The 69,425-nt window shown below is 43.9% G+C and overlaps 6 protein-coding genes across 10 annotated transcripts in view; 2 read left to right on the top strand and 4 right to left on the bottom strand.

Annotated features, from left to right (window-relative positions):
• ext1c (exostoses (multiple) 1c) overlaps window positions 1-4,307 on the top strand; it is a 26,159-nt gene extending 21,852 nt beyond the window's left edge. The window contains exons 5-12 of one of the 3 annotated variants that reach the window (XM_028036424.1): window positions 678-797; window positions 884-1,016; window positions 1,737-1,855; window positions 2,154-2,249; window positions 2,316-2,402; window positions 2,479-2,639; window positions 3,596-3,770; window positions 3,832-4,307. In XM_028036424.1, the coding sequence (XP_027892225.1) occupies window positions 678-797; window positions 884-1,016; window positions 1,737-1,855; window positions 2,154-2,249; window positions 2,316-2,402; window positions 2,479-2,639; window positions 3,596-3,770; window positions 3,832-4,017 (1,077 nt within the window). In that variant the 3' untranslated portion in view covers window positions 4,018-4,307. Of the gene's footprint in view, window positions 1-677; window positions 798-883; window positions 1,017-1,736; window positions 1,856-2,153; window positions 2,403-2,478; window positions 2,640-3,595; window positions 3,771-3,831 lie in introns of all 3 variants that reach the window. The other 2 variants (XM_028036425.1, XM_028036423.1) reach the window with 2 other exon arrangements.
• A 1,052-nt stretch (window positions 4,308-5,359) lies between these two features.
• On the bottom strand, window positions 5,360-8,121 carry LOC114156157 (mediator of RNA polymerase II transcription subunit 30). Its single transcript, XM_028036426.1, has 4 exons — window positions 7,827-8,121; window positions 7,173-7,331; window positions 7,003-7,092; window positions 5,360-5,659 (listed from the first exon to the last, which is right to left on the bottom strand). Exons 1-4 carry the CDS (start codon window positions 7,971-7,973, stop codon window positions 5,564-5,566), a joined length of 492 nt encoding a protein of 163 aa, XP_027892227.1. The 5' UTR covers window positions 7,974-8,121; the 3' UTR covers window positions 5,360-5,563.
• Window positions 8,122-12,590: 4,469 nt separating this feature from the next.
• Window positions 12,591-17,328, top strand: LOC114155432 (proline-rich receptor-like protein kinase PERK1). Its single transcript, XM_028035301.1, has 2 exons — window positions 12,591-12,839; window positions 16,114-17,328. The coding sequence occupies exons 1-2, from the start codon at window positions 12,786-12,788 to the stop codon at window positions 16,528-16,530; spliced, it is 471 nt and encodes a 156-aa protein (XP_027891102.1). The 5' UTR covers window positions 12,591-12,785; the 3' UTR covers window positions 16,531-17,328.
• LOC114155431 (uncharacterized) lies at window positions 14,753-15,577 on the bottom strand. The gene is made up of 3 exons (XM_028035300.1): window positions 15,373-15,577; window positions 14,975-15,281; window positions 14,753-14,893 (listed from the first exon to the last, which is right to left on the bottom strand). The coding sequence occupies exons 1-3, from the start codon at window positions 15,568-15,570 to the stop codon at window positions 14,763-14,765; spliced, it is 636 nt and encodes a 211-aa protein (XP_027891101.1). The 5' UTR covers window positions 15,571-15,577; the 3' UTR covers window positions 14,753-14,762.
• A 5,350-nt stretch (window positions 17,329-22,678) lies between the features above and the next one.
• Window positions 22,679-37,648, bottom strand: anxa14 (annexin A14). 2 transcript variants are annotated; one of them, XM_028036990.1, is made up of 12 exons: window positions 37,509-37,648; window positions 37,342-37,438; window positions 37,173-37,261; window positions 35,405-35,518; window positions 35,233-35,323; window positions 35,085-35,164; window positions 33,909-33,947; window positions 33,738-33,828; window positions 33,578-33,673; window positions 33,443-33,498; window positions 22,993-23,100; window positions 22,679-22,911 (listed from the first exon to the last, which is right to left on the bottom strand). In XM_028036990.1, the coding sequence occupies exons 1-12, from the start codon at window positions 37,524-37,526 to the stop codon at window positions 22,852-22,854; spliced, it is 939 nt and encodes a 312-aa protein (XP_027892791.1). In that variant the 5' UTR covers window positions 37,527-37,648; the 3' UTR covers window positions 22,679-22,851. The 2 variants fall into 2 exon arrangements, 1 of the variants encoding a protein (XP_027892791.1); XR_003597951.1 differs by lacking the exon at window positions 22,679-22,911 and adding an exon at window positions 23,609-23,704.
• Window positions 37,649-39,145: 1,497 nt separating this feature from the next.
• Window positions 39,146-68,059, bottom strand: crybg2 (crystallin beta-gamma domain containing 2). 2 transcript variants are annotated; one of them, XM_028036188.1, is made up of 25 exons: window positions 67,872-68,044; window positions 61,825-61,900; window positions 60,931-61,083; window positions 59,020-60,725; window positions 54,024-54,711; window positions 53,790-53,978; window positions 52,046-52,792; window positions 49,256-49,303; window positions 47,901-48,019; window positions 47,065-47,272; window positions 46,237-46,376; window positions 46,031-46,157; window positions 45,926-45,961; window positions 45,696-45,835; window positions 45,489-45,615; window positions 44,488-44,642; window positions 44,290-44,416; window positions 44,186-44,218; window positions 43,490-43,602; window positions 42,783-42,912; window positions 42,572-42,711; window positions 41,978-42,101; window positions 41,144-41,302; window positions 40,893-41,052; window positions 39,146-39,650 (listed from the first exon to the last, which is right to left on the bottom strand). In XM_028036188.1, exons 1-25 carry the CDS (start codon window positions 68,042-68,044, stop codon window positions 39,562-39,564), a joined length of 5,907 nt encoding a protein of 1,968 aa, XP_027891989.1. In that variant the 3' UTR covers window positions 39,146-39,561. The 2 variants fall into 2 exon arrangements, with proteins under 2 accessions (XP_027891989.1, XP_027891988.1); XM_028036187.1 differs by having other exon boundaries at window positions 53,790-54,711; window positions 67,872-68,059.
• Window positions 68,060-69,425: the final 1,366 nt, after the last annotated feature.

Below are 69,425 nucleotides of genomic sequence, written 5' to 3'. Positions count from 1 at the left end.
AATCCATTTTCATTATTGTTGTTTTGTTTTATTTAAAATGCTGAAATACTCTTTAGAAACTAAAGTTTTATTAGATGTTCTCACATTCTTGTGCCATTATTATTATATTTGGTAAAAATGGTCTGAAAATGACATTATCATTTGTATCAATAATTTCAACAGAATGTGTTAAGGTGTCAGACCTGGGTAAGATTTTTAATAAGGCGTTCGGTGAATTAACGCTAATTATTCAGACAAGAGTCTGTTAGCATTTTATGGCTAATCGGTACGATCGTTTAGTCAAGGCGTCCAACGCAAAATAAAAAAATATTTAAAATGAGTTTAAAAAGTCTCTTTTTCTAATTCAATAAAGAGTAGAAACATTTTCTTCAGAACCAGAACCCTCAGATTAGTCCTGAGCCAAACTTCCTGCGAGCCTCGGAGCGGACAGGAAATCAACGGGTACCTCTAATGAAGCTCGAATTATCCAAACAGAACCGGAGCTGGCGCAGAGTCCGATGTTTCGCGGGGACAGAGATCTAATTATCTTCCTGAAGGCAGAATCCATCTAAATTAGCCTCCATGTTCAGCCCTGGGTCCAGGTTCTGGTTCTGGTGTCGGCGCTCCTGTCCACCCTGAACATGTGTGAAAGACAGAGAGTCTTCCTCTGACTCTTCTTCTCCTCCTGCCGCCTCCAGGTGCCGTCCACCGTGCGCGCCGTACCTAACAAGCGAGTCCTGCAGCTCCGTCAGCGGACCCAGATGTTGTGGGACGCCTACTTTTCCTCTGTGGACAAGATTGTCCTCACCACCCTGGAAGTGAGTCCAGAGTCATCCGGGCCGGTTCTGCTGGGTCTGATGTAGGGCTTCCTGCTGAGATAAAACTACTTCCTGTTTCTGCTCAGATCATCAAGGACCGGGTCTTCTCCCACGTCTCCAGGAACAGATACATGTGGAACTCCCTGCCAGGAGGCCTGCTGGTTCTGCCAGAGTTCTCCACTCACCTGGCGCACTTCCCCTTCTACTACCTGGGACTCGGTACGCACACACTTGGGAACCGGGCCGGGACCAGGGAACCGGGCCTGGAACCTCCTCAAACCACGGCCCTCTTTCAGTTTCACTTCCTAAAACAAAGTTATTTTTGGATTGAAGGTTAATGTTGGTTCTGCTTTTGGGAGGAGAACCTGAGCGGTTTGGACTGCCGGGTCTGCAGGTTTCAGCAACTCAAGCTTAAGACTTTTATCAAAAGAAATTTAAGACTAAAGAAATGTTCAAACTTCATCCAACTGATAAAATTACACTTACCCGCGATAGACACAAACAAGCTAACTAGCGAGCTAGCATGGGTATTAGCAGGGAGTCACAGAATGAAATGAAGATTTCTGGTGTGACTCAAACTTTTGCTTGGCAGAAAAATCCCACGAGAAAAAAAAACATAGATTATATGAGATTAAATATGACAAAATATTATTAAATATCATTAAATATGATTAAATATTATTAAATATCATTAAATATCAGGTATTCTATGAATTTGGTCCAGCTAGACCAAATTCTGAGTCCTGCATTTAAAGCCAACTTATTTTATAAAATGAATTTTAGACATTTTAAGGCGTTAATTGTAGATATATGAATAAAAGACTTTTGAAGCACTTTTAGCTGTGGTTCTGACCCAGACCCAGCCTGTTGTTAGCTCATTAGTTGGTTCCGATTGGTTCGGACCCTCTGATCCGTCTTCTCTGTTCTGGACCGCACCAGGTGTCAGTCCTGGCCACGAGTTTACCGCCGTCATCCACGCCGTCTCGCCGCTCGTCTCCCAGTCTCAGCCAATCATGAAGCTGCTCCAGGTGGTCTCCAGGTCCAAGTACTGCTCACAGGTAAAGAAACGGACCCGGCTAAAGAGTGGGCTAATGTTTGTTGAATTAATGAACAACATGGTGACAGTAACTGAGAATGAAGCTCAGGATAAATAACTGAACAGTTTCTCAGACGGCGCCCCCTGTGGGTCGCCCTGAGAAGATCAGCAGATCTCCATTCATCCTCTGATGATCGGATCCAGTTGGTCAGAATCGGTTCTGGAACTGGTTCCTCCTCCAGTGTGAATCCTGAACCAGTCCCAGCTGGACCTCAGCCGGGTTCTAGAGGTTCTGGTGCTGATCCGGTCTCTGCTTCCAGATCATCATCCTGTGGAACAGCGAGAAGCCGCCGCCCAGCCGCAGCAAATGGCCGCCCATGCCCGTCCCCCTCGTCGTCACGGACAGCAGGAGGAAGGTGAGAGCCGTGATGTCACTTCCTGTTTGTTTCACAGCTGCGTCTCACCAGCTCTTCTCCTCTCAGACCACCAGCCGCTTCCTGCCTCACGTCGCCATAGAAACGGAGGCGGTGCTGAGCCTGGACGAGGACACGGTGCTGCTGACCAGCGAGGTGTGAGGAGTTGGACACACACACTCTCACACACACTCTCACACACACTCCCAGCCTGACGGCTTCCTCTCTGCAGGTGAACTTCGCCTTCCTGGTGTGGCGCAGCTTCCCGGACCGGATCGTCGGCTATCCGCCCCGGAGCCACTTCTGGGACCCGCTGAAACACGCCTGGGGCTACACGTCCAAATGGACCAATGAGTACTCCATCGTCTTGACCGGCGCCGCCTTCTACCACAGGTCCGCTTCATCAGACGGTCTGGGTCCGATCGGAACCGGGACCATTCTGGACAGACAGAAATCGATTTCTGGTCCTGAGGATCTTGAATGGATTCAAAAATCGATTTTTAAATGTTTGCTTTGCATTACGCAGCCAAGCTAACCTGATACTGAACACAGTTTGTTCAGGATGCATAAATCTATTTTTGGCTAAATATAAACTGAGTGAAATTGTTTTAGATAAATATTTGATTTGCTTACTCTTTTCCTCTTTTTTCTGACTTTAAATTAATTTCTGATTCAAATCTTGACCCTAAAAATCATCTCTATTTCTGATGGACATGAACATCAGAATTATTTCAAAAGATTTAAGTCTGATTATATGAATATTAAACACACCATGTTTTATTTAAGGCTGGGACTTCACCGTGTTAATTTTCATTTACTAATTGCCATTTTAATGCAATTCATCACCTTTATTTCCATGCAAAGTTGATTTCCAGAACCTGATGCGTTTCTGGTTCCAGAGTTAAATATTCTTCAGAAAAGTTTTATTGACCTGCTAAGTTTCTGGTTCTAAATGATCTGATTGGACGCTGGAAAAGGCTGTTGTTGTGTTCAAGTTGTACTAAAAGGAGTTAGCTCATCCGTGAAACAATGGTAGCCTAAATTAGCATCTCAATGCTAAACATGTAGCAGCTAAGCTAGCGTCCACATTTCTGGAGAAGATCCATGAAAGCTCCAATCTGATGGTTGAAGAACCTGGATAACATTAAAAACTATATTTTTTTCATTTTTTATCTTATGTGTCTATTTATTCAATTATTTAGCTGCAAAAATGGTTTTTGAATTAAAATGTTGCTTATTTTGACAATTAAATTAATATTAAATCCAGACTCTGTTGTTAATTCCATGAAACATTTTAATCCCGTCTCTAGTTTTTATTAATGCTCTGACTTCCTGTGGGCGTGTCCCTGCAGGTACTACAACTTCCTGTTCTCCCACTACCTGCCCCAGTCCCTGCGGACGCTGGTGGACCGGACGTCCAACTGCGAGGACATCCTGATGAACTTCTTGGTGTCGGCGGCGACTCACCTGCCGCCTGTTAAAGTGGCTCAGAGGAAGCAGTACAAGGAAGTCCCGCCTCCTCAGGTACGTCCTCCTGAACGTGGACAGGTTGTCTGAATGTCTCTGACGCGTCCCGTCCCCCCAGGGCACGAAGAGCGCCCCCTGGGCCAACCCGGAGCACTTCACCCAGAGGCAGGAGTGCGTCAACACGTTCGCCAGCTGGTTCGGCTACATGCCGCTGGTCCACTCCCAGCTCCGCCTGGACCCCGTCCTCTTCAAGGACCAGGTGTCCGTCCTCCGGAAGAAGTACAAGGACCTGGAGCGGGCATAGCCGCTGGACCTGACCGGACCGGAGCGGACCGACCTGATGAGCACAGGTCCAGTCCTCCATGCGGACCGGTCCTGGCGGTTTTGGATGGATAGAGGAGTCCTTGTGGACGGTGAAAGACTTTCTCTGATGGACGGTGACAGAACGCCAGAGGGACCGGTACCGGTTCTGCTCAGCCCACAGCAGAACTTTGCAGGAGTCGTTGATAATAATGAACTGATTATTTCACAGGGAAATGTTGTCAAACAATAAAATGATTTCTATCAGAACCAATAAAGTGGTTCTAAATGCAGGTCCGGTTTACTGATCTGGGTTTCTGTTCCAAACAGAACAGGAAGTGTTCGGGTTCTGGTTGTAACCAGAGTCCAATAAGAAGCCTCTCAGGATAAACAGATAAAAATGTCTTTATTTCTGCACAATCTGTGATTAGATCAAAACAAGCAAACAGCTTCTTGGAATACGAAGCTCAGCCGGGTTCTAGAGGCCAGTTTATGAATCTGGATTCATAAACTATTAATCTGGATTCATAAACTGGATCTGAGGCCAGTTTATGAATTAACAGCAATAATCGGGGTCATTCAGGGCGTCAGAGAGAAAAACCCTCATTTATTTACCGTGTTTTACATTAAATTATTAGTTTTGATCCATTTAATTAACAAATTAAATATTTAATTTGAAGCTAAATACTTTGCTCTGAATAGTTGGCTACAAACTAAACATTTAGCCTAATAATTTGTAAACTAAACATTTAGCTTGGAACTAATTATTTAGTTAGCTAAATGTGTGTTGTAGGCTGAATATTTAGATTTCCTATCTATAAACTGAATATTCACCTTGAAATTAGTTTAAAATCAACAATGAATGAAAACTGAATGAATGAAATTGAAAACTAAATAACCCAAAATTTTACATGAATTCTTTGACTAACTTTACAAACAGTAGCCCACGTCAGTGTCGCATTAAATAATGAAATTAATTATATTAAAATTATTATTGTTGAAACGACCCACTGAGTTTAATTTATCAAACAAAAAAAACAGGTTCAGCTCCAATTTTCAAGGACGCGATGCCACCATGGTGGTTCTGAAAACCCACAATGCACCTTGATTGATGAATCTGGGTTCGGTTCGGGTTTGGTGGGTTCGGGCCGGAAGTCAGCTTTGTGTTATTGTTGTGAATCAGACTGAACGAGTCCTCGACTTGCTGTGGCGTGGGAGGAAACACGGATCAACACGGCCGGGAAAACGAGCTCCACCCGGGGCCGGAGCGGCTCTGGTCCTAGGAATCCTGCTGGGATTAACGGGAATCCTGCTGGGATTAACGGGAACCACGGAACAAACACTCGACATGTTAAAAAAAGGTTTATTTCATACAAAAGCACGTCAGTTTATAAAAACACCGCGAGATGCCTTCCAGTGAGGAAACAAAGACAGGAGAGACCGGCGCCTCCTGCTCGAGGCCAGCGGGAAGTGCAGCCAGCTCTGAAACACCTGAACAAACCGAGTCACTAGCTGCCTGAGGAAGAGGAGGAGGAGGTCATGCATCTTCATCACTTCCTGAGGGTCAGCATGGCGTTGACGTCCCACAGCAGGTTCCTCATCTGGTCCATCAGAAACTTCATCTCCTGGTTCTTCTGACGGACTTTCTGTGGGAAACAGAACATCTGGGTCAGACCAGGGTCCAAACCAACAGAACCAGAACCACCGGAACTATGTTCTTTATTATTTGGCCGATGGTTATCCAGGTCGACTCACTGATGTCCATTTTGATAAGAACATACAAAATTACAAAAACAATTAATCGACTGATGATAAATTGTTGATTGATTCTTTAACTACATCCGCTCAGACCCGTTTCAGTGCTGTCGCTCGGCCGCCATCCAGCAGGGGGCGCCGCTGGTTATCATCAAGCAGAGGAACCAGTTGATGCAGAATCAAAGATGGCGGCCATAATGGGACGAGAAAGAGAAACGGTCCAATCAGAGTCCGGTGTGGGATGTAAAATGTTCTTCATGCGGTTTTGTTTAGAAATATAAAAACTGAACAAAGTTCTGAAGTTCCACCTTCATGTTGCTGAGAAGCAGCAACTCCTCAACCAAAAACTACTGATGTGCTACGAAGGTAAAGAAGAGGGAATAACGGAGAAAAGGTGCCACATGATTCAGTTCGGCGCCGTTAATGGCGCTGAGCGGGTCGGTTGTCAGGGCTCATGGAGAACTGTCCATCATAAGATCAATCACCTTCAGATTGATAATCGATAACCGATAATCGATAACCTCTGTTCTCTGAACCAGTTGACGGTTTGCAGATGAGGCAGTGCTGCCCCCCGGAGGCGTCTGCAGGGACCTGACCTGGACACTAAAGAGGAATCTGGACTTGAGATCCTCTCTGGAAGCCGTCAACACGCTGGAGCCTGTCGGCTAATTCACTGTCACAATAATCAATAAACAATCAATTAATTCAATTCAATATCAGTGAAAAGCCACCGCTCTGAGAAACGCTGCAAACATTTGACACCCAGTAAGTAGTTAGTCTGCACTTCCTGCCCCTTTAGCCTGTTTTCCCCGTCGAAGCTGAATGATTATGATGATTATGATTATTATTGTTTACATATAATTTTGGTTACAGAAACTTCATAATCCATTCATTTGTTTTCTTTTATTTTGGACATTTTAAATGTTTTCTGGCTCCAGTGTTAAATTTTCCTTAGAAATGAAAGTTTTCTTGATCTTGCATTATTATGCCATTGTTAATATTATAAATAATAACACAGTATTATATTATCACATTTTATATTTGTTTTAAATGGTTTCAAAATGACAATATTATCATTGATCACAATCATTTCTGGGACATTTTAGCGTCCAGAATCGTTTGTTGTGAGAGGCTGAAGGTTGATGTTGGGTCGCTAACATGAACAGAACCAGAACCCGTCCAGAACTCAGACGGATCAGAACCGGTGAACAGTGGATAACTGGGCTTCTCTCACCTCCAGAACCTCCTGGCGCTCCTGGATGACGGCCGGGCTGCAGGGCTCCGATCGGACCGGAACCAGCTCCTCTCCGGTGTACGGGACGAGCTGAACACACATAACCACACGGATCGGATCGGATCCTAACGGATACCGCTGTTAGAACCCGGGTCCGGCTCGGCCCTCACCTCCGTCGGCGACTCCTGGAGGTCAGAGGTCATCTCCACGCAGCGCTCGTACAGCAGCCGCAGCTTCCTGAAGAGCAGGGCGAGCTGCCGCAGGTGTTCCTGCAGCTTCCCGAACCGGTCCTGGTACACGGCGTGGCTCTGGGTCACTCCGTTAGGGAGCTGGGTCACACACAGGGAGATGTCAGAACCAGAACCAGAGCTGGACCAGTCAGGAAGATTTTTTTTCCCATTTAAGCTGGACAGTCTGTTTTTATTTTTAAATTAAAGATCAAATCAAAGATAAAAATATTTATTTTCAAATAAACTGGCAAAAATAAAATAAAACCAGAACGCTTTTTAAAATCCCGTCAGCAGTTCCATTAGAACCACAAGGTGTCCTTCTATCCACTGGAGAACCCGACCCCAAAATGTCTGTGTACACCCCTGGTTCCGTCCCGTTCACCGGTTCCGTCCCGTTCAGCGGTTCCGTTTCTCTACCGGTTCCGTTTCTCTACCGGTTCCGTTCGCTCCGCCAGAATTAAAACCCAGAGGAGATTCTGGATCACCGAGGTACCTCCGAACCTCCCCGGACCTGAAACGTGCTAAGGTCGGGTTTAAGGTTCTCCAGAACCCCGGTAATCCTGCCCCCACCCGGACACACCTGCGGCCTCTCACCTGCGTGGCGCGCGTGATCTGGAAGATCTCCATGGTGCGCGTGACGATGTCCTGCACGGTCTCCTGGCCGATCCTGCAGAGGAACACCGGGGAGATCTCCCGGAGCGCCCCGGGCGGAGGCTGCTGCTGCTGGGGCGGCGCCGCCATCAGGCCGGGGCAGGAAGTGACCGCGGGGGCCTGAATAACCTCTGGGAGGCTGATGTTTGATACCAGACGCTCCTCTGCTCATTTAAACCCACCGATCCTCCACTCTGCTCACCGCGCGCTCGTTGCGTCACTTCCGGCTGCTGGTGGGGCGCCTCAAATCCACACACTGCCCTCTGCTGGTGGAACCTGGTCATTACAGCCAGCTCACGGGGGATGACGTCACCAAGCCAGGTGAAGAAACAAAGTTTGTCTCATCTAAATACAAAATGAATGTAATAAATTAATTCCTCTGGTCTCACATTAAATCCTACCGGAAGCTGAATGCTGGACTCTCTCCACCAGAGGGCGACAGACATCCAGATTTTAATCTGTTTATTTTTCTAACCTGTGTGAAACCTGTTTATAATAAAGTTTATAATTAGCTAGAATAATTAATGGGTGTTTTTGTTTCAAATTATGGGATGCCGTTTTTATTACCCTAAAAATAATAAAATGCTTAATTTAATAATTAAAAATTATTAAATTTGTCATAAAATAAAAAAATGGGTTAATTTTTCAAAAGAACATTTTCACCTTGTTATACATGTCACAGTTTCAAACTAAATATTTAGCTAACAAGTTAAAATGGTAAATATTTAGATCAAAGCTAAATGTTTAGATTGTGAAATGTTTAGTTGGGACAAAAATATATAGTCAGTAAACTAAATGTTTAGTTTGTTGGAAATATGTTACTTGTCACTTATTAACTTGCTTTAACCTGGTTCTTCATTGAACCTGTTTATGATCATTATTAAAGTTTAAAATGCAAGAATAAAAGCTTTGGCTAAATTAAAAACAACCAAATGTAACTTTTAACTCTGAAATGTTTGATTGAAAATCTGCACAACGTCAGGAAAGAAGCGATGAATGAAGTGATGGAGGATGTTGGTGGATCTTATCCAGCAGCATCACAGCGGATCAGGAAGATTCTACCCAGCATGTAAATATCAGCTGCGTTTGCATGAGCGCCGGTTTCCTAGGCGATATGAAGGACATCCGAGTCATTACTGCTGATTACATCATCATCATCATCATCATCATCATCATCAGGCCAGGTTATTATAGGAGGAAGAAAACAAGTCAACATAATAACACGTCAGTCATATTTACAATTACACCATTTACTGTATAGATTCACATTGGTTTTTAATTCTTTTAATTACTAGATTACTCAAATCAATATTTATATGCATTTGGTTGGTTTTATTCATTTATCTGGTCAAAAAAAACTGAACTTAACATTTAAACTATAAAATCTCTCAACTTAGAGGAGATCTCCTGCAGCTGGTTTATGTTATTTGTTATATTTTACTGTTTTATTTGTTTGTTTTTTGGGTTTTATAATTACAATGATTCATTCAGACCCACATACTGTATTCATAAAGTGAGCTCCAACCAAGCCAGACCAAACTGTTTAGGACCAAATGCAGAAGTTGAGTTTATTACAAGGTTTCAGGAACAGGCAGGTCGACATGCTTCACTGATAAAAACAGAAAACAGACCCAACTGAAAACAAAGGAGTTGTTCCTGCACACTGTCGCCACATGCTTGTTGGTTTTCACCACATAAAATCTTTCTGTCAGCACTGGGACGCTACTGCGTTAAATTAATTACAAAGACTTTAACATGTCAAAAATGAACACAATCAGTTGAATTTTTCATGGCCGACCTGGAACCTTTGTATTAGTGTGTTTCTGGTACGACCGTAAATCTGACGCACGTCCGCTAACAGCAGGATCTTTGCATGTCAGTTTCCGCGTTTGGCGTGACGTGGCTTGGTTGCTTCCGGTCTATTGAAAATGTCATTTTACACTCGGTGCTTGTCCAAGGTAACAATTAATGATGAACATCGACCCGAAGCTCCAACAATAAGCTGGAGAAAAGTTTTAAGATGTTCGCCTCATTATACGTTCACTGATACTAAGGCGAGTTTTACTGTCTTTAAACTTTGTGGCTAACATTAGCTTTAGCTTATCTCGCAATATTCTCGGACATTTTTCTCATCAAAATGTGCCATTTAAGTCCTAAACATTTGAATCTGTTCTAAAGGACAATGTTTTTACCTTATTTATTGTCGTTGTGTTGAACAGAGGCCAAGTAACGGGGATTTTACGGTTCGGGCTTTTTGCTTCCGCAGAGAGGAAACACAACGAGCCCATAGCTTAACAGTAGAGCAGCTCTGGTGTCAGAGGTCAGCTGACTGTTCAGGTTCAAAGTTGTTGCTTTTAGAAAAATATGGCCGTGTTCCTTAAGGTCTCCGTGTTACTTCGCTTTATTAGTTTAGCATGTTTCTTGTGAAGCAGGACGGTGTTTACAGCAGTGTGTCCAGGCGGGTCAGTAGCTCGGCTGTCTGGCTCTGGTCTGCTCTCTGGTTCCCATAAACTCTTTCAGGCTGAATACAGAAGTGATTCCATGGAAATAACACAGGAGGCTCCTTTACCTTCTGCTTTAGGCTGAAGAAGTTGATCCGGAGTGAAGTGAAGGCTGTAAACTTTGCTGTGCAGCGTTAGCTTTAACTGGTAGCAACGGATATTTACAAGTCACCATCTTCTTAATTCAGGATCGTTTGGAAATCCATGAAAACTTAAAAGCCCATTATATTAGGAAGACAGCAATGTTCATAGTATTGTTTTATTTGTGTCTGAAATAAGACTTTGTCTTTTCTAGCTGCCATGGTAACTCAAAGCGAAGCAAGAAGCCGCATTTTAGCCAAGCGGATATGACGTCAGCGCCGTACGTGCGAAGAGTCTGATCCCACTGGATTTCATTTCTGCTTCTAAGCGATCTGATTGGACGCTGGAAAAGACTACTGTGGTGTTCAAACTGATTAAATGAAAATGGCTGCTGCTTCCTCTCTGCTCTGTTTAGTGTTACCATGGCAACTAAACCAGTGAAACCAGTGCGCTGCAGGGCGGACTGGGCTCCCTGCGTCCTGCAGCATTATCTGCGCCGCAGCAGGAAAAACGCAGCAGCTGATAAACGCCACAAAGAGCAGCTTGTCTCCCGGAGCAGAACAACCAACTGGCTCTTCTCCTCCCAACCTTTCTGTTTCCGTGACCTCTGACCTTTAGGCGAGGCCCGCACAGCCTGACCTGGAGCTCTGGCCTCAGACAAACCCTGCAGGGGCAGCAGGCGGGAAGCTGTTTATTCATTTTTAAGGTTTAAAATTGTTCCCCAGATAAATTTCCAGTTTGGCCTCAAATTGGAAAAGAAAAGCCGATAAAACCATCAGTCTGACCAGGACCTGTTATCAGCTCCTAGCTGCTGGTTTCTGTGGTTTCCTCCCAGTTTCAGCTGATTTATCGTCTCCTCTGCTGGTTTCCTTACGAAGCATTTAACTGAAGCGAGACTGATTCAAGCCGGTTCAAACTTTCTCTCTATCTGGGAGAGAAAGTTTGGTGGAGGAAAGACAGTTTGCTGTCTGGTCAAATCTTCTTTTTTACTTTAAAAGTCTTGAGTCAAAACAAAACAAAACAAAATTTAAAATATCTAAAAGTTGTTTTTCTCCTTGTGGAACATTTTCCTGTTGGCTTTTTGAAATGACAGACATAAATGTTTTATAGAGAAAAATATGCAAGAGAAAAACGCAAGAAAAAAAAGTTCATCACTTTTTTAATTCTCTCTTTCAAGGAAAAACATATTCCTCAAGAAAACAAAAATTTATGTTTCAATCCAGAATGTCTTTTTTTTTTAACATTTTGACATTTAAAGTAAATAGAAAGAGAAAAAGTGTTCAGAGTGGAAACAGAAGAACTGAGAGGAAAAACTAAACACAGCAGAGGAAACATTTCATAAACCAGAATATCACATTTATGATCCATCAATTAAAACATCACATTTATGATCCATCAATTAAAACATCACATTTATGATCCATCAATTAAAACATCACATTTATGATCCATCAATTAAAACATCACATTTATGATCCATCAATTAAAACATCAATCAGGAAAATAAAACCACAACATTCAGTTAATTTCCCTGCAGCTCCAGATAAACAGTCATCCTAGTTTAACAGTTTAGAAATTCAAACCTTTATTTACTTCAAACACGTAAAAAATAAAAACATAATTTAGATTTTATGTACATTTTGGTGAAAGTGATCCGACTCACGTTTCCCTTTGAGTCTGATATTCTTATTTCTATTAACTGTGCAGAAAAACTGTTCAATAATACATTATACCAATAATAGATATAATATTGTTATTACTATTATTGCTTATCTTATTTTTCATACATTGTTTTTAAGTCATTAAGAGCTTTATTATGTGAATATTCATACCTGATAATGAGGCTACATGCGTTCCCCTTTGCAGGAGAGAAAAGGCCGTTTCTATTTAATTTAATGTTATTCTATTTTATTTTATTCTATATTATTGTATTCTATTCCAGGAGTTTGTCGGCCTCATCCTCATCCTGTCGTTTCCAGGAACAATATTTATTATTATTTTGTTATTTTGCAGCTGAACGTTTTTCCTGCTTTTTCTCTCTGAATGTTTCGTTTCTGCCTGTTTTTATTCACATCTGCCTTCTGGGTTCATGTGAATCTGTATTTAAGGGGTTCAGAGGTTTCATGGTTCAGTCTGAATCGGGTCAGAAGTGCGAGGTTCTGTTTCATGAACAGAACCAGAGTTCTGGGTCGTTTCTCCTGCAGGAAGTTGAGTCTGAGAGCAGAAGTGTTATCAGCTGTTATCACCTCGCCGCGGCGCCACTCAGGTATAAAACGGCAGACCGGGAGGAGGGGACAGACAAACGGACGACCCGGGCAGGATGGAGAGAACCCAGGTGCTGGTTCTGGTCGTCATGTTCCTGAGCTGCACTCAGGTAAGGAAGCAGAACGGGCCGGCCCGCAGGAACCAGAACAGACATTTGGTTCAGCGGCTTAAGCATGGCGACATTCAAATGCAGATTTCCATGCAGCGCCGGCTGCAGCTGCTCCGGGTTTTCTGGTTTCAGGTTCTGACGGGTCGGCCGTGACCGGGTCCGTTAGCCTGCCCAGAGCCCGGTTCTGCTGGGCGTAGCCTGGACTTTAACTGGACCGTCACCGGTAGACGGTCGCAGACCAGAACGTGACTCGGATATAACCAGTTTGAGTTTATGAAGCTACAATGTAAAAAATTAACAGCAACAATTTTAGTTATTCAGTTTTTCATAACAACAAAAGTTAATTTTTCAAAATCAGATTTTAACCATTTTATCCATTCAGTTATAAATGTCACAATAAAAAATTAGTTAAAAAAACTTTAAACAAAATATTTAGTTAACAAGCAGATAAACCAACAGATGTTTAACTTCAAATTAAATATTTAGTTACAAACAGTAAAGTTATCGATGGGTTGGATCTAGTCAGTAACAGATCCCAGATCCAATCAGGCGGAACCAGTAATCAGAACCAGTAGAACCAGTGAACAACCCGCCGGCCTCTGGGAAGGTTCTGCTTCAGCCGGGAAATAAACCCGATCAGATCAGAGAAGGAAGCTGCAGCTGGTTCTGGTTCTGGTAAGATAACTGTCCAGCAGATTAACATGAACTGGAGCCATGATGGCATTTCACAGAGGCATCATGGGAAAACGACGGTTTGGCTCAGTTTTACTGGAATAACTGGAACATTAATGAAGATTCAGTGATGAAAGATAAACTGAGCTGCAGAGCAAATGGAGACAGTTCAGGGCCTGCAGGGTCAGAGGTCATGTTCAGGTTCTGGTTGAGCAGGACAAAGCCTGACACCTGCTGGTGGAGGAGGGTACTGGTTTTATTCTGTATGTTTTGATCGGCTGGGAAACGTCAGATGAGTCTGAGTGAGGAAGAACTTTTTTATTAATCCATGTTAAGGAATAATGAAATATTAAGGAACTGAACAAGCTGCCATATCTCACTAAGACGTTACTTATAAATTAGTTCTGACTTATTTCAAGTTAACTAAAATATTGGCACTAGAAACTAGACCAAAGATCATTTTGTTTTTGCAGTGTATAAAATCACACATTATCAGACAGGCTGATCATACGCTGTAAAACAGACCAGCTGGAATAAATCAGACAGGAACGAGTCCTGTGGCGATTTATTTGTGTTACTTGCTACATTTTGACTGCTGACTAATTGGCACCCAACACGGGGCCCGACGTGGCCCAGCGTGGCCCTACCGTAGAAGAGCTGTGATCGGGCCGGAGACGCTCCTGCAGGGCAGCAGGAGAAGATCTGGAGGAAAAACACGAAGCAGAAACTGAGATTGAAGCAAAGACAGGATGACGTCTGCAGGAAACGCAGATCAGCGACGGCAGCCGCATGCAAAGTCCCTTAATGTGATCATGGAACAGATGATGCTGCTCCTTTGCATACACTCACACACACCCACACACCCACACACACGCACACACGCACACACACACACACACAGACACACACACAGACACCCACACACACAGGTCATTACCCGAAGGCTCAGACAGGAAGCTCTGTTTGTTCTCTGGTTCTGATCCAAATCAAGTCGAGTTTATTTGTTTAGAACATTTCAGCACAAAACACGACACAGAACCTGATTATGAGACAGGAGAGAAACATTTTACCAATTCAGTTGATTTCATTATTTAGTTACCAAACTAAAATATTTAGTTAACAGACTAAATATGTATCTATAACTAAAAGCTGTTTTGGCATTTTTCTGGAAGTTTGTTCCAGATTATTATAGTTGTCAGATCTTGGAACTGCAGTGTTCCAGGTGTGGTTGTCATGATGGGTTAAAGGTTTCTAGCCCACATGCAGAACACAAGACAGGAGAGTAAGAATCAGTTTAAATGATTTATTTAGGTACACAATTATCAGAGTGTGGGAAGGTGGTCTGGTCCAGGGAATCAACTGTAACGGGCAGCAGTGGTTCACTGCGAGGGGAAAAAGCAGACTGGTGAGTTCAGGGGTCGTGGGAATATGGAAAACTCAGATGAAACACAGGTTGTTCTTACTTGGTGGTGGCTGGATCTGAATCTTGGAGGGTAACTGAGTATGTCCAGGGTCTCGGTCTCTTAGTGGGTCCAGGAACAAACGGAGGAGTGCGGCGGAGAACGGACATAGGCTCGGGTGCAACGGAGACACAGAGGAGTGGTTCGACCGCCAGCCGTGGGGTCCAGGAGATACTTGCAAAACAACGGAGAGGTGAGTCTGGGAACTCGGGCAACCAGTGGGTATCTTCCACGGCGTCACGAGGGAGGTTCTGAAACCAAGGAAACTGCCAGGATCTGGTCCACGGGTCCAGAGTGTCAAAGGGATCACCTGAAGGCAACAGAGGAGCACAAAGAGAATCACTGGAAGGCTCAAGGCAACGAGGAACACAGAGACAGGGCTCAAGGGGGCTCAGAGGTACCGTGACTGGCAAACACTCAGGCGACGCTGGACTGGCGGTCAACTCCTTAAGTATGCTCCGCTGATGAGGGTAATAGATGACAGCTGTGGCTGATGACACCACCGCACTCCAACCGGAACCTGTCGCCATCTGGTGGTAAGAGGTGGAAAAGGCGCACAGGAAAAACCCCACCAAGAGAACCAGAGAACCCCGGAACATAACAGTGGTTCCAGGTGTTGTTCCAGGTGTGGTTCCAAATGTTCCAAGTGTTCCAGGTGTTGTTCCAGGTGTTGTTCCAGGTGTTCCAAGTGTTGTTCCAGGTGTTCCAAGTGTTCCAGGTGTGGTTCCAAATGTTCCAAGTGTTCCAGGTGTTGTTCCAGGTGTTCCAAGTGTTCCAGGTGTTGTTCCAAATGTTCCAAGTGTTCCAGGTGTTGTTCCAGGTGTTGTTCCAGGTGTTGTTCCAGGTGTTCCAAGTGTTGTTCCAGGTGTTCCAAGTGTTCCAAGTGTTCCAGGTGTGGTTCCAGGTGTTGTTCCAGGTGTTGTTCCAAGTGTTCCAAGTGTTGTTCCAGGTGTTCCAAGTGTTCCAGGTGTTCCAAGTGTTCCAGGTGTTGTTCCAGGTGTTCCAGGTGTTGTTCCAGGTGTTGTTCCAGGTGTTGTTCCAGGTGTTCCAAGTGTTGTTCCAGGTGTTCCAAGTGTTCCAGGTGTGGTTCCAGGTGTTCCAGGTGCAGGTCGGTTCTCACTCCGCCTCTCCTCCCCCTGCAGGCTCAGGACACCACCTCCTCCAGCTACAGCTCCTCCACTGTCGTCATGGCGACCACCCTCATCTCAACCATCACAGGGACTAATGCGACCCTCCAGTCTACGCTCAGCTGGTCGCCCCCCCCCTCGGAGACCGGTACGCCCCCCGGCGGCAGCAGTGACAGCCCCACCAGAGCCCCACCCACCTCCTCCACCCACCCCTCCAACACCACCGCCCCCCAGACGGACGTCCAGCCGTCTGCGACGACCCGGATCACGGCGGCTCCCAGCCGGAACCCCCCAGGCAGCAGTAGCGGTACGACGCCCCTGACCTCTGCCGCCCCCACGGCGGGGTCGGGCTGCGTGTCTGCAGGCCGCAGGCTGCAGCAGCTGCTGCTGGCTGCGGCCTGCACGCTGCTGCAGCGCGCCACTCACACCTGAACCTGGACTTTCTCTGGGTTCAGCGGTGACGTGCTGCAGGCGCTGAGCTCTGCTCTGATCCAATATAAACCGTCAGAAATCATCGGAACTTTTGTTTTTATGAGCAATAAAACGTTAACCGGTTCTGCTCGTGTTTGTCCTGAACCGAAAGTCCAACCCGCCGCTCCGCTCCGCTTCGCTGCAGCTGATGGAAAACTAAACCCTGATCCTGATTTACATCCTGATTTTAAAAGGGAAACAGCTTTTATTTGCAGATCAACACATGCAAATCCAGCCGGTGTTCTTTGTGCGGAGGACATTCAGGATTAAACAGCCTGGAAAAACGTCCACAAAACATCAGGAATATCCACATTCAAACAGATTTCAGACGAAGGGAACGCAGCTCCCGCATTATTAAAGGTTACCTCAGAAAATCTGTACATTTGTCTTTAATCCAGAAACATTTCAGATGTTTCACTTTAAAATCAAACCTGGTCCAGATTAATCAGACAGGATTTATGTTCTGGGTGTAAAATATTCAGTCTGACATCATTCAGCCGCTCGGCCCAATTATCAAACATTAAAATCAGATTTTTCCAGGATTTCACAGCTTCGATTCAGTTTTCCTGATTTGAGTTTAAATCCGTTTTGATGACCAGTTCCTCCTTTCAGACTGAACTCAGCGACGCTTTGCTCCAGAACCTGAGCAAAGATAAAAACTATAAAACTGTTACTGAGCTCAGGCCTGTTTATTCATCTAATGCTGAATTTAAAATGTTGCTTATTTGGTGATAAATTATTTCTGATTAAAATGTTCTATTTTAATAATAAACCCTGAAAGTAGCTGATAAAAGATGAAAAATTTCCTTATTTTTTATTATATTTTCTTTACTTATAAAATAAATATTATTGTAAATATTTCTTTCACTGTTTCCACTTTCTTGTAGCTGGAATTTCCTTATTTGTAAAATCGATACCAAACTATCCTCAACTTCACTCTTTTTCATTGTTAACAGGTTTTTGAATAAACGTTCTCATAAATAATTTATTCTTGTGATATTCTGACTTTATAATCGTATTTAAAACTGAAACTATCTCTTCAGCCCGGCAGTAAAACTGCATGTTGGTTTCTGGGTCTGTCGTTGTGCTGCACGTCTTTATTTTCCAATAAAATGTTTTCCTTTAGAGGAGGTGGCGGCTCCAGGTGAGCCCAGGTGTGATAGATTTCTTCCAGCCCTGCAGGACGTTTTGCATTTGGTGGGGAGGAGACTGAGACCTCCCTGAATGGAAACAGGTATCAGGTGAACGCCGCGCCATAAAAAGCTGCCGTCTGGAAAATTTCCCCCATTTGTGGCGCGTCGGGCAGGAAGACGGAGCGTTAGCATCGACGGTCAACATGAAGCTGTGGGAGCTGCTGCCTCTGGCCCTGCTGGGCGCCAGGCTCTGCTGGATGAGCTCAGCGCAGGTAAAACACCGACACAGCTCCCACCTGCAGCACAAACACATTCACTGCTGCAGCATCTCACACCGAACCTGTAGGCTGCAGAATGGCTCTTTTTAAAAGTGCTTGTTTGGTTTTCCACTCACAAAAAGATTGAGTTTATGATAGAAAATACAACTAAAAGATTGTTTCTAAAATGATTCAGCTTTCAACTGTTTTTTGATTTGAGAAAGGAAACTTGGATATAATTCAATCCTAAATAATGAGCAGAAAATGTATTTTTAACCAGCCGAGCTTCAGATCAACAAGGTTTCCATCCTGTAGCCAATCACAGCCATCGATTGTTGCTGCTGGAACATCTGGGAACATGAAGGGAACATCAGGGGACATCTGGGAACATCTGGGGACATCTGGGATAATCTGGGAACATCTGGGAACATGAGGGGACATCAGGGAACATGAGGGGAACATCAGGGGACATGAAGGGAACGTGAGGGGAACATCAGGGGACATGAAGGGAACATGAGGGGAACATCAGGGGACATCTGGGAACATATGGGATAATCTGGGAACATCTGGGAACATCAGGGAACATCAGGGGACATGAGGGGACATCAGGGAACATGAGGGGAACATCGGGGAACATGAGGGGAACATCAGGGGACATGAAGGGAACATGAGGGGAACATCAGGGAACATGAGGGGAACATCGGGGAACATGAGGGGAACATCAGGGGACATCTGGGAACATCTGGGGACATCTGGGAACATCAGGGATAATCTGGGAACATCTGGGGACATCTGGGAACATCAGGGATAATCTGGGAACATCTGGGAACATCTGGGGACATCTGGGATAATCTGGGGACATCTGGGAACATCAGGGGTAATCTGGGAACATCTGGGAACATCTGGGGACATCTGGGAACATCAGGGATAATCTGGGAACATCAGGGGACATCTGGGAACATCAGGGAACATGAGGGAACATCTGGGAACATCAGGGGACATCAGGGGAACATCTGTCTTAGACTTAGACTGACTGTATTGTATTCTACAAGGTTCTGTACAACAGTTTCAAACTGTGACATTTATCATTTATAAATTAATGAATAATATTGTGAAAATATGACTTTGAAACACTAACCTATTTTTTATTGTTTTTTGACAAGCTAAATGATTCGATTAATTTTTGACTAACTTTACAAACGGCGCCCAAACAGCCAGAGAGTGAAAACAATGAATCATTCAGTGACCCTATTATATTTCTTTATAACTGCTGACTTTTTAAATTAATTATATAGTGTTTGTAACTTAAACACAATTAAAGATCAAAATGCTATTCTTTTTTTCATCTGAGCTGCAGATCAGATTAGCAGCAAATCTCTCCATGTTTCTCGCTTTGCATCATTTTATCAGTAAATGTCACATTTATTCTGTGGTTTGGTTATTTTATCTAACGTGCTACAGTTTGTATTATTTATTGCTAATAGTTATTGAATCTCTGAATGTGTTGGTAGATTAAGTTATTTCTAACCACCAGTTTTCTGTCAGTGAATTTAGTTGACCTTTGACCTGCAACAGGAACAGGAAGGAGTTCTGTTTAGCATAATATTTCAGTTAAGGAGAGAAATCACAGCACCAGCTGGTCATGAGCAAGCCTGTGGCGATAGTGGGAAGTACCAGACCTCCAGGGGAACCAGGACACAGAACATCATTCTGGGTTTCATGAGGAATAATAAAAGAGTTTATAAAACTGAGGAGTGATTTCCTGGAGACTCTGAACAGATGTTGAACAGAACATCAATCTCTGAGCTTATTCTGGTGGGTCTGGTGGTACCAGATGATACCAGAACCACCAGGCTGGGATTCAGAACCAACTCATCAATCATGGGGTCTCTGACCTTCATTCAAATTGTATCAACTGATAATAATAATCACTGATAATCGCGGTTCTGGCAGTTTCTGGTTCTATAAGTATTTTTAGATTTTTGGTTCTGAAAGCTTCCCTTCAGCTGAACCTCAGCACAGGCCCATATTCTACAGAACCGGACATTTGTTCTGTGTCTGTTTGCTATTATTAACAGAGTGTGTGTTATGAGGCATGAAGCCCTCCAGCTGTGGACCATATTTAATACCCGGTTACATTTTAGACCCAGCAGCTGACTCACGTTTTAAGGAAGCTCGTGGTCTTCAGTTGTCCAGGCGGTCAATGATCCACCTGAAGGAACGAATCACCTCTTTCACCTTCAGGCACCATGATGCAAACATCATGCTGGATTAGCACAGGATAAAAATTAAACTCTTTCTCAATATCACAAGGAGGGGCAAATATTTTCAGAAACTATAAACCGATAAAAATGAGCTGTTGACTGAGTTTTATGGAGAAACTCAAGATGAACCTGTTTCTGTTAAACAGTTTCATTGGTCAATAATCTCCTGAACTCTGATTTTACTGTCAGCATGCAGAGGTGGAGGTCTTGTTTCAAACAGCTTCCTGGTTCCATATTCAGGTCATCCACTCTCCTCCCTCTGAGACCTCATCGTATAAAAGCAGAGGTTCCTCTCTTCGTCTCAGTTCAGGTCCCACCGAAGCTTTCACGTGAACTTCTCCGGGTTTTTGGAACCATGAAGACGTCGACTCTGGTTTTCTTCTGGTTGCTTCTGCAGGTATCTGTTCACCGTACTAATCAACGGAGAAGCTTTCGCATCTTAGCCATGGCGTTTCCACTTGGTTTGGATGCATTTTCTTTTACTTAATGAATTCATCATTTAAAATCCGTATCTTTTGTAATCAGGTCATCTTTGTTTGCCATTGTGAAATATTTCATCATAATAACAGAACCAAGAGTGTGTAAGGGGGTAAATACCTTTTAACTGCACTCTCCATGGCAAAATTGCTGTATTATAAGTGGGAGCAGACGTTGACAAGAGTGGACCCAAGAACAGAGCCTTGAGGAACTCCGCTCAGAGCAGGAATCTGACATAATATTCCCAGTCAGTAGAAAGACTGTCATTGGCTGGTCCTCAGCCGTTTATCACCAGATGGCTTTAACAATGTTCCAGAACTCAGCCAGGTGAGTTTCAGACTGACCCGTCCTTCACACAGCCTGATCCGCTGATCTGAAACCAAACATTTAAGTTTTTTCCTGAAAACCTGACAGCAAGGTGCTCTGTCAGAGAACCGCTTCAGGTCCAGACAGGCTGAGGGACAGTTGGCTTGTCTATGACTCCTCTTCTATAATTATTATTTTATTCAATTTTATTATCTTCAAAGCAAACAATCAAAATGTTTCTTACTTCCTCATTGAGTCAAATATTGCTGCGGACTAGTTTCATTACCGAATGATATCAGAAGAAAGCGAAACAGAAGCTTTAAACTTCTCAGGATCTTACCAGACACTAGTTGGAGGACAAATCGGATCTTCTTTAGGATCTTGGCAAAGTGGAGCTCCATCTGATAACTTGGGCTTTGGTGGATTTGTTTGATCAGGAGATGTTGGAATCTGCTGGAATGTCTCCAGAAAATGTTTCCAACATGTCTGCCGTCAAAACTAAATTTTGACGGCAGCTCAGTCCATTAATGGTGTCAGCTGGACTCAATGGTGACCACTATGAGGAAGTCAGACGACCTTCAAACACTCCAGAACCTTCAGCAGCACCAACTGACGGGTTTAACTAACGGATATATTTGGGGCTTCATGTTTACCTTTTTTTCTAAATGACTAACATCTGGGTATTCTGCTAGTTCAACATCTGTGTGACATTCACTGATCAAACCAATTCTCTCTGCAGGTGAGCACAACATCTGAAGCAACAACTACAACAATGACTTTATCAACTACTTCATCAACAACCCCATCCACTGCTTCACCAACAACCCCATCCACCTCTTCATCAACAACCCCACCCACCTCTTCATCAACAACCCCATCCACCTCTTCATCAACAACCCCATCAACTGCTTCACCAACAACCCCATCCACCTCTTCATCAACAACCCCATCCACCTCTTCATCAACAACCCCATCCACCTCTTCATCAACAACCCCATCAACTGCTTCATCAACAACCCCATCCACCTCTTCACCAACAACCCCATCAACTGCTTCATCAACAACCCCATCAACTGCTTCATCAACAACCCCATCAACTGCTTCACCAACAACCCCATCCACCTCTTCATCAACAACCCCATCCACCTCTTCATCAACAACCCCATCCACTGCTTCATCAACAACCCCATCCACTGCTTCATCAACAACCCCATCCACCTCTTCATCAACAACCCCATCCACTGCTTCATCAACAACCCCATCCACCTCTTCATCAAAACCCCCATCCACCTCTTCACCATCATCCAGCTCAGCCACCAGAACCACCACCAGAACCTCACCAAGCGGATGTTGTGGCTTCAGAGCTTCCCTGCTGCTTTCTGCAGCTCCTCTCCTGCTCTACTTGTTCTTCCTGTGAACCTCAAACCTCATTAAACCAAATTTCATGAAAAGTCAGAAGAAGAACCACAGATATAATTTGTTCTTTATCTTGTAAAGGGGCTTTTGGTTAAAATAAGGGTTTAAAGATTAGATTTTTATCATTCTGAATTGATTGATGAGAGTATTTCTGTCAGCTTGTGTTTAAGTGTACATGCTCACATATTAATGCTTGTTCTGATGGTTCTGCTCAGTTTAGAGTAAATAAAAGAAGCTCACACTGCCAGTCCTGCTCTTTGTTTGCATGTTAAAGTTTTAATGAGTTCTGTCTTCAAACAAAGGACCACAGTGTTCCAGCAGCACAAAGTGGTAAAAGTTAATAAGTTACAGATGAAAGTCAGAAACGTCATTAATATGAAAAGAAGATATGAAATAGGAATAAACAGGTTCCTGGAGAGGCGGTTCAGTTTAATCTTCAGACCGACAGACGGCCTGTAGAGCCAGCAGCTGCTCCCCTTTAAAATGTTTCTGAGGGACAATCAGAGAACAATCAGGTCAGTAAAGATTGCAGGTGATGCAGCGCAGGTGATGCAGCAACATGAGTCCAACCTGCAGAGTGGAGTAGAGAGACGATCCGCTGAGCCTGAGGAACGCCGCGCGGATTGGCAGCAGGTCCTCCTCGCTATGGGACACCATGATGCCCTGAACCAGCGACGTCTGCAGAGGGAAAACGTCAGGGATCCATCCGGACAGCAATCTGACTGCAGCAACCTGACTGACTGCAGCAACATGATTGACTGACATCAATTTCTTCTGATTTGAAGAAGGTGAGGGAGCAACTTCGCTCACCTTTTGCCTCATTTTAGTTTAATAAAAGACGTGACAAATCAAAACGTGCAGCTGTCAGACGATGTACTTACTAAAATAAAAACGAATTAATTTTTAAACAACTGAATCCAGAAACATGAATTAAAGGGTTAATCTTTTACCTGCAGTCCGCTGAGATCAGTCCGATTTACAATCATTACAGCAGAAAGTCGCCTCTCACACGTCAGGTTTTAATTTACAGAATTATTGAATCTTCATGGAACATTTTGGAAGCAGATGCAGTCACTCTGAAATATTCATGTCTCTAAAAATATTACTGCCAGCTGCTGGCCTGAAACCATCCGCCTGATTTCTGGAGGTTAAAATGAATCAGCAGATCCTGGTCATGTTACTGTACCTGAGCGGGTCGTGACCCGACCCAGTTCCCACAGGATCAGATCGGTTCATCTACACATTTATCCAAGATGTTTTCTTTAGATTTCTATCGTCAGCACTAAAACAAACACAGAAGAATCGCAGGCGTTGCATAAACTGGTAATTTGTGGCGCCCCCTAGAGGTCCACACACACTGTAACCATTTGAGGAGTTTTAAATGTTTTAAATGCGCTGTCTATGAATGTTATATAGAAGTCAGTTTCCATGGAAAAAAAAAGCCAAACAGAAAGTCATAATTACGAAATTTAAAGTCATAATTTTGAGACTGAAAGACATAATTATGCACTTCTTCATTGATTTGATATAACTTAGCTTATATTAAACTACACTGGAGAGCAGAGGCGAGTAGTAACGGGTTACATTTACTCCGCTACATGTAATTGATTAATTTTTTGCAGTACTGCACAGTTCTTTTTTTTACTTTTGCTTGAGTAATATTATAAGTAGTAGTATCACTACGATTTCTGAACACCTTTTCTACCTTCTGTCAGTAAATTTTACTGATGGAAAAAAAACACTGCACCACAAACAGGCACACAGTTTATGTTGAAGTGAGACATCCTGTTTGTACACCAGCTTTGTTGTTCTAATTTTATTTTCAGTTTTGCCATCTGATGACATGAATATATAGAATTATCACTGGGATGTTTTTTGGCCCTGTTCAAACACATAAACACGACCTCCTGCAAGTGTTGGTGTCATAAGATTATTATTATTATTTACGTTTTTCTTCCTGAATGTAGTATTTTGTAAAAATGCTAGGTTTTAGTCTTTAAAATTCCAGAATGTGTACATTATTTTATATTTTTGTCTGTCTGATTACATATATTTTTTAAATATTTAGTCAGGTGTTATGGTCAGTTTTTCAGCACTACCTACCTGTGTGAAATTATGTAGAAGTAGTGTTGCTCTTTCCTGAGTAAAATCTTTGTTTCCTGGCCTTGGAGGACGTTACTTGGGTCTGCGCAGGCGTAAAGAAACGAGTTAGCGCGAAGAAGAACATCGGTTTGAAGGAAGGAGAGAGCGAGAGCATCGTTTCAAGAGAGCTGAGGAACAAGCTCTCACTAACAACGGTTATTTTGGCGGTTGGTATAAACTGGAGTGTGACTGGATTGGGATGACCACAAAGGTAGATGGGGGTGGTGATGAAGATGATATGGATTTTGATGAATGGACTACGGGAGGTAGAGGAAGGGGTAGAGGGAAGGAAAAAGTTTCGAAAGATGATAGAGAGATTGGTAACCTAAATAGTAAGAGAAGTTTAGAGGAATATAGTTCAGATGAAGAAAACAGAGTGGTTAGGAGGAAAATGGTAAATGAGGAGTTTAAGGTAATACTTCAATTCAGGAAGGAAGATATGAACATAAACCTCAGTCCGATAGCAGTGTCTAGAGAAATAAAAAAGAAAATAGGGGAGGTTGAGTTTGTAAAAATCTTGCGAGATGGTAATATGTTGATAAAATGTAAGTCTGAAGAACAAAAGAATAAAAGCATGCAGATTGATAACATTTGTAAAAAGGTTGTGAGTGAAAAGAAAATTGTTGGAGAAAACAGAGTATCACGTGGTGTAATCACAGGTATTCCGCTTGAGGAAGATTTAGAAAAACTTAAAAGAAATATACATGGTGGTGAAGTGCGGAGATTGAAAAGATTGTTAAAATCTGTGGATGGGGAGAAAATAGAAAGTTTTTCAATACTTCTGGAGTTTCAAGGTGATGTTCTTCCTGATAAAGTGAAAATTGGGTTCTTGAGTTTTCCTGTTAGACCTTATATTCCTCCTCCCTTGCGCTGTTACAAATGTCAAAGGTATGGTCACATTGCATCAGTGTGTAAAGGGAAGCAAAGATGTGCTAAATGTGGTGAAGATCATCGATATGATGAATGTGGAGCAGATGTACAGTTGAAATGTTGTAACTGCGGTGGTCAGCATAATGTAGCATATGGAGGGTGTGAAGCAAGGAAAAAGGCAGCAGAAATTCAACAGCTGAAAGTAGTTAAAAACATTTCTTATGCAGAGGCAGCAAAAAGTGTTCAAGAAAAAAGAATAGTTCAGAAAAATCAGCAAGTGTCTTCTAGTCCAAATCGTGGACCAAGTCAAAAAACAATGTCAGGAATGGAAATTACAATGGATAAATTAATTTTATTCATGGCTTATGTTATTAATTGTACTGATCAAGTGAAACAGAAAACTGAAAAAATCAAGATTATAGTGAAAGGTGCAGAAAAATTTCTAGCTGTGAAGGATTTATCTTGGGAGTTGATAAATAAAAGGCTTGAAATAGATGGGAAGCAAGGTGGAGGAAGAATTTAATGCTTATTTTACAATGGAATGCAAGAAGTTTGTTAGCAAATGGACAAGAATTTAAAGGATATTTAAACTATTTGAAAAATAAACCAGATATTATTTGTATTCAAGAAACATGGCTTAAACCAGAGTTAGATTTTGTCATAAGAGGGTATAATAGTATTAGAAGAGATAGGGAACAAGAAAGTGGAGGAGGATGTGTAATATTTATAAAACAAGGAATACAGTTTAGATTTTTAGGAAAAGGAGCTTCACTAGAATGGTTTTCTGTGGAAATCTGGATTAATAAAGAAAGTATTAATATATTAAATTTTTATAATCCGTGTAAAAAATTGGATTTAGATGAAATGGAGGAAATGTTTAAAAATATAGGAAGAAAGTTCATTTGTTGTGGAGATTTCAATGCTTATAGTACTTTGTGGGGTAATAGGAATGATGCAAATGGAGAAGTGGTGGAAGAAATAATGGATAGAAAACATTTGGTTTGTCTTAATAATGGAGAAGGGACGAGAATTAATATTAGAAATAAATCAGAATCAGCGTTAGATTTAACTTTAGTTTCAAAGAATTTGGCTGGGATTAGTAAGTGGAAAATATTAAGAGAATCAACTATAGGTAGTGATCACTACCCTATACTTATTGAAATTGGTAAAGAAATAGGAAAAATTGTTAATGAGAACTTAGAAAGATGGATATTTGGAAATGTTGATTGGGAAAAATATAAAATAATAAATGATGAAGAGATGCAAAAAGTTAATATAGATTTGGATGTTGATATGGTAAATTCTTCTATTTGTGAGGCCATTTTAGGGGCTGCTCGAGAAACAATCCAAAGGAAAAAAGGAAAATATAAGAAGAAAATTGTTCCATGGTGGACGAAGGAATGTGATGGTGCAATTAAATATCGAAATAAAGCTTTTAGATTGTTAAAGAGAAATCAGAATTTTCAGAATTTTATTGAATATAAAAGGTCACAAGCTCTGGTTAAACGAACGGTGAAAAATGCAAAAAAGGTTTATTGGAGTAATTTTTGTGATTCTGTAGGTAGGGAAACAAAGATTTCAAAAGTCTGGGGAATGATAAAGAGAATGAATGGAATTAGAAGGGAATATGGATATCCAGTTCTGAAAGATGGAAATGTTATTGCTGTGACTGAGGAGGAGAAAGCAAATATGTTAGTTAAAAAATTTGTTAAAGTTCATAGTTGTAATAATTTAAGCGCAGAAGAAAACCGCAGAAGAAATTGTACAATTAATGAAAATGTAAATTTATTAGAAGAAAATGTAAGAAATAATGATTTATTGAATAGTCCCTTTTCTTTATTTGAATTAAACAATGCCTTAGGAAAATCAAAAAATTCATCTCCAGGAAAAGATAATATTTCTTATATTATGGTTAATAAGCTTAGCAATTCATCTAAGAAGGTTTTATTGGAATTCTATAATAAGATATGGGATGTGGGTATTTTACCTCTGGCATGGAAAGAAGCAATCATAGTTCCAATCTTAAAACCAGGTAAAGATCAGTCAAATCCAGCAAGTTACAGACCCATTGCTTTAACTTCTCATATTTGTAAAATAATGGAGAGAATGGTAAATGAAAGATTGAGCTACTTTGTTGAAAAGAGGGGATATTTATCAAAATGTCAAAGTGGATTTAGAAAAGGGAGAAGCACTATGGATCCTTTATTATGTTTAGAACATGAAATCAGAAAAGGGCAAGTTAACAAGGAGAGTGTAGTGGCTGTTTTCTTTGATATAGAGAAAGCTTATGATATGATGTGGAAAGATGGATTTTTAATTAAATTGAAAAAAATGGGAATTAATGGATCAATGTTTTATTGGATAAAAGATTTTTTACAAGATAGATCAATACAAGTAAGAATAGGTCAACAATTGTCAGAAAAGGTTTTTGTTGAGAATGGTACACCTCAGGGAAGTATAGTGAGTCCTTTGTTTTTTTCTATTATGATTAATGATATGTTTGAAAATTTGGAAAGTGGAATGGGGTTTTCTTTATTTGCTGATGATGGAGCAATATGGAAGAGGGGAAAAAATTTAAAGTTTATTGTTAAAAAGATACAAGAAGCAATTAGTATTATAGAAGACTGGTCATTTAAATGGGGATTTAAAATTTCTATAGACAAAACAAAGACTTTATTTTTTACAAGGAAGAAAGCATCTGAAAATTTAAAACTGCAACTATATAATCATGAATTAGAAAGGGTAAGGGAATTTAAGTTTTTGGGTTTATGGTTGGACGAAAAACTTACTTGGAAAAATCATATTCAAAAAGTAGTGAATAAATGTAAGAGAGTTTTAAATGTAATGAGGTGTTTGGTGGGAAGTGAATGGGGTGCTGAGAGGAAGGCATTGAAATCAATATATACTGGGTTAATAAGGTCTGTATTTGATTATGGAAGTATTGTATTTGGGTCAGCATCAGAAACACTATTAAAAAAATGAGATAGTATTCAGTATCAAGCCTTGAGGTTATGTACAGGAGCAGTTAGAACAACTCCAACGTCAGCTTTGCTAATAGAAATGGGAGAGATGCCACTTAATTTAAGAAGATTACAGTTAAAGTCCAATTATTGGTGTAATTTAAAGGGCCATGATGGAAATCATCCATGTCAAGACATTTTAAAATCTAGTTGGGAAAAAGAAAAGAAGAAATTAAATTCTTTTGGATGGGAGATAGAAAATGTTATAAAAGATTTTGGTTTATCTGATATAAACATTAGTCAAACAGTTCCTCTTTCACCAGTTTATCCGTCTCTATTTCATAATAATGTTGTTGATTTAACTTTGTTGGAGAAAAGGAAAGGAGAAAACATTTCAGATCCATATTTGGTTCAATCATATTTAGATAGTAAGTACTATGGATATGTCCAAGTTTTTACAGATGCGTCTAAAAACTCAAATAGCAGTAATGGGGTATCTTTCATTGTTCCAGAATTCAAAGTTAAAAAATGTAAAAGAATTACTGATGGAGTATCAGTTTATACTGGAGAGATGATGGGAATTATTTTAGCTTTAGGATGGATTGAGGAAGTCCGTCCATTAAGAAGCATAGTATGCTCTGATTCAAGTTCTTCATTATATTCATTAAAAAATAATCGTGCTATTAGTAGACCGGATCTTTTATTAGAAATTCAGTTAATAACATATAGAATTCAAGCAATGGGGTTATTAGTTATATTTACATGGATACCATCACATATAGGAATAAGAGGGAATGAGTTGGCTGATAAATATGCAAAACAAGCTTCAACATATAGTGATATTGATATATTAGTTCCATTTAGTAGAGAAGAAATCAAATCTATTATTAAACAAAAGGTTAAGGAAAGATGGCAGAGACAGTGGGAGGAAGATAGAACTGGTAGATGGATGTACAGTATTCAAAGAAAAGTTGGTGCAATGAGGAGAACGGGACGAAATAGAAAAGAGGAAACAGTTCTATCTAGGTTGCATTTTGGACATACAAGGTTAAACAGTAATTTATTTAAAATAGGAAAGCATCGAACTGGAAGTTGTGATTTTTGTGGTCAAGAAGAGACAGTAAAACATGTTTTGTTGTTCTGTACCAAATATTCTGTTGAGAGAAGGAAATTAGTTTGCCGGTTACAAGAAAATAAATTACAGTTAAATTTACAAGATATTTTGGGAAAAATTTCTAATTCTAAAGATATAAGTTATTTAATTAATTACCTTAAGAAAACAAAATTGATAGAAAAGATTTAAGTTTTTTTTGTTTTGTTTTGAGGGGGGTGTATATAGTTAGCGTCCCGATCCACACTCCATTCCAGTAGATGGCGGTAATGCACATCTAAAAGTTGCTTGCCAACCGCCATAAAAACGGAAAAGAAGAAGAACATCGGTTTTCAGTGGCCCGAAGAGGTCTTGTGCGCTATTCGGTTCCCCTGCGAAAATCTGTTCCCCCTGTGTCGGGAGCGCGCATTACAGCCGGAGAGGCGGATCTGACCATTTTCACGGCGCTTCTGATCGATTTCTCGGTAAAAACAACTCAGTTAATCATGTCAAGCTTGTAACATTTAGTTTAATCGGCAGCTATTGTTTACAAAATTGTAAAAATAATTAAATAAACGAGGTCTTTTTACGCTGTTTTGTGTTATTTTAAACGCCAAGAGAATCGGTCTTTTTCTAACTTTTGTCACTTACGCCTGACAGAAATAAAAGTCAGTCAACACTTAGTGTGTATTTATAATTTTTCATTGCTGATATAAGACGATTGCTGAAAGCATGGCATAATTATTAAGACTTCCTGAAAAGACGAAAGCGTGGACTTTCTGGTAAATCCCGTTCTAATGTAAAATATGACAGATTACTGTAGTAAGGGCATTTCTAGTATACTGCAGGCTATCACACATAACAATTTTTGAGAATTTGGCAACAGTTGCCCTTTATTCCCAAACGTTATGGGGGGAGGAGAGTAGAGAATGAATATTTCAGCTGCCTGAAATAACCTGTTCCCCTCCATAACATGGGAACAAATTAATTCACCAACAAGGCCTTAACTCTGTTTATTCCTCTTATCATCAACAATAAATCCTGTGAATTTGGTAACATTTGCTCTTTATTTGACAAAGTTATGAGGGGGGAACCATATATTTCTAATCCTTAACAGTGGTGAGGATAACATTAATATTCTTATTTTGAGTGTTTATGACAATTGTTATCATGATTACTATTATTTGTATGTTTGGCTAAAACATCTGTACTTAGCAAAACTTAAAACATTAACATGGACTCTGAAAACATTTATTTAAGGAAATTGTTTGTCTACAAATTAATAAGTACAATCATTTTATTTTCTATATTTTTTTCATAAATGACTGTGTTGGTGCTTAGCACATCCTGTGTAACAGTTTCATACACACACAAACACACATATATACGGTCACGATTGTACATGTATAATCGTGTGTGTGTGTTTTTATACTTTTGTTGTTAACAGAGGACCTAAAAGACTTGTGTCACTTCTGTGGAGAGATGGAAAGTGACACGGATGTGAACTGGAAAGTTTTTAGAATTATTCAAAGACTTGGTGTTAGAAAACTAAATGAAGAGGACAAGTTTTATCTAATCTTATCTTGCGTAAACAAGCTATGATATGATCCTCCAACAGTTGGAATATAAAGGAATCTAAAATGATTGATTATATATTGTAATTGTAAAGACATATTTTTCTAAAAAAAACCTGATATTTTTGGTTTCTTTCCTAGATCCAGTGTGACGCGTGTCTGAGGTGGTTCCATCATGCATGTGTGGGAAGCCCACCAACTGAAAAAACATATCACTGCTTTGCGTGTTTGCCTTAGTTGCCTTTGTTCCTGAGATTGCTGTGGTGTGCTTGTTTATGTATGTTGTTTAAAGGTTAATAAATTACATTTTGAAAACTGTTTGATATTTATACTTACAAGACTTTGATATAAGGCAGCTATGGAAAAAAGTTTAAATCCCAAGGCCCCTTATAACTTTGTCAAATAAAGAGCAAATGTTACCAAATTCACAGGATTTATTGTTGATGATAAGAGGAATAAACAGAGTTAAGGCCTTGTTGGTGAATTAATTTGTTCCCATGTTATGGAGGGGAACAGGTTATTTCAGGCAGCTGAAATATTCATTCTCTACTCTCCTCCCCCCATAACGTTTGGGAATAAAGGGCAACTGTTGCCAAATTCTCAAAAATTGTTATGTGTGATAGCCTGCAGTATACTAGAAATGCCCTTACTACAGTAATCTGTCATATTTTACATTAGAACGGGATTTACCAGAAAGTCCACGCTTTCGTCTTTTCAGGAAGTCTTAATAATTATGCCATGCTTTCAGCAATCGTCTTATATCAGCAATGAAAAATTATAAATACACACTAAGTGTTGACTGACTTTTATTTCTGTCAGGCGTAAGTGACAAAAGTTAGAAAAAGACCGATTCTCTTGGCGTTTAAAATAACACAAAACAGCGTAAAAAGACCTCGTTTATTTAATTATTTTTACAATTTTGTAAACAATAGCTGCCGATTAAACTAAATGTTACAAGCTTGACATGATTAACTGAGTTGTTTTTACCGAGAAATCGATCAGAAGCGCCGTGAAAATGGTCAGATCCGCCTCTCCGGCTGTAATGCGCGCTCCCGACACAGGGGGAACAGATTTTCGCAGGGGAACCGAATAGCGCACAAGACCTTCTTCCAAAGCGATTCAAATTGGAAAACGGGTTGCTATTTCTGGTCGTCCAAGTGTTCGGGTGGTCTTTTGTGATACTTTGACCTTTATCACTGTGCCGTTATGTCGGAACAGTGAACAGCCGAGGCGCGGCTAGCTAACTCCGACCCCCAGCTGAGGACGTCTCCTCTAATGAGCGCATCTTCTGGAACATTCATCAGCTCTAGATGAAGGCAGATATAGGTAGGTTATGTCACTAGATAATAACTAATGGTAGTCCAGCTCAGCAGTGTTTAAATAGGGGATTTTGAAAGGAAGAAAATGCTAGTGACCATGGTAACGGCCTTACGTTTTTCGCAGGGCTAAGTGTTAGCTATACATGCTAATAAAGTTTTCCTGATTTTGGCCAAGTTGAAGCGGAAGGCAGAGGAGTCAAAGATTTTACTCCAGTCAGAGTATCACTACTTTAACAATTTTTTAGCCCATTAAGAGTAAAAAGTTATCATCTAAGATATTACTCAAGTAAAAGTAAAGCAGTATTTAGTATAAAGGCTGCTTAAGTACTTTTTACTAAATAGTTTGACTGTTTAGAAAACCTCATTTAATATTTTACATTGATGTGATTGGACAGAAAGAAAGGTTTTGTGCAAAGTGTGATATTTTAAAGACTAAAATGAAACAAATTAATACACATAAATAGAGACCCAGCAATACATTTTTGTCCTCTGTGGAGGACATAGGTTTTTTTGTTCATAACTCTGAAACCATACATGCCACTGTGTTAAATCCTGTTGGTCCTTAGAGAGGACATCCTGGGCCTCAAAATGTGTTCATATTTGCCACAAGAGAGTCCCGATGTCCTCTCCAAAGGACTTACTGTAATAAATAAATAATATGTTTTGAAACTTTTTCAATTGTAGTGATGTTTTTTCACTCCAAAGAGTCATGTAGTGAAAAAAAAAAAAATTCAAAAACTTTTTTTTTTCTGGGTCTCAGGAGGATAATTACAAAATAAGATGAAGACAGAAGAAACATTTGTTTTTTCTGGTGCAAATGATACACTAGGCAATGTGTTAATATTTAACCTGTCCTTACATATAAAGGGTTTGATACATCTTCTTAAACACTAAATGTTTCACAGGCTCAGAAAATAGAAAATGTTACAAAATCAAAGCTGGTGTATAAACAAGAGGTCTCACTTCAACATAAACTGTGGGTGTGTCTGTTTCACTTTTGGTTAAGATGTGCCCTTTGCCCTCATCACTGGGCCGTGTGTGGGTGTTGACCAGTCATGGTCTCACCTTCATGGTGAGCAGTCTCTGGGCGAGGTAGACCTGGGGGTTCTGGATGCACTGAACTGTTCCACCACAAAAACAGAACCATGAGGAACCGATCAATCAGCCCAACAATCAGCAAACCTCTAACCTGGGACTCACCTAAAACTCTCAGGCCGAGCCGGAAGTCTCCTGAGAAGTGTTTCTCCAGCAGCTGATCCACCGTCTGCCCCGTCTCCAGCTCCAGCTCCATCAGCACTGCCAGACGTTCACAGTGAGCGTCTCAGCTCCACCTGCAGGCCGCAGCAGGTCACACACTCACCTTTATCCAGGTGATTCGAGTCCCTGGACGTCAGGATGTTGATCCAAGGTCCGGCTTCTGCTTTCTTCCCACTGAGAGACGCAGCGAGAGCCTGGGAACGTAGCAGAGCAGAGCTGGAGCTCAGGCAGATGGAGTGGAAATGATCCGGACTGCATGAGGAGCAGAAAATACCTGAACGTCTCTCTGGACAGAGCCTGCAGTAACGGCTTTCTGTTGGGACAAAATGGAGGACAAAACGACACGCTTCATCTTCCTGCTGGGACTAAACCAGTTTTATGCACATTATTCAGATTAATTCCAACTAAAGGTGGGCTGTAAGTGTCTTTGCACTAAAATCCAGAAAACAATTTGCTCTAAATTAACCAGAAGATTTTTTTCCCACAACAGAATCTTGGAGGGAATCTTCAGTGTTAAATAATATTCAGTAGGAATGCAAACTATTAAAAGACTTACGATTAATTGTCGATTAATGGTTTGTTATATTAAAATTAGATGGCCTAACTAATGACATTTGCTTAAACCAGGGGTGTCCAAAGTGCGGGCTGGGGGCCATTTGCGGCCCTTAGAATAGTTCTGGTTCATCACAGTTCAGGCAGCTGATGCAGATTTAAGAACAATGTTGAGATGAAGTTTTCACTGATACCAGATAAGGTGCATAACAAAGTATTCATCCAGGTTCTTGCTTTTGATTACATTTATTTCAATAGTTTAAAAAGGTAAAAGAACATCCAGTGACTTCACTGAAATACAGGTCATTTAATAAACTGGTCCAGTTTAAGCAAGAATGAGCCAAAAAATAAAAAATAAAGGAGATGAACAATGTAGTTTATGGTTTACTGTTTTCTTAAATCTGGCAAACCTTTTTTTGTTTGTTTTAAGTCTTAATTATTTTATTAACATGTTGATTGTTTAGGTTGTTTTTTTATCAGGTAAACAATCAAAACATAAAACAGTTTTTGCCATTGAAATGATGTTTTTCCCAGAGTTTGCTTCCGTCTTGACATTTTGGCCCCCATGCCGAAACGCGCGCCATCCAGAAGAGGGCGCCGCTGCTCATCTTTAAGCAGAAACAAAGATGGCGGCGCCATCTCTGACCGGGATACAGAAACGGTCAGAGATGGTTTATGCAGTCAGTATTTAATACAGCTGACACAAAATAATGTTAACATTTAATTATTTTTTTTTATTCAGCAAATTCTGAAAACTTTAGTCCTTTTTGGAAAGACGGTCGTCCGTTTGAAAACACTGGATTTGAAGAAAATGGCGGCTTTACATTAACTACTAATTGATGATATTGAGCAGGTTTCCTGTTTCCAGTCTAAAGTTAGAAAAACTCAAAAAATTTACATTCAGCAGAGCCACAACCAGCCGGGCGAAGTCTCCACTGGTTTCTGCTTTCAGCTCCTTCTCCAGATCCTTCTTATACACTGAAACCAGAGAACCAGCATCAGAACCGAACCGGGCCCGATTCCATCAGGAAGGCCCAGAGACTCACTCTGCCTGTAGGCGGCAGCCACTTCCTGCAGCGTCTTCCTGGAGCGGCAACACAAGATCTCCAGCAGAGTTTCCTCATCGGTGCCCAGACCCTGCAGACACACGGACCGGATGAGAACCGCATGAGAACCCAGACGGTGCGGGTCAACTCCCGACCGGACCCGGAGGCTCACCGCCATGGCCGCCTTCAGCCGCTGGGCTTCCAGCTGCTCCGGCGGCATCACCAGCTGCAGCAGCAGCTCCTCCAGGTCTCCGGACAGAACCTTCTTCAGAGCGTCGCTCAGATCCTGCAGCAGCACAGAAACACCGGAAGGCCCTCAGCAGCTCACTGGGTCTCCAGAACCAGGCCCGGGTTCTGGCTCACCAAAGGGTCAGAAGGTCATTCTCCAGAGAGGAAGGTTAGTCCCAGGATAATTTAAAACATTAAAATGAATGGGAAAAAAATATTAAAAAGTAAATCAGTAATAAAAGTAAATTCCAGAAAGAAAAAAATTAATCAAATAAAAATGTAAATATTAAAAAATATTATTTCCATGTAAATAGAAACAAATAAAAAAAAGTTATTGTTAGTAAAAACAGTGTAACTAAATTACAAAAGTTAAAAAATAAAATAGCAAAATAAAAACATTAAAAAGGTAATTTTAATTGTGTATAAGATGAGCTTAAATGAAAAATCTGCAGGATTTTTAAAAATGGAATTAGAATGATCAGAATGAAAGATTAAAACTGATTGTTTTCAGTTTTGTCCCGTAGGACTCGGCAGCCTGTCGTCCGGCCTGCAGAGCTTCTGGCCTCAGCTTTAACGCTGCAGGGAGGAGCTCAGACATCAGGACGGACGTGATGAGAGAGGAAGCCACAGAACGGGAAGGTTGGCGGTTAAATACCCGGCTGGCTGTCGGCGCTGAGCTCCTTCTGCAAACACAGGTGTGTTCACTCATGTTTGATCAGCAAACGTAAAGTGCAGGGATCAAAGTACAGCAGCGACCCGGAGAGACATGTTGAGTAACAGGGAGGCTCCCTCCTCCATCATTCATTCATTCATTCATTCATTCACACCTCTCTTCCTAGGTTTCGCACCGTGTGTTTTAACACTTTTCACTTGAGATGGTTAATATTTTCACTTTTCATGCAGTTTTGCTCTAAAACTTGAATCCTCTCTTTGTTCCACTAATCTGAGCGTTGAGTGAAACTGATGTGAGGGCATATATCAATGTAAACAAACTATTTAAGTTGTTGAGCTTTTATATCTCACACTCTGACACTTCCTCATGTATGGAACACAGAGAAGGCCAAAAATCTCATACCTTTTATATGTAAAATATGTTCCCAACACAAGAGCAACTGCATTCACAACTTAAAGCGAAGGCCAACGCTGCCATTTCATCCAATCAGCATCCAGTCCTTGGATGAAAAAGAACCAATCACAAGCGGCGAGTCAAAATGCTCCAGGAAGTGACAGAAATAAAGCAAAACATAATAAACTTAAACCTGTCATGGTAACGCATTCTGCTGGACGATAAATTGTCCCAGAAGTTATTGAGATAAATGATAATATTGAGACCATTTTCCAGTAACATAATGGAAATGGGATAATAATGCAAGAACACATTTTCAAATTATAATGAACATTTAAACTGGAACTATAAGACCTTTTAAATATTCTAAAGAAATAAACAGACTGACTGAAAGCTTTTATCATCCATTTTTTGGTAGGAAGAGAAAAAAAGAAATCGATAAATCTAGCAAATGGAAATTATTGAGCTTGTTTTAATTTATCATGTGATTAATTGATTTATTAAGTTAAGTAGGACAAATACGTTTACTTTGTGCATTTCAGGGAACATTCCTGTATTTCTTTCGCTGCTCTGTGATGTGATGCTTGGTTTACTTTCTTCCCCTGAACTTTTGGGAACCTTCCCGCTCCACTTCCTGTCTTCGTACCTGCTTGGTTTTGTCCTGGAAGCTCTGGGCGACGGCTTGTCTCTGGGCGTTGTTGCGGTTGGTCAGGATCCTCACCAGCGCCGCCATGTCTGAACAAAGTCCACAAACATCAGCCTCCCGGGTCGGAGCGGGTCAGGGGAACTCCGCTCCGCTCCGACCCGCCCCGTACCTTTCCTCTCCAGCGCCGCCTGGATGTCCGCCGCGTCTCGGTCCGGGTAGAAGTTGGGGAAGGGTCGGACAGTGCCGAGCGTCCCCCAAAACATGTCCTGAGGAGACACAGAGGGACAGCTTAACGTTGTCTCCACGTCGGGTCAGACGGGTTCTGGTGTTACTCACTGAGGAGTTTTCATCCATGGTTCAGCTTGAGCAGAACCAGAACCAGCAGCAGAACCTTTAATTCTCTGAAGCCTCAGCTCCTGTCAGTGTGTCCTCTCACCTGAAACTGGACGTCTTTCTGCCGTCCGGGATCCGAGACACACCTGCTGCAGGACCTCCTGACCAATCACAGCTCAGCTTTCTGTGAGCGTCAGCAGCTCATTGGTCTGTGTGTGGACTCCCGGCTGGAAAACGATCCGCTCCGGGATGAACAGGAATCCTGACGGGCCGGTTCTGAGCAGGAAGTGATGCTGCCGTTAGCTGCAGATGTCCCTGGATAATGAAGGACCTGGTTTGGAGCCGTCCGCCTGCATGCTGCTCATGTCTGAGCAGGTCAAACATTCACAGCCTCCATGTTTCCCCATTCGGATCCAACACCAGCAGCAGAGGAACACAATCCGGTGTTTTCACTGCAAACAACAGAGCAGGTGCAGCTCTCTGCTTTCAAACGGCTTGTAGTTTAACTTAGAGGAAACTCTACATTGTAGACAACTTTCTACAATTTGTTTCATCAGGCTCCTTCTGCAGAGCGTACGTAAAATTCCCAGGACTTACAGGCTTATCTCCTATGTTACCTTGCAGATCTTGGTTATTTTTAAAACCTTGCAGGTTCCTGAAAAGTGCAGATTGCTTTTCTGAAACTTCCAGGTTTCTCCTCTTGAACTTCCAGATTACTTTCTTTGAACTAACACGAAACGTCAAGCAGGTGAATGCGACCCAAACCAGACTTTTTGGCCATATGAGCCATATTCCAATTTTTCACGGCAGTCTGGACAGCCCAATTCTTTCCTATGGAGGTATTTTTGGTGCGAAAATATTTGTACATTGTAACTCTGAAGTTGAAGTCCTATTGGAGTTTTGTAATTGTTGCTTTGCATTTGTGAAAGACTGACAAAAATCTACAGTTACATCTCTTCAATTAGTGCAAGTACACAAATTGTATTCTTTGAGTCACACTTTAAAAAATCGTACACTTCTAGTTTTGCACCAAATGATCCAAAGCAAATGGTGCAAAACAAATCCGCATGCCTGTGTGGGAAAAAATAACGTGAATATTTCTTTATCACTCAGAAATAAAGTAAAATATTTAGTTCGGATATAAATATTTAACTTGCTAGCTAAATACTTAGCTTGCAGCTAAATAATCAGTTTGAAATGTTTGCTAGTTAAATATTTAGTTGATATGTTAAATATTTATCTCAACTATATTTTTAGCTTGTTAGCTATTTAGTTTAGCTAAATATTTTATTTGTGGATGAATAACATAGTGAAACAATGAAGCCCCTTTTAATTTTTTTAACAGGCTAAATAACTTAACTTTACAAATATCTCCCCAGAGTTTAAAGGCTGGTGTTGACAGGTTCAGATGTGCAGAAGGATTTCTATTAGTCACTATTGTTAATCCATTATTTGCACAAGAAAGTCTTTTGAGTTTCATGTCCTCTTAAAGTGACGAGGTTGCAATTTATTTTGCGACTCAAAGAAAAAAATGGGGGCTTGTCCGGGATATTTTAACCTAAATGCAGACTACATTAACCCACAACCCATCATGCTATTTCAATTAAATTTTCCAGGAAGTCAGTCAGACAGATGATCTCTCCTTCAGAACCAACTGACAAAACAACAGTCGCTTTATTGTTTATTGAACATTTTAAAACCCTTCCCTGGTGTACAACATCTTCCAACTGAATGCATTTCATTTCAAATATTAACAGAGCTGAAGCAGGTTAATGTAACAGTAGGAGGCTAATAACATGGGAAGAACCCGGCCGCAGCGTCGTCCACACACATGTACATATAAACATACTGAGAGCCAACATTCCTGTTCTGCTGGTCGATGTGTAGCGATCCAGGCAGAACATTTACAGGATCTCAGTAGAACCACAACCAGAACGTCGGGAGTATCTTTGGTAACAGAACCTCCTGCTGCCTGTCAACCGTTTCAGATTCGGTCCGCCGGTCACCGTGCATTCAGGAGAACGTGCAGCTCCAGAAAGGCGCAGCAGGTTTCCGGCTACAGCAGCTGGATCTCCCACTGCTGACTCGGCCTCTCGTCGTTCTCCGGCATCACCACCACATGCTCCTTATCGTACGTTCTGCCGCCTGCAGAGAGAGAACAGACAGCAGAGCTGAAGACGAGGAGGGACAAACGCTCCGAGGTGGAAACATGAAGACAAACCAGCTGGAGGTTTTAACGCCTGGCAGCGTGAAAACATTTCATCACATCAGATGAATAACGTCTCATCACTTCCAGCCAGACCTGCAGCACCTTTTCAGGCTGCAGTACAGGTTCCCAGTTTTCACTAAAGGTCTCTGATCCTCAGACATTCAAACCTGAAAACTTCTGATGCAAGATGGCAAAATACTGAGGCTTTATAATAATCATATTATTCTGGAAACTAATCAGTTTATTCACTAGATTTAACAAGTTTCATCCTTAATTCACAAACACTCGAGTGGCACACGAGTGGAAAAAGGGCAAGAAGAGGAAAACAATCTGCCACTTTCTCAATAATTACTACATTTTTATGGCCTTATATAGTAAATTAACTTACAATATAAGTTGCAAACCATATCATTATCGTAATTAATGATTAATTAATTTAATTCAAGTTTTGGCCCATGAGTAGTTTATGTTGAATTACATTGAAGACTGATATAAAATAAAACTATTCCAAACTTAACCTGAAACATCAAAAGAGACAGACTTCTGTTTGAAAATGCAATAAATAAAATTAATTATTGGTCAAACCGATCAATAACTTTCTCTGACATTGGATCCGTAGATCCAGAGGAGGTACAAAAAGATTTCACTCAAGTAAGAGTAGCGATACTTGAACGTGTTTTTACTCAAGTAAAGGGCAGCCGTCCAAGAAATTACTCCAAGAAAGAGTAAAAAAGTATTTTGTAAAAAGTCTATTCAAGTGACTGATCAAATTATCAATAATTTAATATTTAAACATTACATCATCAGACAGACCAAAATATATAGTTAAGTGGAAATTTTGGTATTTTAGGGACCAAAATGACAATAATTCACATAAGTAAAAAAATAACTAAATCAGGCAAAAGAAAATTTTTAAATTCTTTCAATAAAAAGTGATGAAACTTGAACAATAACTGCCAGCGTCTGTCTGGTGGATTTTTGGTTAAAACATGTTTGTTTTTCATTCAGTGGATAGAAAATCCAGAAATTTTACTCAAGAGCAGAAATACTTCATAATGAAATTATTCAAGTAAAGGTACAGCGTAGTAAAAATACTCCTAAAAGTAACTTTTTCAAAATGTGAGTAAATGTAACGAGTTGCTACCCGCTCTGCGTAGCGCCGACTCTTCCTGCCTCACCTTTAACGTCCAGCACCATTCCAGGGAACGTCAGGCTGCCGATCGGACCCTGCATCTTCGCCGACCAGTTCTGGATCGGCTGCCGGCTCTCGTTCCACAGAACCACCTTGGCTGCCGGTTCCACGCTGCCCATCACTTGCAGACACATGGAGGGAGAGAGCTGCAGCAGAGGCAGAGTTCAGACTTCAGGAACGTCTTAAATCAGGTAACAGATCTAATCTACGATGTTTGCGAGCCTGCAGGACGCTCACCTTGTTTTTAATCCGTCCCTCCTGGTAGAACCAGATGTCGCTCGGCGGCTCCACCTCCGCCGCCGCCACCACCCGACCCGACTTCAGCTCCTCCACCCCGCCCTGCACCGACAGGAAGTGACCGCTCTCCTTGTTCTTCACTCGGAAAAAGTGACGCTTCTGCAGGAGGAACACGTGCAGGTATGAGACGAGTATGGCAAGCCGATTTAACATAAAATCTGTTTTGTCTGACTATCTGTAATTACGGTCCAGATATTTAAAAATGACAAGTACATTTTGACTATCCTTCATAGTAATTGAAAATATCTGACTGACATTATTTGATTTCAAGACATCTGCAATTTAATTTGCACCAACTGAATTTTATAGACATCGTGTCTAGAAAGACATTCAGGATATCTAGAATTGGAATCATGAATGGCCAGAACAAAAAGCAAGATATCTTAAATCTGCTTTATTACTAATCATAATTTAATTGTTATCTGAAATATATGTTTCAGTTAGTCATTTTTATAGATGTCTTGACTTAAAGCCCCACTACAACTTAATGGTAAATCTGATGTCATTTATACCAATCAGATTGTATTTAGATTTAATTTAATTTACTACTACGTCTAATGATAAACCAGTATCAGATATCTGGAATGTATGTGTGGTGAAGCTCATTTTATGTTAAAACAGTTTGCCATAAGACGCAAGTTAAGGTCATTTTTGGGTTTAATGATAGTAAATTAGTGAAAAATTCAGTTTATTAGTGAAAAGCAGAGACGTTTCTCCAGTTTGATGAAAGCGGTTTTTAGAAATGAAAAGCAAAGTGAGTTGAGGTGGGCTGACCTGTCTGATGGGGTACATGGACCCGATCCGGTCCAGGGAGCTGAACTTGGGCCAGTTGGTGATTTCTATCGGCTCCAGGAGGAACTGGCGCCCCCTGTAGTTGCTATGCTCACACAAAACCCAACTACACAACAAAAAGAGACCCGGTTAGATCTGCATGACACACACACACACTGCGACACACACACACCCCGACACACACACACCCCGACACACACACACCCCGACCCACACACACCCCGACCCACACACACACTGCGGCACACACACACCGCGACACACACACACCCCGACACACACACACCCCGACACACACACACCCCGACCCACACACACACTGCGACACACACACACCCCGACACACACACACACTGCAACACACACACTGCGGTGCCCACACACACACACACCCCGACACACACACACACTGCGACACACACACACCCCGACACACACACTGCGGTGCCCACACACACACACCCCGACACACACACACACCCCGACACACCCCCACACTGCAACACATACACACACTGTGGCGCACACACACAGCGACACACACACACAGCGACACACACACTGCGACACACTGACCAGCCGCTGTTGACCCGGACCGACAGGATGTGGTCGTTGAAGCCGTCCTGGACCAGACTGGTGACCTCCGACTCGGTGGTGATCTCCCGGCCCTCCAGACCTTCGAGTCCGAACAGAGACACGGACGGCACCGACAGCGTCTGCACACACAGGAGGACGTTACCGGGACGACCGGCAGAGCGCCGGGTTCTAACCGGGAGACGCTCCTCACCATCGGCACCAGCTTGATGGAGAGCACCGAGCAGCTGGAGGGGCAGCCCATACTGGTCAGACTGGGATAGTCCTCCTCAGATAGGACATACATGTTCCCAGAGAACTGCTTGTTCTCACAGAGGACCCAGCTGGAAGACAGAGAGACACCTTGATGCTGTTCCCACTGACTGTCAGTCAATGGGAACTTTAAAGGTCAGTATTATGTTTTCCAGGCACAAGGTGCCGTTTTATAGCACATTCGGTGCCGAATTTAACATTTTGAATGTTAAATTCAGCTGTTATAAAATTGCTGTATATTGAATATGACTTGAAAGAATTTAATTTGTAATTTAATTGGGCATATGTCTCTTTAAAAGCTCCTGCTCTTTCTGAAGCTCCGCCTCCAGAAAGTCTCCTCTATTAACCCTTTAACAACGTTTTACCAGTGTCACTCTGAGCAGCAGATACTATAACAAGCTCAGCAGGAGTTTGCTAAATGCTAAATGCTGCTGGCTAGTCTGAAGGAGCTGAGTGAGTTTGTTTTTGATGAGGGAACAATTGAAAGATTATGATACTGGCCCTTTAAGAGGGAAACACTGAGTCTGCAGCTCTTCACTCTTTAGATTGATTAGTCTATTAAAATGTAATTTTAGCTTTTCCAGTTCATTCTCTGGGATGAACCAGCGGCCTGAACTCGATACTCCGGTTAACTGTTGTCTTTCTCACCTTCCTCTCACCACTCGACATGACCCGGTGAGGAATTTCTCTGACAGCGCCCCCTGGCTGTGGTGAAACACAAGGCATTCACCCCGGAAGTCTGGTTCAGAGTAGAGGATGATCTGGAGGAGAGGAGAATCGATTAGGTCCTGTAAAGTCTGAAATGAGTGAAGAAGCAGAAAGTTGCTGTAAAAAGGAGCAGATTGCCCGAACACTAAAATATAAAATAAATCAGGATTTTAAGGCTTGTTTGTGTTGAAAATGTGTAGCTTAGTTCATTAATATTTCCACAGAGGAAAGTTCCATCTTTTCATATTTGAACTGACAAAGTTGGTCGCATAGAGCAATCTAACTCTACAACGAGTTTCCAGGAAACAGCTTTTATTTTGGTAGTCCACTTCTGGTTATCTGTGAATTTACATTTTAGCTCAATATTTAGCTCTAAGCTAATTAAAGATGTAATTTAGGACTACATATTTAGTTTGAAAATTAAATATGTAGTTTGAACCCAGATAATCAACTTACTAACTAAATATTTACTTTACAATCCCCAACTAAATACTTAGGTTGGAGCTAAATATTTAGTTTATTTACTTCCCAATATGTCTTTTAACACCAATCCATTCGTGAAATGGAGATAAAACTGCCATAAACACGCGACTCATCCCGGTTCTGATCCGAAGATGGATGTCGTCCACCACTCACCTCGTCTCTGGGGCCGGAGGATTCAGCTGGAGCCTGAAACACAACGACATACGAGTGAGACCAGCAGCACTGTGAGCGACCCGGGTCGCTGGACTGGTTCTCACCGGTAAGATGGGCTGGACCGAGCAGACCCGGGTGTCCTGGGAGCCCCAGTCAGCACAGTTGTTGTAGAAGCCTTTCTCCAGGATGTATTGGTTCCCTGAGAAGTCCACATGGGAGTAGGCGATCCACCTGGGGGGTCAGAGAGTCAGGCGAGTCAGGTGACGGCCGAGTTCGGCGCCTGGAGCCGCAGAAGAACCTACGCTCCGCTGAGGACGTGGATAGAGCGGGTGGAGGTTTTATAGTCGAAGAGCTCTACGTCAGGGATGGCCTCCGTCACCTCGAAGGTCTTCTCCTCCGTCACACCCTGCTCCTCCTCAGGCTGCTCGAACATCACCATCACCGGGTCCGCCAGGTCCTGGAAACAGGAAGTGGATTCTGAGCAGCTCTTCCTACACAGATGTTAAGATGGCCGACCGTATAGAAACCAGGGATGCAAGCAATCAAGTAATCAAGATTAGTTGTTTTTTATAGTATAAACCTAATCAGTTCCATTCAAATAATAATATCTGCTTACACGCTTTTTCTCAGTGTTGTAATTTTGCCTCCATCCAGCAGGAGGAGCTGCTGGCCATTCTAAAGCCGAGCCAGTTAATACAGAAACAAAGATGGCAGCCACACCAGAAGGGGAAAGAGAAAAGGAGTGGAAAATAGTTTTTATCCAATTCTGTTTTGAAATATAAACTCTGAACAACATCCTGATGTTTCACTGCAATATCATCCAGCGGCGCCGCGTCAGCAACTCCATCAGAAACGACTCATTTGCTATGAAGGCAGACAGAAAAGAGGAGGAGATAACTGGAAAAAATGTAAACCTGATGGAAAAAATGTAACATCAATAAGCAAGGCTAATTTTTAGGGCTGTTGTAAGTTAATGCACTTCATGGGGAAAAGTTTTAACTCAAGATCGACCACGGGCAGTACAATTATTTTATCCTTTTTATATTTCTACTCAGCAACTCAAGAGGTTCCTGTGTTGTTATATTTTAAATACGTTTAGGTTTAATCATGTGAAAAAAAAAATCACAATTCTCTGTTTATTCAGTAACTGCTTAATACAATTCACACAAAATTATGTTAAAATTAAAGGAAATGGTCACTTATCAATTAGTCATTAGTTGACCGGTAAGATTGTTAAACTTTAGATGAACTCATTAGTCGATAACTTACATCTGTAATGCAGACATGGGAAACATGGACCTACCGCCCGGATGATCCTGACGGAGCGCAGCTCGGAGTCGCAGGCCCCCCACACCCTCCAGTCGTGGTACTCGCCCTCCTCCAGCAGGTACTGGTGACCGCGGAAACCCTCCTTCTCGTATCCCACCCAGCTGGAGCGGCAGAGGCGGACAGAGCTGGTCAGACTGGTTTGGGGTCAGATCTTGCCACGTTCCATCAGCGCTTCACTCACATTCCTCCCAGGACCTTCAGGGAGCCCAGGCTGGCCATGAAGAGGTTCTGCTGGCGGTCCGTCCGGCTCATGAAGTCCCTCATGTTGGAAGAGATGGTCCTGGACTTCCCAGAGAAGTACGGCTTCTCGTAGATCACCATCTGAGGACAGAGGGGGACCGACGGGGACAGTCAGGACGCCGGCTAGCTGGAAGCTGCAGGATCTAACCAGACGCTGCTGCAGGTTCTCACCTTGGGTTCGCTCATGTTCTCCACCCGAGGTTCTCCCTGTCACAGAACCGAGCTCAGATTATCACCGTCAGCAGCACAAGGCCGGGCTTCAGCAGGAGTACTCACCACTTTGAGGGGATGCACTGAGCCCACGTAGGGCTGCTCCACCCCCCAGGCCGCAGGGTTAGAGTAGCCCCCCACCTCCAGGATGCGGGGGACGCCCTGGAAGAAGGGCTGAGCAAAGACCAGCCAGCTGAGGAGCGGAACAACATCTGGGTCAGAACCCGTCACAAGACAGAAACCCACCTGTCCTCTCAGGGCGGCTCACTCACAGCCCGGCGTTCACGATGATGGAGTTGGCTTTGATGGGAAACCCGAAGATCCTGGCGTCCTCCGCCGTGTCCCGGAAAACCACCTTCTTCCCCTCCGCGTTCTCCTCTGGGAAGAGACAGATCTCTGGAACGCTGTAGTCCTGAGGAGACACACAAAGCAGATCCCGCAGAGGTCACTGAATGTCCCACAGAGATTAGAGAAGATGAACAAAGTCTGATAGATGTCAGAGAAGATGGAGAGTGTTTTCTCCTTCCTTCCACAGGTAGGAAAATGTCTGAGAAGGTTCTAGTAGAACCGGGTTGATGAAAACTGCTTTCCAATTTTTTTTTCCCATTCTGACATGAAAACTTGTAATTCTGAGATTAAATATTTTTTTTATTCCTAGTGAAACAAAAATAATCCTCTTCCAAATCGATCAGCTCAATAGTTCAGACGGTCACAGTTCCTTTAAATCTGCAGGCTGCAGGTTCTCAATGGGGCCACTAGATGGTGCTAGAACATGTCACAGCCGGGGCCAGGTCTGATGTTCTGCTCCTAGACTAACTGGAGTTATCAGACCAGAAGCTCACAGACCTACTCTTCCTCCTCTTCCTCTGTTTAAACTGAAGGATGAAGATCATCTGCAGCTCAGACTGACGGCAGGAGGACAAACGGGAATAAAAGCTCCCTGCTGCTCACCTCACAGGTCTGAAAGGAAGATGTTCCAGCTATCTGCTCAGCTTTAGCCTGATGACCAGCAGATGGCGCTCTAAGTCAGCCTGTCCTCCCAGCCCACAGCATCACCCCTCCGTGTCTGTGTGTTGGAAGGAGAAGTGAAGCCGTCTCACCCTGACCGCTCTGCGAATCGATCCGATGATGAACTTCTGGGTCGGTTTCTCCTCGCTCTGCTCCTCCATTTCTCCGTTCTTCTTCTCCTCTTCCTGTCCGTTCTGCAGCGCCTCCTCAAGTGGGCTAAAGGGACAGGTGAGCTCCACGTCTCCCTCGTCCAGGGCGATCTTCTCCCCTTTAAAGTCAGGCTTTTCATAGAGAACCCACCTGCAGGAGAGCAGCCAGCTGTTAGAACGTGCTGCATGTCTGAGGTCAAAGGTTAACATGTCAGTTGTCACTCCAGGATCAACGAGCGATCAGCTGTGAACTGGCGGAGTAAAAATGAAGTGTGACAGGTCGGGTTGGATCGAACAATCCCCTGGCTGAGTGACATGGGACGCTCCACACCCACAGTTCAGGAGAAACGAGGCGTGGCGCGTCCTCCATGTTTACACGGCACGAAGTTTGTGAATCAGGAGCCAAACGAGGCGCCGGAATGAGGAAGACCAGCAGCTTGATGGTGTTTAATTATAGCCAATCATCTTTATGACTGTCAACCTGATCTTCCAGATAAACTGTCTGAACCACCTGGGATTACCAGACGCCATACCGACCTGGATATGACAGAATATTACAGATTAATGTTATAGATTCAGAACCAAGAGATGTTCGAGTAAAATCTGAGAAATAATCGAATCTCCTCAGTTTCATCCCCCAGACGCCTGAACTGATGCAGAGCTGTTTCATCCAAGACTGAATCAATCAATAAATATTTCTGTTAACAAATAAATGTCTCTACGTCTGGACCCATGTCGGACCCGTTCGAACCCGTTTGGACCCGTGTGCGGCGGCTTACCCTCCTCGGACCACCCTGATGGAGATAGTGTCCTGCAGCTCCCAGGACGTGGCGTCCATGACGTCTCCGCGGATCTCCATCCTGCGGCCGCACATTCCCGGCCGGTCGAAGATGTAAATCTGTTGAGAGGAGGTCAGAGGTCACTGACATTGATATTCCAGAGACGGTTCTGATCTGGCATAATGAGACCCGTCAGCGCTGGGAAAAGACAAAAACTTTAATATCAAACACGAAGAACCTGAAAAGTATTCATCCCCGACCCGCTGCCGATAACTGGTAGTGATTCTCTAACGTCACCCTGGATGACCTTTGACCCGGTCTGCATTGCTGAATTGATTTAATTCACACATTGGAGGGTTGAAGGTCAGCATCTCACTCAGATTTAGGTCCTGACTTTGACTAGGCCACTCCAGATCCTTTATTTCTGCCGATTTAAAGGCCGACTTGCTGGTGTTCCTTGGATCATCGTCCTGTAGCCGTGATGAAGTCATGAACCTGCTGCTGAATGTGATCTTCTATTTAGCAGAGTCAGTTAAAGTGACTCGGTGGGAAGCAGCTGTGCTGGTGTTCAGCTGCAGCAGCCTGCGTCGCAGCGGCAGCAGCATGCTCCAGCATGCTCCAGCAGGCCTGATGCTTTAATAACAGAAACAGGTCCCGGCTCTGCGAGCGCTGTGGTTTTCAGATGAAGATGATTTGGTTGAACCAGTTCTTCTGATGAAGACCCGCCTCCCACCCAACACCTCCACCTGGTGGGAAAGTCTGACTGAAGCTAAAGGTCTGCAGGGAAAACATTTGATGGTTTTTATCTGGAGGTTTTCTGGAGTCAGAATCTGCGAAGCGGCCATCTTGTCTTCACCGTTCTGATCAGGATTGACCTTGGGTCGAGTTTATTCCACGTTTCCAGACGTCATTGTAATAATCTGGGTCATAAATTAAAAACAGAGCCATAAACCATCCAGAGATTCAGATAAACTTCTGCAGCCTGAAGAAACGCGTCCAGAGGAGACGAGAAGCTCACTCTGTTCCTTTAACTACACCGCACCAGCTGTGGAGCATGGTGGTGGCAGCATCATACTGTGGGCCTGCTGCACTGCCAGGGGTACAACCTGAGGCCATAATGAGGCAAGGTCTTTAACTAGACCACAAACCAGCAGCTGGATGGTTGGATAAAGAACCTGAACTGGTTCAGTGACTGGGAGCCTGAACTGGTCGCAGATTTTGTCTCTCTTTAGTGGATAAAGTCTGAACGGGACAGAGAAGGTCTTCCTTCCACTGACTTTCTTCCTGTCAATCAGCTTTACCATTTTATTGTTCTGTAACCAGTCTAACAATTTGGACTAACTGGTGGAACTCACCTTTCCTGGTCGCGGGTTCAGCTTCCCGTGTTCCTTCTCCTTGGTGAGCTGCAGACAAACAGAAACATTTCAGGATCAATCATCAGTTTGAGCCGAACCGCCTGAGCCTGGAAGAAGGTTCCTAAGGCTCAGCTGGAGCAGCAGGAGTGTTTCTGGGTCCAGTTTGTTCAGGTGAGAGGGTCCGGTGTCATTGGGATTGGGTTTCGGACCCGGAGGCCCGGCTCCCGTATCAACTCTCGCTGCTCTGACTTCATCTGGATTAATCTGAAGAGGCTGAGACATTTTCATCTGTCAGCCTCTGAGGTTCCTCTGGTTTCATGCTCAACACGTTCCTGCTCATGCATGAAGTGGAAGTGAAGCTGTAAAGCTGCTTCCTGGACCGAGCCGTCCATCAGAATCAACTTGCTGATGTTGGTAGAAAAACCGGATCTCAGCTGCTGACTGACAGACGGTCAGACAATGGAGCAGTTCCCTCCACATTCCTCGGTCTCACGGCTCGCTCGTCAGGACCCAAACTACACAACCTGCTTCTGGTTCGGATTCTGACCGGGTCCAGAGGAACGGCGCAGCAGCTTCAGAGCTGAAACCAGCATAGCGAAGCTGCACTATTCCCGCCTGCGGCCAGAGAAAGTGCTGCTTCTGCAGAACTAGGCGAACGGAGGTGTGATGAAGACACGTGGTTCAGAGGAATTCTCTCCCTGTCACCTCGTCTTCCACCTCGCAGAGCAGAGCAGAGGATGAATGTGAAGGAGAGGTGCGGCTGCGTCTCTGCAGGATCAGGCAGATAGCTGCTGCGGGTGTGGACGACTCTGACAATATTTATCTAGACCTGAAGCACGAAACGCTCTGCAGGATCCCAGCAGCTGCTTTACATTCTGATATCGGCCTTTCACTGCTGCATGCTGCACATCGGGGACCTCAGAGCATTCATAAAAACGATGTCGCTGCAACCTCCCAGTGTCTTCATATAATAGAGTGCAGATAATTGAATATTTCAGCAAAATCTTTCACATGTGGAGACAAGAACCCAAAGTGGCACAGACGTTCCCACAAGGTTTGATTTTTACTTTTTGTTTTTTAAACAAAAAACGTTAGTCAGTGAAAAGTTCAAGATGGTCCACAAGGAGAATTTACTATTTCACTACATTTACAAACATTTATTACTGATGAATACTTTGGGCATCAAGTTATGTACAATTGGACCCATAGGAACCATATTTACATTTTGCATGCCAACTAGGGTTGATTTGGAAAATTAATTTTTGCTCTGAAATCACAAATTAGATGAATGTGTCTGATGTCAAATTATAGCCTACATATTTTGAACCACAGAGTTTTTTTTCTTCTGGTGGGCATTTTTCAAAATGGCCACCATGGTTATAATGGAGAATGTATGTTTGATATGGTGAAGGGCACAGCTAGACAGCAGAAACCAACAATACACTGCTGAACATAAAAATGACTGGAAGCTAATGCAAAATGCATTAAATAAATTAGCAGAAGCTAACACTAAGCACATAAAAAAATGAATGTGACTGGGAACCCACACTGGTTCCCAGTCCCTAAACTAGGGATGTGATTATTTTTCTAATCACATAGAAAAATAGCAGAAGCTAATGCTAAATCACTAAATGCATAAAAAAAAAGTTAGGGGGCGTGCTGTGGTGGCGCAGCGGGTTAGCACGCCCCACGTTTGGAGGCTTTGGTCCTCGTCGCGGACGTCGCGGGTTTGGCTCCCGGTCCCGACGACCGTTACCGCATGTAACCCCTCTCCTCACCCTCCTTCCTATCTGCCTACTGTCGAAAAGATACGAGCCGCTAGCGCCGCAAAAACTCTTTGGAGAAAAAAAAAAAAGTTAGTGGATGTTAAGGCTAACCATTAAGACACGAGTCTTCATGTCCTTCCAGTTGACGACTGTGGGGAGATTCACCAACAGAAAAGTCTTTAGTTTCTGATTGTGCTACATATTATTACTTTAAAGTTGTATGAACAGGATGACCAAAGCAGGAAAACATAATGTGACATAAAGTTCCTCCAAATTATGAAAATGGGTGACATTTTATGGCAATAATTGGTTCAAAGGCTCAAAAAGGTCAGCCATCTTGAAAAATGGCTGTCATCCTGAAGTTCAAGTGGCTGATGGGAAATATGAAAAACATACAACCTGAATTTTTATGCTTGTTTGGGGACTTGACAGAGTTTTACAGTAACATGCTGCTTTATGAATAGATCATCCATCAACCACGGAGCAGAACCTCCCTCCTGTCTGAGTCCAACTGCAGAGCAGTTCTAGTCTGACCCGAGGGCAGGTTCTGCTCAGGTTGTGTTGCAGTGAAACTACACATCTCCAGTCAGGGTGGGTAATCATTACTGTCTGTTAAATGATTTTTGGATCAGAAGGTTCCTTCCTGGCCCCAGACGTGTGCAGACGTGTGCGCCACACGCAGACACACCTTCAGCTGCCTAATTACATCTGAGTTGCTCGGAGTGAAGAAGTTTGGATCAAGCTGCAGCCGTTTCTGGAACCTGTTTTTACATTTCTGTTTAACACAACAGAAGCTCCATAATTGTGTCATAAACACAGATGGGAACAAACTGTTTACAGCCAACGACGGACTTGATCCCATCCCACTGAGTGGCGATGTTAAGAGCTAAGGGACGTTTTAATCTGCAGAATGAAATGATCGCGCTTCGGAAATTCACTGAAATCTGACTCAGAGAGGCTTCACCTGCTTCTAACTTTCCTGTGCAGACCAATAATTCACATTCACTCATGCTGCAGTACTCACATAGGCGTCTGGGAAGGCTCGATACTTGGACATCAGGTTGCTGTCTGGTTCATCTTGCTGGTTCTGGAGCTGGGACCCTCTGGGAACGCTGTTGAATTGGGACCCTGCCTGAACGCTGCTAAACTGTGGCCCTCCAGACGAACTGCTGAACTGTGGCCCTCCAGACAAACTGCTGAACTGTGGCCCTCCAGACAAACTGCTGAACTGTGGCCCTCCAGACAAACTGCTGAACTGTGACCCTCCAGACAAACTGCTGAACAGGGATGCCTGTGATAGCCCCTCATAGCTGATGCTCCTCCGTAGGACCCCGGGCCCCTGGCTGAACAGGTGGGGCTCTGAGATGGTGGGGGTCCAGTGAGGGTCGATGGAGCCGGTGGGGCTGAGCAAACGGGTGGGGCTGTTGGAGGTGGGAGAGCCCAGGATCAAGGAGGACGATCGGCTGATCCTGGAGGAGCCGGCGTCTCCGTTCAGGGATGAAGAGGAGTTGACAAGGAAGGAGAGGCGCTCCAGTCGGGACCCCGCTGCGTCCCCAACAGGCCCCGCCTCACCAGTTTCGCTCAGTCTCATTCCCAGGGTTCCCGTGTCCGGCAGGGAGCTGAACAGCGGCCGGTGGGCGGTCCCGTTTTCCAGCTTCAGGTCAGAGTTTGAGGAGCGGTAAGAGCCAAAGAGGACACTGTTGTCGAGGCGGGAGCCGGTGGTGGGAGACAAAGGAGCGCCGTTCCCGTTGTGCAGCGAGGAAGTCAGTTCCTGGGGAAGGAAGAGGACAAGGTCTGAGATCGGATCGGAAACAGTCCCAACATTTACCTCCAGACTCCGACCGCCTGTTGATCTAAAGTTTCCTGAATTCTAGAGCAGGAAACAAGATCAGTTTCAATCATTTTATCAAAGATTAAGTCAGATGTCTTCTGGTTCCACAGTCAAGGTGCTGCTATGGAGAAAGTGCGATCGCCCCAACATTTGCGTTTAGTACGTGGAACACTAAGAAGGAAATGATTATCAGTTCTCAGAGACCGAATGCGGATGAAAAGCTCTTTCACTCTGAAAAATGAGAAGGAGCAAAGCCTTCAAGGGCTTTAAAAGCAAATAAGAGCTTAAAATCGATTCTAAAACAAACGGGAAGACAATGTAAAGACGACAAGACGGGTGTAAAGTGGTCTGAAAGTGTTGGTTGAAAGGCAAACCACTGCATTCTGCACAAGGCGGTTCAAAGATGTCTGGGGTACACCAACACAAAATCATTAACAGCTTTCTCCAAGTCGCAATGATTTAAGAAAGGCTTAACCTTCCTTAAAAGAAGACAAAAGTCTAGAATGGACAATAGATGCAATTTCATTGTCAAAGGCAACTCAGGTTTTTCGCGTGGTCACTATAGTAGTAGTCAAATTTCCCAGACCAGTAGCAGCTTCATCAACAAACAGGATCCACTCTGTTCTTTGGTCATTAGGAACAGAAAGTTCTGGTTCAACCACTGTTTGATTGCAGGGATGCAAATAAGGAGAGAAAGCAGAGGCTTGCCACATCCTGGCCTTATTGGTGGGTAAATTTGTAGGTTGGCTGCATAACAATGAAATTTACCATTGTGGCAGTTTCTAATAGATTCCAACTGCAACATATGCAAAGAAAACAAAAGACGGGTTGTAAAGTCAAAGCTCGGATATTTCCCACAGAACCAGATGAAAGCATCAGAAATGAGCCTCAGCTAGATAAACTGAGCAGATAGAGTTTGAGGGAGAGTATGGGGTACCTGGCTCTTCATCAGCTCTATTGGGGAGCGGGCGTCTCTGGAGATGTTCCTCTTCAGGCCCAGGTCCAATGGCAGGGTGTACAGCTGGTTCTGGGGCTCCTCTGTATTCTGGGGGGTGCTACGGACAAAGGGACTGCCCATGTCCTCTCTGATGGGGGACAGGGTGGAGATGATGGGGTTCCCCGAGTCCTCTCTGATGGAGGGCAGGGTGGAGATGACTGAGTTCCCCGAGTCCTCTCTGATGGGGGACAGGGTGGAGACCAGTGGAGGAGGAGCTGCTCGCACGCCGGTGCTCCGGGGCCTCTGAGAGGGCCCCATGCTCCTCAGGGTGTCCACCAGGTTGTCCATGTCGTTGACGGGGGAGTCGACGTCGGGGGACGTTGGGGGGTCAGGGGTCAGGTCCACCAGGGTGGCCTTGAAGACTCCGGTGAAGAAGGAGGAGTCGTTGTCTTCGGTGCTGCAGGAGGACGTAGAGAGCGGCTCCAGCTCCCACCTCGGCTTCCTCCACTCAGTCTCTCCTTTCAGCCGCTCGTCCTCTTCACCTGCAGGAGCAGCTGACTCCTCCCCCTCCTCCAGCAGGCTCCGCCTCCACTCCCCGCCTCCAGCGGGGCTCAGGTACACAGAGCTGTCTGAGGAGCTGAAATGTGAGGAAGGTTCATCGTCTTCAGGGAGAGGGGCCCTACTGGATTTAAACTGAGTCACGCCCTGAAAACGGTTCTTCCACTTGTACTCTGGTTCCGGATCGTCTGGCTCGGGCGTGCTACTGGTTTCCATGGTAACCAGGGACACTTTGTGGAAGCGGGGTTTGGGTTCCTCCTCTCTGGGAGGAGACGGGTTCTTCAGGGTCAGCTTGGTGCTCAGGTTGCTGTAGACTGAACTCATCCTGTCATCTGGTTCTGGTTCTGGTTCTGGAGGCTGGCAGCTGGAGGGACACACAGAGAAAGGAAGTGATGACACAGTGGTCACATGATCAGACTAGTCCAGAGTTCCCCATTCAGAACCATTCCTATAAGGCTCGGGTTCTGCATCCTGACCCGGTCCAAGGAACAGAACCAGCAGGGAGCAGCAGCTGGGAGGATTGGTTAGATAAGCAAAACTCAGCCACCTGACAGAACCGGGAAGCTTTAAGCAAACAACCCCTCCCACATGGACCTCAGGAAGAACCCGAACAGAACCGGACCAGAACCTGAGCTCAGACTGTCACGACTGGATCTGTGGGAGGTTCTGTCTCCTCCTGTCAGGTTTCATTTCTCTAGCAGAACCAACACTGTTTAGTTTGTGTTGGGTCCAAATGTTCTGACTCAAAACTTCTGGAAAACAAATGAATCTATAAATAAATTACTGAGCTGCAGGAACTGGCGGTTCTGACCCATATGAGAACTTTTAAAATGACTGAAAACACATTAAATTAAAATATTATAAAGTAAAAATAAATCAGATTTCTTGTGGGTTTTTTTGGGGTGGGGGTCCAGAACCAAACAGGAGTTGGTTTCCAGTGGTTCTGGTTCCCAACAGAACCACCTCTCTGAACAGGTGAGCCCCCAGAGCTCCATCTCAGCCTCAGTTAAAGGTTAAAGGTCATGACCTCTTCTCTTCAGAAAGCTGAACAAGGAGGATTGGACCTTTATTCCTCCACAGTGATGCAGAAGGAGGTTCTACTTCCTGTTGGCTCGGATCACATCATGTCTTCATTAACGCTTTTTCTGTTTTCAGCCCCGTTTAATCAATTATTCTGACGATTCATCGATTAATTGGATTTTTAAAAATTAGGGCGTTCTGCAGATTTCTCATGTAATAACTTGAGCCGTTTTTATATACAATACTAGAAATGCATCAAAAGATGAAAGAAAAAAAATCAACATTTTAATGCCTAAAATGCAATAGCAGCAGATCCTTCAGGGATTCATCTGCAGGGAAAAACAAAAATCCTAATAAGATGAGAGAAGCAGAGGCCTTTCTGCTGCACTGAGCATCAATACAGTGTAATCTGGGATTATTTATTAGATTAACTGATAACTGGAGAGCAAAATGTGTTTAATAGATTTTCTTCTGCAGAATTTGAACCAGGTGAAGCTAAAACTGCAACCTGAGGAGTTCTGGGTAGATCAGACTTGCTCTCAATGTGTTCTTTTCTGTCTGCATTCTCCAGTTAATGATTCATCAATTACCAAATTGATTATAAAATTGGGGCTGCACAGTGGCGCAGTTGGTAGCACTGTTGCAGCCAGAAGGTTCTGGGTTCGATTCCCAACCTGAGGTCTTTCTGCATGGAGTTTTCATGTTCTTCCTGTGCATGGTGGGTTCTCTCCGGGTTCTCCAGCACACGGCAACAACATGACTGTAATTAGTGTGTGTGTGTGTGTGTGTGTGTTGTTTGTCCTGTCTGTCTCTGTGTTGCCCTGCGACAGACTGGCGACCTGTCCAGGTCAACCCGCCTAACGCCTGGACTGTTTGCTGGAGCGGCAGCAGCATCAATCATCTTCTGAATCAGAAGAAGTTAATTGATCCTGCTGAGTCTGGAGGACTGGAGACGTTTCACCATGAAGCCAGCAGCTGATGGAAAAGTGGAGAAACTCCTTCAGCTGCATGAAGCCAACCCAAACTGAGCCATCTGAGAACTGTGACGCTTTCAGTGAAGCAGGTTTGGAGGATGAGAAGATGAAGGATCTGGTCTGAGGCTCCTGCAGTGAGGAGGAATGTGGACCAGGTGTGGCTCTGAATACCTCCTCCTCATCCAGGCAGCTAAAGCATAAAGCTGTTGTTTCAGGTGCAAGGAGCCATGACAGGGTGGAGGGTCAGGATCAGTCAGAAAACAAGCAGATGATGGATGAACCACTCAGCTTGGAGGCAGAACCAGAACATCGGTTCTGGTCCGAACAGAAACCAGCCACAAGGAGTTTCTGAACGGTCTCAAGGCTGCAACAGCACCAAATGCTGCCATCTAGTGGCTGCCAAAGAAACTGCTCCTCTGAAGTCAAAATGCTGAATTATTTTATATGCAATTAAATTTTTGTTTTGTAGTCACAAATAAGGCTCAGCAATACAACTTAAAAATAAAATATGGCTGTTTTCTTAATGTTTATGATTTTAATCTATTTTTCCCTCATTTTTCTAGAAAACAAATGACTGCTTTTATTTCAGTCAACCATTCTGAGTTGTTCCAGGGGCGGACTGTGAGAATCTTTACTTAATTATGAGAATAAAGTAATATTAGCAGAATAAAAACACAATTTTACCAGAAAAGAAAAAAGCTTTGACAGATTTATACAGATCTGCCGTGAGCAGCTCAGCTTGAGGAATTGTTGTTTCGGTAACACTTTATTTGACGCAGTGTGTATAAGACATGAACACGAAGGAATCTTCATGAATGTCTGACTGAAGTGTCATTCGGTAAGTAATGACACTTTAATGCAAAGTTGCTCTAAAAGTTGCCATTAAAGTGTCATTATTTACAAAATAATACAAAGTTGGCACTTTTAACAGACATTCATAAAGACTCCTTCGCTTTCTTGAAGTCATGTCAGTCTTCTGCACACCGCGTCAAATAAAGTGTTTATTATTTCTCAGAAACACTCAGTTGTTTCAAAGATTGTTTCTGGCTGCTGATCATTTGATGTTAAAATATGAATCGTTTCTATTAAGTATTAAGAATCATCTGTAAAACTTATACCAAAGTATAAATGAACAAGATGCTCAAAATTCATCATTTCAATTTTCTATTTTTTGTGTTCAAGTTCTCATAAAATATGTCTGGCAATATAACGACCATATTCTTCTAATATTATGTCTTTATTGTCATAATTCAAAAAGTAAAATCGCAGCCTGGCCCTAATATTAGTTGTAGAGTTGAGCTGAATTCAAAGTCCAAATAAATAAAAGCTGGCTTCTCTTGGAACTATGGAGACACAAGGAGGGGAGGAAACAAATTCAACTTTTCCAAAAATTCAAACTTCACAAATGTGCTTAAATCGATTTAAATTGATTCATCGCTCCGTCACTCCTGCTGTTTCAGGTTCTTTCTGATGTGTTCAACACATTACAGGCGTTTCTCTGTTAAATACAGAAAATGCTGACTAGCAGTCATTTTGATGGTATTGTTTTGGCGCCCCCTGTACCGCGGCGCCCCTACTATTCCCATTTCGGTTCTTCCCAGGAACATCCCGTCCCCTACCTGACCTCCTCCTCACCTGAAGGTAGATGTCGCTCTCTCTGTTGACTCTCTGAACAAAATGTCTCCCAGAACACAGAAGCTTCATGAAACATCAGAGCCGATAAACGGCTGGAGCTTCAGCCTCAGGGCATTTCATGACTTTCACTGATTTATCAGAACTTTACCGGACCGTCAGTGATCCCTACCGCCTGAAGGTTTCAGTTTTAGGCCGAGAACAGAGACGTTTGAGTGGGTAGTTAAAGCGGACTCGGCTCCGCGGCCGCAGATGTTCGGCTGTGGGAACCAGCGGGTCTTCCTGACAGCCGCCGCCCGGAGCCGCATTCCTGCAGCGGCGCGTCACTCAGCGCAGCTTTACTCCAAACTACATGCAAATGAGCTGCAGGTAGGAGCAGAACAGCTGCAGCCATGAAGTCTACGATGTTCCGAAAGACGGAACCGACCCGGGACCAGCACGGAGTTCAAACCGGAAAGATGCGAAGGATGTTCAGGTCCAAATGCAGGGAAACCACCCAGAACCAGCTGGTAGGAGAAGTATCATGATCTGGGCCAGGATACCGGGACACTTCTGATGCAAAGAGTCCAGATTCTAAAGCAACGCCTGCTGCCTTCAGGGCCACATCTCCTCCAGGAAAATCCAGAACTTTTTCATCGAAATGATGGAAAAACACATTTTACCTCCACTGATGATCAGAACAGCTTTAAAAAGTTACATCTGGGAATCAACAGAACCAGAAACAAAACAAACATTTTGGTTTTTAATGATTTTCCTGATTTCAGTTTTAAGGGAAGAATCATCCTGCAGCCTGAATCTCGGATCAGAACCGGATTTTCTGAACGAACCGTCAGTAAAACCAAAACCCAACGCAGATTCGTCAGACTGAGCCCAGACCAGAACATCATGTTCGGGTTTTAGCAGTTTTGTGTTTCAGCGGCTAATAAGCGGCCTGCTGCTCAGGTTTAGGTGTTTCCCCGCTGGTTAACAGAACCGGGCTGAGTGTGAACCGAACCGGGATGTTTAAATCCTGGCAGTCTCGGCTCTGCTGAATGGATCAGACTCACCTGCGGTCCAGGTGAGCCGCGGCGCGGGCAGGATGCTGGTCGCCAGGCGGTCTGCGTGCGTCCAGAGCCGACATCAGGTCTGGCACCTGTCGCTGCGTGGCGGCGGCTCCGTTAACTCGGGGCGTCCTGGTCTCCGCCCCCTCGGGACGGCCGGCGGCGGCGTCAGGCATCCCTTCCGCTGCAGGACGCGTGAAGGTGCGCTCCTCTTCGTCCTCTTCCTCCTCCTCTTCCTCTCGGGTTTCCTCGGTTCTCCTGGGGTCAGAAACTAGAACCGGTCCCGGCAGGTTCGGGGCTTTCTGAGCGGGATCTTCGGTTTCTGCGGCCTGGTTTCCCTCCGCCGGCGCACCGGCGGCGGGCGGGGCCGAGCCGCATTCCTGCAGCCTGTTTACCTGCGGAACCGGTGGCGCCGGCTCCTCCCACACTCTCACCTGTGCCGAGGCTGTTTCTGCTTTCTCCTCTGACCTCTGACCTCTGGGGGTCTCAACCTCCCCCTCGCCGTCCCGCAGGTCCGCCTCCTCTCCGCTCTCCGGGGTTTCCTCCGGGGCGCTGAAGTAAAGCTCTCCGCCGTCGTCCGAACCGACGCTCAGGTAGGCCGGACTCAGAGCCCGGTCCGGTTCGGGAGGTTCGGAGAAGTCCTGAACGTTCATTCCGCGATCCGGAGGCAAGCAGTCTGCTGCGATCGGCAGTCCGACCGGAACCAGTCTGGGTTCAGAGCCGGAAACCCGAGAGTCCGTCCCTGGAGACGCTGCGGTAACCGGAGAAGCGGGAACCAGGCCTCCGCTGTGGGAAGCGGTCCGAACCCGAATCACACGGCTCGGTTTGGTTTCAGCAGAACCGGAAAAACCTGCAGCGAGGTCAGGTGGCAGTAGAGGGAGGGTCTGGACCCCAGGCGGTTCTGGTTCTGGGACCCGGTCTGGAGACCGAACCGGGAAGAACCGAGGAGGAAACAGAGAATTATAGAGAGTTCCGAACACCGAATCCCGACCCGAACCCGGACCGGGGCTAGCAGGCGGTACCGCCGCATCCGGCTCAGGGTCAGAACCTGCAGCTGAGACAGCAGGTACCATCAGGTCCAGTGCAGAACTTTCAGCTGGTACCGCCGGGTCCAGTTCAGAAAGTTCAACTGGTACTTTCAGGTCCAGCTTGGTACCTTCACCTGGTACCGTCGGGTTCGGTTCGGAGCTGCTCGGTTCCGGTACTGGGATCATAGAGAGTGTTGAAGCTTCTTCAGGTTCTGGTTCGCCCAGAGTTGAACCCGAGTCCCACCTGGAGGAACCGGTCCGCTGCTCCAGAACCACAGTCCCGGGTCCTGAGGTACCGAGAGGTTCTGGATCCGGACTCGGACCATCAGAACCGTCCCCGTTTCCCGATGCAGCGGATGAGGTGAGGTTCTGGTCCGCACCTGGTTCTGCCTGATTGGACCGGAGGCCGGGAACAGCCGGGGTTTGTGTTCGGGCCGTCGGAACCGGAAGCTCCGGGATGGAGGCGATCAGAGTTCTGGAGGTTCTGTTGGAGAGAAGCTCCTCCGGTTCTGGTCGGGTTCTGGTTAACGACCCTGCAGTGAAGGAGAACGGTTCGGCCCGGTTGGAGGACGGGGGAGGGGGAGACGGGATGTCGAAGGTTCCGCTGGTATCGAGTTCGGGTTGAGACAAACTGAACCGGGTCTTCGGGTCGGCCCGGTCCAGATCCAGGCGGGAGTCGGGATTCTGGGGGAGAGGAGGGAGAGGTTTGGATTAAAACATCTGGAGGGAAACAGAACCAGAACCACAGAGCCCATCCCAGCAGAACCAGCCGTTCTGGACCAGAACCAGAACTTTCTGATTTTTAAAATTGTAAAATCGTTTCAGAAAGTTCAGAACCACAGGTTCTGTTCGGATGGACCTGAACCATCAGACTGGGTCAAGGTGCTACCTCCTCCTCCTCCTGCTGGTTGCTATGGAGACCAAAGGCGCTCCTGGAGAGGTGCTCTTCATCCCTCCTCCTCCTCTTCCTCAGGCCGAAAGAGAACGAAGCAAAACGACGCGGAGACGAGAGATCCAAGTCCGAGTAACTGAGGAGACGAACCTGGAGGAGGAGAGGATGGAGGGATGAGAGGATGGAGGGAGGAAAGGAGGGGAGGAGAGGAGAGGAGAGGAGAGGAGAGGATGGAGGGAGGAAAGGAGGGGAGGAGAGGAGAGGAGAGGAGAGGAGAGGATGGAGGAAGGAGAGGAGAGGAGAGGAGAGGAGAGGAGGGAGGAGAGGATGGAGGGAGGAGGAGTAAATGGTTGGATGGCTGGATCCAGATGCAGAAATAACTCCAGAGGCACCAGAACCTCCTTGCAGTTCTGACCCGGCCCGGTTCTCAGAACCTGCAGTTTCACCACCAGATTCTAGTTTTCTCTCTCTGCTCCGTTTGAGTTTGGACCTGACTGCTGAGTTCTGAGCAGAACCGGACTGACAGAACCACACGCCACCAGCAGAACCAAGCCTGTTCTGATTCTGTTTGCAGAACCTTTTGACCCAGAAAAGAAGTTCTGCTGCAACGGCAGGACGCCGCAAAGCACTGGCGCCCTCTGCTGGTCAAACTGAAAACACAGAAACCAGCAGAACCAGGAGAAGTTCTTGGTTCGGCCCGGATGGAGAACATCCTGGATCAGGATGGTTCTGATTCGTCCCGGGTCACCTGAAGGCCCCCTGAGCCACTCAGCGCCGGAAACACCCACTGCACCCAAACACATCGCTGAAGCCCATCTGGACCTCAGAAAACGGTTCTAGTTTCTGTCACATGTTAGCAGGACGGTTCAGGAGGAAACGAGCATCGCTGACCTTTGACCTGGACTCGGTGGCGCAGACAGTGGAAGCCTTCTTCAGGGAGGCCGGCCGGTCTTCGTCCTCTGGAGTCCTGGAGAAGAAACACGTCAGGTTTGAATAATGCAGATTATTACTGCAATAATCTGATTACAAACATAAAAAATAACGTTTTTAATTTTTCCCATCAGCCACTTGAATTTCAGGGTGGCAACCGTTTTTCAAGATGGCCGCCATTTTTGATCCTTTTAAATAAATTCTTGCCATAAAATGTTCCCTGTTTTCATGGCTTGGATGAACTTTATGCCACATCATGTTTTCCACTTTGGTCGTCGTGTTCAAACATCTTTAATATGCAGCAAAATCAGAAACTGAGCAACTTGTTAGCGTTACCTTCTTCTAATTTTTTGGTTTAGCAATTTAGCGATAGTTTCTGCTAATCTTTTAAAATGTATTAAGCAGTTTTGTGTTAGCTGTTGCATTTAGCTGTTGTGCTAATTTTTTAAAATGTATTTAGCGGTTTCAGCTTCCTGTGATTTTTGTATGTGTTTAGTGGTTTAGCTTTAGCTTATGCTAACGTTTTATGTGTTTAGTGGTTTAGCTTTAGCTTATACTAATGTTTTATGTGTTTAGTGGTTTAGCTTTAGCTTATGCTAATGTTTTATTTGTTTAGCGGTTTAGTGGAGCTGACATTTGTGTTTAGTGACTTACTGCTAAGTGAATCCAACTGTTTGGTTAGCTGTGGCTAATAACTCCTGCTGCGTTTAATGCAAACATATATTCTCTGTTACAACCTTGGTGGCCATTTTGAAAAATGTCCACAAGGAAACGCATGATAAAGAATATGTATATGATTTCTATAGTTCAGAATATGTAGGTTTTTTTGTTTGTTTTTAAGGTTTTATTGGCTCTAGTGGCCTTTATTTGAAAGTAGTTTGACAGGAAACAGGATAATGAGAGGGGGGGAAGACATGAGGCAAATGTCGCCAGGCCGGGAATCGAACCTGCGACCACAGTCAGGAGGACCGTCAGGAGGACTAAGGCCTCAATACGTGGGTTGTGCTTTTCCCCTGCGCCACCACAGCAACCCCAGAATATGTAGTTAATGATTTAACAAACACATTCACTTAATTAGTGAATTTAGTAAAAAAACAAAAAAAACAAAAACATTTTCCATGACAACAAAAGCAGCCATTTAGAAAAATGATTTATATATATATATATATAAATTTTTCTTATATATAGTAAACATAATTTTTATCCAATTATGTGTGATTTGACATCAAAAGTATTCGTCTGTGATAAATATATATTGTTGAGATATTCAATCATCTGCAGCATTAAATCATCATGTGATTGTCAAACGGGAATCTTCTTCCAGGCCGAGTTCCTTCTCTGTCGTCCAGGATTTCTCTCTGTCTGTAAGGCTGACCTTTGACCTCCTTTCACACCAAACAGGAAGTCTGATGAAAGCCCAACAGTTTATAGCTCAGTACACACCCAGCGGCGCAGCCTGTCTGTCTGCAGCGGCTGTAAAGGTGACGAGTGTTCAGGGCCGCATTCTGCAGCTGCTGCGAGTCCCTAGAGACAGGACGTCCTGAGACGTCCTCACACGTCCTCACATGTCCTCACATGTCCTCACACGTCCTCACACGTCCTCACATGTCCTCACATGTCCTCACACGTCCTGAGACGTCCTCACACGTCCTGAGACGTCCTCACACGTCCTCACATGTCCTGAGACGTCCTCACACGTCCTGAGACGTCCTCACACGTCCTCACATGTCCTCACACGTCCTCACACGTCCTGAGACGTCCTCACACGTCCTGAGACGTCCTCACACGTCCTGAGACGTCCTCACACGTCCTCACATGTCCTCACACGTCCTCACATGTCCTGAGACGTCCTCACACGTCCTGAGACGTCCTCACACGTCCTCACATGTCCTCACACGTCCTCACACGTCCTGAGACGTCCTCACACGTCCTGAGACGTCCTCACACGTCCCCAGGGAGCAGGACGAGTCACAGATCTGTTGCCGCTGCCGAGTGTTTACATGTCAACAAGCAGGAAAGACAAATTTTCCATGTTTGAACTTTCACCAGCTGACTGTCGCAGAAAGAATGTGAGCGAGTGAAGGCCGTCCAACAGGAAGTGGCTGTGGAGAGAAAGTGTTTTCTCTGCAGGCGCGGTGAAAGGTGACGATGCGTTGGAGCAGAAACCAAACATCAGGGAGCCTTTGGATGACCTGAACATTCACCAAACGTCTCAGCATCGTTTTCTCTTCTTCTCTTGAAATATTTTCTGCTTCGTTTCATTTGGAGGCGCTGTGGTTTCCTTCCAGGATTAAAATTTAATCCTCTTTATTCTCCTCCCTTTTCTAGTGAAACACCTTCTGTTTATCTGGCTGAAACAAAGCATGACACGTCCACCACCGTGCTGCGTCACAACCGGATCACGGTAAACAGATGCTGACTGTCTGCCTGGTGAAAACTCCAGGCGTCGTTTCGTAGAAAAGTTCGGATTCTTTACGTTGACTCAAACACGACGCCATGTTGGTGTTTTTGAAAATGTGCTCTAAAGATTCATATTCGGGCTTTTTATTTTATTACTACATTGAATATAATTTCAGATTTTTGTCATTTTTGTCCATGTTGACTTAAAATGTGAACTTTTAATGTTAAAAGTAAATATTCTAAATTATTAGGAATGGATTAGAAACAGAAGGTCTTACAGCAGCAACAGATGTAAAAGTTCACATTAAAACTAAATATAAAGAAATAAATATAATATAGTGTACAAGACAAAGGGAAAATACTGCAGCAATTATTAGAAATAGTAATACTGGATGCAACCATATTAAAATTCGGACCGATATCTGATACATAAATGAAACTCATTGTTTCTCTCAGTTATTTTGTCTGTTCTGAAATACCCAACATGTTTCATCTTCATTGGAGGAACAACGGCTCAGAGAATTATTTCTATTAAATATTCATGTCCAGAGATTTTTAGTATTAGGACTTTATTATTCTCTGTAACCACAGAGATGAACATCGAAAACCTCTAAACAGAATATGATTTATTTTAGGATAAAGTAAACCAGCATCCACCTGGTTAAAGGATCCGATGCATGAAAGCTGCCAGAACCAGAACCAACCAGACCAACTGGACAGAACAACTTCAGCAGACTCAAACTGCAGCAACCTGCAGCCGTTGCAGCAACCTGCAGCCGCTCTGCTCTGATAACACTGTTTGCGTCTCATCTCAGGTGTTGAAGGTCATAAAGTTAATGACCAACCGTTGTTCACATTCCCAGCTTCAGGTTTAACTCTTTAGATTCACAAGCTGGAAGCGTTTTGGATCCAGTTGGTTCGTTTTGGATCCAGTTGGTTCTGTAAACAGTAAATAAGTGAAGAGATTTCCTTTATAGATCCGTTTGGTTTTGAAGGATCTGATTCAATCAGAGGAGCTCAGCAAACCAGAGAAATCTTCCTCAGGTTGATGTCTGGCTGCCGGCCTTCATCATCGCTGGGTGAGGATGATGAGGAGTTCTTTCTAAGGTCCGTTTATGCGACACGTTCCAGAGGAAGTGACTCACAGCTGACAGCAGAAGACAGAAACTGTGACGAAAACAGCAGGCATGCAGAGAGGCAGGTTCCTCCGTCAGGGTGGGGTCGGCACAGGAACAGCCCGCAGCATCACCCCGCCTGCATGCGGTCCGGCAGGTAAGGCCCAGAGCCGGGATTACAGCTAATCCTGCAGCTTAACCTCAGAGCTCTGACTGTCAACAGATTAAATCTCTGCAGATCCACAATTCATCAGAGAAAATTTCATAGACAAAATATAGATGACACAGTGGTTTTCCTTGCAGCATCAGATGGTGGATTGTCATGATGAAGATGATTTTGATACTGAAGGTTCGGCTCTTCTTTCAGAACCATGACAGAAAGTGATCAGTCAGAAAGTCCAGATACTTTGCTGAGGTCATTTTCACCTTCAGAGAGACCAGCTCTCTCTCTCTCCCTCCCCATGATTTTGGCCCACAGCATGACTCCACCACCTCCTTGCTGATGTCACAGCCGTGTTGGGACGTGGTGGCCGTCCACCAATCCACTACTGCGTCCATCTGGACCAGGGGTATCAAAGTCCAGTCCTTGAGGGCCGCAGTCCTGCAACTTTTAGATGAGCCTCTGCTGCAGCACCTGAACAGAATAATTAGGTCATTAAGGTTCTGGAGAACTGATCTACACCAGGAGGAGGTGATGAAGCCGTTTCATTCCAGGGTTTTGTACCTGTGGCTCATCTAAAACCTGCAGGACAGCGACTGGAGGCCTGGAGTTTGAGACCCCTGATCTGGACCATCCAGGGTTGCCCAGCAGTCATCAGTGAACAAGTCTGTTTGAAAATTAATCTTCATGTCCGGCTGGGCCCACTGGGACCGGTTCTGCTTGTGAGCTCTGGTTAGGGGCCCAATAGTAGGTTCCTGCACCACAAGCCTCTGGAGGATCCTCTACTAACTGTTTGCTGCTTTAAGGACATTTTAACAGCTGATCTCTGAATCTGATGAATGTGTCGAACAGAAACTTTCCTCATTCTGTTTTTATCTGTAAAACCATCTTTGTTCTGAATCAGCCACAAATCTCTTCACAGGACCATAACGCTTCAGTTTTCATTAAATATCTGATGTTTTCATATCTTGTCATACTTCACTACACTATCTGATGGTTTCCCTCAGCAGAGATTCTTTCTCTTTCCATATTGATTGAAACCTGCGGCCTGTTTAATAATGTGGAACATCCTTCTGAAGTAGATTTCCTTTAATTGAGCTCAGCAGGCAAACTAATCAACCAGCTCTCTGAAATTCATTATGGTGATTCAAAGAGCCCTGAGACACAAAACCATCTATACATTTAATAGAACAACAAAAAATTTCATCTTTACGACACTTAAATCCAATTTGCATAATAATTTGGAACACGGCTGAAAATATGATTGAATGCAGAGAATTTTAGAGATACAAATAGAGATACAGTGTTGTGTCTTCCAGGTATACGGCGGCCATTTTAAAAAACAGTCCAGTAACTGTGTTACCTTCAGTTGTTATAAAAATGCTGCGTATGAAATATAACTTTGAGAAATTTTACTTCCTGATTCAACGTCTTGAAATTGGGCCTCTGTCTCTTTAAGATTCAGCCTATAAATAAACTTCAACATTTTTATTAAAAACCCAGTTTAGGGTTCAGAGAAGTTCTGCCCGGTTCCGGTTCCTCATATTTAATGTTTACATATCAGAACCGGCCCTCTGTCGCCCAAACAAAGGTGGGGGTCACCATGGCAACCGGTGTTTCTGGTTTCCTGAAGCTTTCCAAACATTTCCTGAGCTTAAAGAAACACACAAATTAATTAAATGAGCGGACGGCGGCGAGCTGAGCGGACGGCCGCCTGCGGCTCCAGAACCGACATCATGATGAAGAGGAAGCTCAGTAAGTTCCGGGAGGCACGGTAGAGGCAGAGTAGTGATGTGGCATTACAGATAATCTGAGATCTGAACTTCATTTTACAAACACAAGGTGCAGCTGAGGCCTCCATGATGGAGGGCAGACCACAGGTCAAAGGTCATCTCCATTAAATGACCTTAATTCAGAACCGTTTGGAGTCCAAACGGCTCAGAACCTTTGACCCCGCACTCCGTCTGGACCTGGTACCATCTTAGAACCTTCCAGACCTTCAGAAACCAGCTGAGGCAACCCGGCCCGGTTCTGGAGCAGAACCAAGTCCATCAGATCCGCTCAGACTCTAAAAATCTGAATCTCTGTACTGATTGGTTCTGGTTCTGGTTCTGGTTCTGCTGGACAAGCGGCCTCCAGCCTTACTGAGGTAAAATCTGACCCAAACAGAGCCGGAACCGGAAATAGCATCATCTGTCAGCCAGCTTATCACTTCCGGTCAAACTTAACGTGACTGACAGGAGCAGCTGTCAGCTGTCATGCTAGTGACGTCGCGCCGTGACGTGACTAGCATGTTTACAGGCGCTGGACCCGTCCGAACCAGCTGAACCTACCGGACCTCCTGCTGCCTCTCTGCCTCCATCTTCGTTTTCATCTTCAGCTTCGGGAACTTGAACTTCTTCCTGTCCTGCTGCTTCTGCGCAGACTCGTCTGGACTCGGTTCGGTTCTGGAGAACAGAGTTCTCAGAGACTTCCTGGAGGACTTCTTCTTCTTCTTCTCCTCCATGTCGGCTGCTTCAGGCTGCTGCTGCAGATGACAGCTGCTGCTGCTGCTGCTGCTCTTTGACCAGAACCGACGCTCAGGTGCGGGCCACACCCCCCACCCGTATCCCCCCCTCCCTCACACACACACACACACACACACACACACACACACACACACACACACACACACACCTGGCAGAGACAGCTGCAGTTGGAAAAACCCGGATCTAGACCCGGGATCAGGATCCTCTGGTTCCGCACCACCAACAGAATCTTCTGCATTTATTTTCATATTCATTCATTTTAAAGGTTGCATAAACCCACCAATCAGAGCCGCCACAGGCATGACGTCACTCTAGCTCTCCAGCTGCTGGTTTATCATGAAGATAAATATTGAAATAATTTTATCGTCTGTAAATGATAAACAAACGAGTCTAACAGAAAAGGTTTTAGTTTAACTGAATATGTATGGCAGGCCGATTTAACATAGAATCAGCTTCACCACACTCCTATATCTGAACCTGCTTTATGACTGCAGGTTAATTAATGTATTTCTAATTATATTGGGATCGATATAAATGACGTCAGATTTACCATAAGGTTTAATTTAAGAGATACATCTACAGTAGCTTTTTCTGACTAGTCATAATTCTAATAAAATAACCTAAATATATTTTTTACATATATAAGATCTGACTCGTGCAAAGTAACATTAAGCAAATAATGATTCAGCAAAACTCGTTATAATTAATTCAAAATAAAAAATCCCTTCCTGGTTTCACTGGTTTCCTTCCAGTTGGTTCCAGAAATTATTTATTCTGATTTGATCTCCTTAAATCATTCCCACTTTTAAAACACTAAATTATCAGGCTCCCCGCCGGAAGCATCTTGTCTCAAATTACTTAATTAGTGAATTCCTGCAGCTGTGGTTCAGCGCCCTCTAGTGGTCACTCTGCTGAGTGGTCACACAGCGCCCTCTGTCGGCTGCTCTGCCCTCTCTCTGCATCAGGCTGCTGTAACCCTTTTCCTCCTCAAGATGGCGCCTCCTTCCCGCTCAGTTCAGGATGACCTGACAGCCGCAGAGTAAAACCCTGCGCATGCGCGCAGCACATAAACGGTAAAAATACCCCGTCAGTTCAGATTCGGTTTCCTTTCAGTGAATCTCAGCAGAACCAAGATCCAAACCGACCAGAACTGGTTCAGAACAGAACCTTAAAGCTTTATGATTAAATTCATGATGATGTTTATTTATAAGTTCTGATGTTGGACCAGAAATGATCCAATCAGCTTCACAAGAAACCACCAGAACCAGAACCAGAGCTGTTCATGTCTGAACACCAAATATTTCTGACTCGGTCCAGAACCTTATGGGGCCCGTTTGGCCTGTTTCCAAACTGTACAAG

Source organism: Xiphophorus couchianus, chromosome 13, assembly GCF_001444195.1.
Source record: "Xiphophorus couchianus chromosome 13, X_couchianus-1.0, whole genome shotgun sequence".
Taxonomy (NCBI): Eukaryota; Metazoa; Chordata; class Actinopteri; order Cyprinodontiformes; family Poeciliidae; genus Xiphophorus; species Xiphophorus couchianus.
This window is presented reverse-complemented; position numbering and strand designations above follow the sequence as displayed.

Bases quoted from the DNA above. Each gene is read 5' to 3' on its own strand.
- LOC114156157 (XM_028036426.1), bottom strand. From the start codon at position 7,973: ATGGCGGCGCCGCCCCAGCAGCAGCAGCCTCCGCCCGGGGCGCTCCGG. The intron at 7,093-7,172 runs GTGAGGGCCGAG...ATGTGTGTTCAG, and splicing joins TCCAGGAGTCGCCGACGGAG to CTCGTCCCGTACACCGGAGA. The intron at 5,660-7,002 runs GTGAGAGAAGCC...TGTTTCCCACAG, and splicing joins AGCGCCAGGAGGTTCTGGAG to AAAGTCCGTCAGAAGAACCA.
- LOC114155432 (XM_028035301.1), top strand. From the start codon at position 12,786: ATGGAGAGAACCCAGGTGCTGGTTCTGGTCGTCATGTTCCTGAGCTGC. The intron at 12,840-16,113 runs GTAAGGAAGCAG...CTCCCCCTGCAG, and splicing joins TGTTCCTGAGCTGCACTCAG to GCTCAGGACACCACCTCCTC.
- LOC114155431 (XM_028035300.1), bottom strand. From the start codon at position 15,570: ATGTTCCGGGGTTCTCTGGTTCTCTTGGTGGGGTTTTTCCTGTGCGCC. The intron at 15,282-15,372 runs GTACCTCTGAGC...TGTTGCCTTCAG, and splicing joins CTGAGTGTTTGCCAGTCACG to GTGATCCCTTTGACACTCTG. The intron at 14,894-14,974 runs GTAAGAACAACC...TTCCCCTCGCAG, and splicing joins TCAGATCCAGCCACCACCAA to TGAACCACTGCTGCCCGTTA.
- anxa14 (XM_028036990.1), bottom strand. The intron at 35,519-37,172 runs GTACGAAGACAG...GTGCTGCTGCAG, and splicing joins TCCAGGACAAAACCAAGCAG to GATCTGAGCGACGCTCTGAA. The intron at 33,948-35,084 runs GTAAATTTTTTG...TTGTCCCAACAG, and splicing joins TGGTTGTGGCTCTGCTGAAT to AAAGCCGTTACTGCAGGCTC.
- crybg2 (XM_028036187.1), bottom strand. From the start codon at position 68,044: ATGGAGGAGAAGAAGAAGAAGAAGTCCTCCAGGAAGTCTCTGAGAACT. The intron at 48,020-49,255 runs GTGAGTTCCACC...TCCTCTCAACAG, and splicing joins TGAACCCGCGACCAGGAAAG to ATTTACATCTTCGACCGGCC. The intron at 45,962-46,030 runs GTGAGTACTCCT...GTTCTGTGACAG, and splicing joins CAGTGCATCCCCTCAAAGTG to GGAGAACCTCGGGTGGAGAA.